The sequence below is a fragment of the Nuphar pumila genome, chromosome 5, assembly GCF_984573655.1.
Source record: "Nuphar pumila chromosome 5, dmNupPumi1.hap1.1, whole genome shotgun sequence".
Lineage (NCBI taxonomy): Eukaryota > Viridiplantae > Streptophyta > Magnoliopsida > Nymphaeales > Nymphaeaceae > Nuphar > Nuphar pumila.
The window spans coordinates 17,442,091-17,508,163 of NC_143253.1; the positions used below are offsets into that span (position 1 = coordinate 17,442,091).

The window sequence follows — 66,073 nt, forward strand, 5'->3', positions numbered from 1 at the left end:
CCTGACCTTCCGCCAGACAACGGTTGGCCGGGTGGCCCTCGGCTGCGGCCACGACAACGAGGGCCTGTTCGTCGGCGCGGCGGGGCTGCTCGGCCTCGGCCGCGGCGATCTCTCCTTCCCCTCGCAGGCCGGCCGGATCTTCGGCCGGCGTTTCTCCTACTGCCTCTCGGACCGCCAGGCCGGCTCCACCGCGACCTCGACTCTCGTCTTCGGCGACGCGGCCGTGACTCCGGCTGGCTCCGGCGGAGCCATCTACACGCCGATGGTGGTGAACCCCAAGCTGGGGACGTTCTACTACGTGCAGCTCGCGGGGATCAGTGTGGGCGGTGCGCAGGTGTCCGTCGCGGCGTCGGAGTTCCAGATCTCTGGAGATGGGAACGGCGGGGTGATCGTCGACTCCGGCACCTCCGTCACCCGCCTGGTCCAGCCTGCTTACGCCGCGGTGCGGGACGCCTTCCGGGCCGGCACCACGCACCTGAAGCGCACCGCTGCTGGATTCTCGCTCTTCGACACCTGCTACGATCTGAGCGGCCAGGACGTGGTGAAGGTGCCCACCGTGGTGTTCCACTTCGGCGGCCGCGGGGCGGACCTGTCGCTTCCGGCGAGCAACTACCTGATTCCGGTGAATACCGCCGGGCTCTTCTGCTTCGCCTTCGCCGGCACCACCAGCGGCCTCTCCATCATCGGCAACATCCAGCAGCAGGGGATCCGGGTCGTCTTCGACACCGTCGGGTCACGGGTTGGGTTCGTCCCGCACGCCTGCGCCTAGATCGCCGGGACGCGGTTCCGGATCTATCTTTATCTTTGGAACGGTACGGTTGCACTTAGTTAGTGTCTAAGAATTTATTACGTAGATGACCTCGGTTTTTAAGTCAAGGACCGAGTTGGGCTTGGGTGAGTGTAAGATTAAGAATTCAAGATGCTTGTTCCTTTTTTTTTTTTTTTTGCCTTTTAATATATAAAGAATGACAGAATTGCGCGCTTATTAAATAATGTTGTAATAATCTTGTTGCAAAAAGTTCTTAAGAAATGGATATTTTGGGCATTGTCAAGTTTGTTCGCCGCCGCACATCTCACGGTTACCGAATGAGATGTGCGGCGGAGGTTGCCCTCTTCCTTCTTTGTACGGTCTGGTGGGATGGCGAGATGGCTCGTGTTCATTGGAGGGGTGGGGGGACCATGAATGACTAAAATACCCCTATATGGAGTAATTGGTTATCTTTTTTGAAAGAAGTTTTAGGTTTTGTTTTGGGTTTTTTCGAGATTAATTTAATATAAAGAAAAGTTGTTTTTATCGTAGACCGTGATGGTTTTGACCGATGGAAGGCGACAAAAATGTTCGAAGTATTTGTTCCTGTTTTTATTCTTTTGTTTTTCAAATAAGAAAGGAATTGAAGAGTGCCTTCGTTTTGACATCAGGTATCGATCCGAGTTCGTAATTCAATCCAGAAAAGTCCAATCGTATCAGTCAGAACCAACTCGAATGTAGGGATCTATCTTTCACAGGAAATAAAACTGCGGGAAAGGGTCGTTTTCCCACAAATGTAAAACAAAAAAGATGCCACTTTAGTGGGCGAGTGCTAGGATGTAAACGATTCCTATTCGGGTCGGGTTTAGGTTTTATCAAATACGACTTAATTCGGTTTGGATTCGGATGGGAAAAGATTAAAATTTAAAACCTGTATTTACACTTAATCGGTTAGGGTTTTTTAGTCTGGTTCAGGTTTGAATTCAAAACTTATTACCAAACCTGGATCCAATTATTAATCGGACTACCAAACCTGCTTAATGGACTCAGATTCGGGTTGGTTTTGGGTTGATTACATCCCTACGGGCGACCCACCTTTCCCTAATTTGCCATTTCCCATAAATTTTCTTTTCGGTAGTTTTATTCTAATGAAAAAAGTAACTCTTAAGAAGGGCACGATCTAAAAAAGATCACGCTAGCTCAGCTTTCTCTTGAAAATCCTTTCATATACACTCAACAACCGTTTGAAGTGTGTGGCCAAAAGTGATTTTTTGAAGTGTGTGCCCATTCATTACAAGGGCTTTTCTTTCTTTTATTGTGCATGAGAAAAGCAACTTTAATTCAAACACAGACCTTGCCCTAGTTCTGCTATATTTGGGTGAGGGGTTGCAATGTGATTGTTGTAACACTTTGAGATTTTTTTTTTATATTAATAAATAAAGATGCATTTTTATGTTCAATATGTGCATAAAATTTTAATTAATTTATATTTAAATTTTGGATAATTTTAAACTTTTATTTAATCCAAATACTAGGGTTTAGATTCTTCTTTTTTTTCATATCTAAAATTTATTATTAAAATTATTCAAGATCCAAATACAAATTAATTAAAATTTACACATATTGAACATAAAAATACGTATTTATTTATTAATATAAAAAAAAGCATCAGGGTTACAGTTGCAGCTGATCGCCCTCCATCATTTATTGGGCTCCGCAACTGACAGGTGGTTCAGCAACCCACTAAAAGTGTGCAATCACAATTGAACCTGATGTTTTTTTTTTTCTCTCTGAGTGGACCAGAGCGAAAAGGAGGTCAACCAAAGTCGGACCTCAACCTGGACCCACCTAATCTTGTTGATCTAATGATACGTCTCACCGTTGGAGATTCATGCCGGATATTGTTTTATCATTTAATGAATCAGAGGAGGCATGCATGAGCAGGACGGTGAGAAAACACATAATGGAACCAAGGAGAAGGGGTTTTGTGAAGCAGTAGTAAATGTGACGATGCTGTCACTAATTCCATATGTGCATCAAGTACAGGAAAACTGAGTTGCTGGTGACAAGAATTGTGTCAGAAAATGTCAGCTCTAGAGTTCTTAAATAAAAAACATTAATAAATGAATACCAACCTATGCCTTACAATTCATGGAAACCACTTAAACGGGTCGGGTTTGACCCAGATTCGACACTCCCCAAATCCTATAGGGCCAGGGTTTGGTGATAAATAAGAAGGTTAGATTAGAATCTGAATCAAAACCGAAGGGTCTGATTAATATATGGAGCCAGAGTGTGATTTGTGAAATTTCATACACCAGAGCTGGGCTCGACCCAAGTTTTGACTATGATCCATAAATTTTGGATGTAAAAAAGATTAAATTTTTTTTTTATTTATAGGCTATAGTTAGGGTCTGGTTCAATTTTATTTTTATAGGATCCAGGTATGGTTTATCTTATAGAGGGTTCAATTGGACAATCATATTTTTACAACCCTTATAAAATCAATGGTTATAAAACTTTCAACCCTTATAAAATCATATTTTTACATTGAAAAAAAAGAATACAATCTAAGAAGTCATTTCTTACTATTTTGTCCTTGTTGATGTTAGATTTGGTCAAAACAACCTTTGACTGTAAGTTTCAGCTAGGTGTTTCTTGCCAATATTGTCAGAATTGTTTAAAACCTTGTTGTTCCGATTATGAGCTGAATCGAACTGAATCAGCCAAATTTTAACCAGCAAATGACATGTGTCACAACTTATTAAAAATAATATTAAAAAATTGTTTCTTCTGTAATACAACACAATAAATGCTGAAAAATTAAGAGGTAACTAAAGATACGTCAGGGAAGCTTGGGTTGTCGGGATAAATTTTTTGAAAATTCTAAGTTTGTTCAAGGACTGAATTCTATTTGGTTTCTGATCAGGTTGGAGTTTAGGAGAGGTTTAGACATGAGAGGGGCATAGGAATGAGGTGCCATTTGATTTAGAACTTGTGAAAACTTTCGGTGAGGTGGATTCTGTAGAAAAGGAGATGAAAGTTGGAGAATTTTCTTGCTAAGAAGGGACAGTAAAAGTTAGTGGTTATTTGGACTCTTGAGAAGAAGATAACGTTAGAGTTTTGCCTGTACTTGAACAAAGAGAGTAGGAATTCTGTTAATGTTGAAGAACATGGAAACAAGGTTAATGGAGATCAGCAGCAGACTGAATGCATCGAGATGGAAGATGGATGGGGTGGTGCCAATTTGAGGGCGATGACCTTTCTCGGATATCAAACAACGGATATTTGAAACACAACATTCAAGTGCGATCCAAACGAACATTGAACTTGATATAGTTGTTACGGAACAAACAAAAACAATGTTTTGTTTCATCTTTTTGTTCATTTCGTTTAATCTTGGTTAAACCAACAAACAAGGGTGAATGAGTCAAGGAGGTAAAAGCTCAGAGAGATAAAGAAAGAAGGGAGGGAGGGCTTAGGTGCCAGGAGAAAGAAATAGAGAGAGAGACGGCCACACAAGGAAAAACAATTTTGGAGAGAGAGAGTCTACTTAAATTATTCATTTCATCTTATGTTTTTCAATACACCACAATGCGCCCCTTTTATAATTTAAGGGAGATCTCACATAACAATGCATAATTAAGAAAAATTACCAATAACAAAGTATAATAAAATAAAATCACATCTAACTAGGTACATTAACTCAACATAGATAAACCAAATTCTAAAACTTGGAAAAACCTCTCCCAAGTCATTTAAAGAGGTCCCAGCTCACAAAGACATGCTTGACAAGGCCCAGTAAAGAGGGACCCTAAGGGGCCACACGAGTTTCATTGAGAGGCTTTAGTAGCCTTGGGTTGAGAGGGTGGTGTATGTTCGCCCCCGATGATTCACTGAATCCCACGTCTGTGTTCAGGGCTTTGAATAAGCACCACGTATACAAGCACATGGGGCTCGTATTCCTGTGTATGTTGACATAACTTTGCATCGGACTCTGGTGTTGTTGCAAAGACTTAAGTACCATTTCTTGCTATTCTTCTCATAAAGTGATGGTTTGAGAAAATGACAAAAATGTCCTTCATTCAAAAAAGAAAAAACAAACAGTTCAAAAAAAGGACAAACATGTCCTCCATCCAGAAAGTCGAGGATGATGTTGACTCTTCAAAGTCTTCTTCTTCTTTCTCTGTTCAAAAAAAGGACAAACATGTCCTCTATCCAGAAAGTCGAGGATGATGTTGACTCTTCAAAGTCTTCTTCTTCTTTCTCTGTTCAAAAAAAGGACAAACATGTCCTTCCATCCAGAAAGTCGATGATGATGTTGACTCTTCAAAGTCTTCTTCTTCTTTCTCTGTTCAAAAAAAGGACAAACATGTCCTTCATCCAGAAAGTCAAGGATGATGTTGACTCTTCAAAGTCTTCTTCTTCTTTCTCCGTAAAACACTGTAAAACCCTCTCTCTCTCTAGAGAAGAAATCAAGAGAGGCAAAGAGTTCTTCCTGGAGAAGGCCATGAACATCAACCCTCTCACTCTCTCTCCCTTCTCTCTCTACTTCTGTGCACATCCAAGAGACGATCCTACATTGCTCCATCGCCATCTTCTTCTTCTTCCTTCTTCGTAAAACACTGTAAAACCCTCTCTCTCTCTCTAGAGAAGAAATCAATGGAGGTAAAGAGTTTCCCCTGGAGAAGGCCATGAACACCAACCCTCTCACTCTCTCTCCCTTTTCTCTCTACTTATGTGCCTTATTTAGAGTTTTTTCCCTTACAGAAGGGGGGTCTGGGGGCTCCCCCCGGCGCGGATCCCGCTGCGCGGTCAGCGGGCGGGGGTCCAGGGGGGGCGCCCCTGGCGGGGGGGGGGCTCGGGGGGCAGCGCCCTCTAGACCAAAAATTTTTTGGGCCTTCCAACAACGATTTGTAGTATTATCGGGCTTTCCTACAACAATTTGTAGTATTTTCGGGTTTCCAGCGAAACACTATAGTGATTTGCGAAAGACACTACAAATCGCTATAGCGATTTGCGAAAGACACCACAAATCGCAAATCGCTATAACGATTTGTAGTGTCTTCCGTAAATCGCTATAGCGATTTGTAGTGTCTTCTGCAAATTGCTATAACGATTTGTAGTGTCTTCCGTAAATCGTTTTAGCAATTTGTAGCGTCTTCCGCAAATCGCTATAGCGATTTGTAGTGTTATTCAGTAAGCAAATCGTTGTAAATCGCTACCCGAATTAGGACCAACTTGTCAGGGCCATATCTCCCTAACCGGAGGTCATATTCCAAATCCGTTAAAAGTGGTGTCTTCGTTATTGAGTCTAGTTTATTTCTGTAAATTTTCAGTGATTTCTATTGTCATTTCATTCCTCATTTTAACTAAAAACCAGACCCCTATTATTTTATGTTATTTGAGTTGCACAACACCATTCTCGCTTGACATCCACATCTTGATTCTAGCATGCTCCTTATTGGATTTTCCATTGATTTCTTCCAACCTTGCTTGGAACAAAAATATGTCTTTCTCACCACGATACCCTGTGCATTTTTTGACCACAACACCCGGGACCCGTGCCGGGGGGAGCCCCTGGACCCCTCTCCTGTAAGGGCAAAAACTCTAAATCTGGCTCCACAACGAATCAAGTTGAACGATGCTACCCACGCTGGAAGGAGCCCCCAAACCCTCCTCCTATAAGGGCAAAAACTCTAAATCAAGCTCCACAATGAATCAAGTTGAACGATGCTATCCACGCTGGGAGGAGCCCCCAAACCCTCCTCCTATAAGGGCAAAAACTCTGAATCAGACTCCACAACTCATTAAGTTGAATGATGCTACCCACGCTGGGAGGAGCCCTCAGACCCCTCTTTCTGTAAGGGTAAAAACTCTGAATCAGACTCTACAATTCTTCAAGTTGAATGATGCTACCCACGTTGGGAGGAGCCCCCAGACCCCTCTTCTGTAAGAGCAAAAACTCTGAATCAGGCTCCACAACGAATCAAGTTGAATGATGCTACCCACGCTGGGAGGAGCCCCCAAACCCTCATCCTATAAGGGTAAAAACTCTGAATCAGGATCTACAACTCATTTAGTTGAATGATGCTACCCACGCTGGGAGGAGCCCCCAAACCCTCCTCCTGTAAGAGTAAAATCTCTGAATCAGGCTCCACAACAGTCAATGTGCAGGTTAGCCGGTGCTTGATGGAGCAATGTAAGTTCTTCTGTTGGATGTGCATAGAAGCAGAAAGAGAAGGGAGAAAGAGAGAGAGTGAGAGGGTTGATGTTCATGGCCTCCTCTAGGGGAGAATTCTTTCTCATATAATTCTGCAGTGCAGAGACTGGGTCTTAAATAATCATCTTTGGGGCACTTAAGTCTTTACAACCACTCTTTTTCAAGAATCGTCAATTTTTTTTTGCACCAATGGAGGAGAGGATACTTAAGTCTTTGCAATCACATCAAACTCCAATGTTAATTAATGCTAACAAACATGGGGATACGAGACATACATGCTTACATACGTGGTGCTCTTTGGGACCCCCGAACATGAGATGTAGCTAACTGCCCTGATCGGGGGGAAACATATAACCTGCTTTGCCTTGGGTTGGGTTGGGTTGGGGTGGGGGCACCTAGAAGGTGGGACCCACTTACTTTCTTTAGACACTTTTAGAAAGAATACCCCATGTGAACATGTGGATCCCACTTGCAATCAATGCTTTATGAGGGGCGCCCAATGATGTGTCTCACTTGGCTGAGGGGTGGTTTCATGATTTAAGCGATGACACTTGGCAAGGGTCTCACTTGGCCAGGGTTACTTGCATCAACTAGAACTTGGCTAATGAATTCAAATTGACCATTCTTAGATTTGTTTACATGTTTTTTTTGGATCATAGAAACTAGATCAAGCTCACCATTGACTTGATCTGCATTATTTGGATCAGGCTCTACGTCCACAAAAATTAGAACGACATCAATTTCATATCAATTTTTGGCCAATATGATACTTGTTTCTTACCTACTAGGGTTCCAAATACTTTCCTTTGGTTATTTTACCATCCTTTTTTTTTTGTTGTTGTATCACTAACACCAACCTGAATAAGCAGTTTCAAAAAGAAGAAAAGAGGCTGAATATCTTATTTAATTTTTTGTTAGCAAAAAATGTAACATACTTAAGAGCTTGTTTGATGGGATGCGGCAGACGGGGAACACCATTCCACCATCCTGTTACAAAAATAACAAAGACGAGGAGAACAATTTAAAAGCCTCGACAGGGGTGCCCATCTCTCTCTCTCTCTCTCTCTCTCTCTCTCTCTCTCTTCCGGAAAGACCATTTCCACGACCATGACGGGCAATCCGGTGGTGATGTGCTTGTCGTCTGTGCGGCACTGTCGACCGCAGCCACCGTCATGGGCATCGCGATGGGTAAACATGGGGTTTGTGGTCTCTCCTTTGAGGCGAAGGTTTTGCGTAGAGATGCAACAATTCAGATTTGGATCAGGCGGTGATGTGCTCGTCGACATCGTGGCCACCGTTGGCGGCGATGCGCTCACCGCGAACGACAACACTGACACCGGGTTGGTTCCCAGCGAAGAAACTCTGAGTCACTGTTCCTTCTCTTCACATTGGTTATGAATGACAAAAGGGGCGTTGGGTGGTGGGGAATGGTTCTATGAAGATATGGGTGGTGGAGTTTGGGGGTCGCACAAGAGAGTGGAAGAAGAAGAGCGGGACTTTCACCCATCGCTGCAATCATCAGCTTTTATTCATTCTTCTCCTCTACGCTGCCCTTTTCCAATCTCCCCTGTAATCAGCAACATCACTTGTTAGATCATGCATAGTGTGAGTGGGAGAACCCCAATTCGAGTGCTTGCTGTGTTTTTGTTGTTGGGTTTTTCCTCTACAATGACGAATGGAGGAAGAGAAGGTTGGTGAGCTTCTGGACTGCCTGTCAACTGCAGTACCCACTGTCGACATAAGCAACAATGGCACAGATAATCGATCCAATATGAGCTTAGGTGGAGCTTCTCACTCGGTTCTGATTCCTCACTTTTTTTTTCTTGAGAGATGAGATCCTATGGTGGTGTTTTGGGGTTTTCTTACTTTGGGGGACCTATGTGTGTTGCAAACTATTTTAGGAAAAAATCTATGATTTTATACTTACTTTAATAATTGAATCCATATCCGAGCAAAAAATCCGCTTGTTAAAACATGTAAAAATGATGGACAAATTGGGTCATACGGTCCAAAATAAAGTAATCTGACCCATTATCCATGTCTGTCGAAGTTGTCTGCACATTGTTACCAAACAACGGACATTTGAAACTCAGGATCTAAGTACGGTTCAAAAAAATGTTGGACTTGGTACCGTCGTTACGAAATGAAAAGAACCAGTGTTCTGACCATTTTTTGTTCATTTCGTGCAATCCTGAAAAAGCCATCAAACAAGCCCTAAGGAGGTGTTTGATTCATGGACAGAAAGAGGACAAGGACACAATGTCCTCTCATTTTTGCAAAGAGCCTTTGACAAGAACACTTTTTTTTTTCAAAGGTCACAACACTATCCTGTCCTCTTCTGTACCAAGGAAGAGGGCAAAACAGAGTGGGACAGCAAAACGTGTTCACGCGTCCTGCATTTGCGTGGGCGCAGCCTTGCATGGGGCCCATATGGTAGGCGTTCCACCAACACCACGGCACCTAATAGTAGTAATCAACTTGGAAACGAGTACCTTGCCGGCATACCCTACGCTTGGATGTTTAAAATACAGATGAAGATTGAAGCTAAGTTATGTAGCAAGCTGAATTGACAATTTTTTTTTTTTGAAAAAATAGGAGACCAGAATACTGATTTTTTTTAATTGATTATTTTAATATATCAAATATATTTTACTAAAAGAATCATTATAAATTATTAAATTTATTAAAATAATACCTGTCTGTGTCATAACGTGCTGCTGGGACATCTGTATGTTTCATGTCCGTACAAATAGGACCCTAAAGGGCATGTCCCTGCAATGTAGGTAGACAAACATGAATTCAAGTCGTTCCTATTTAAGCACTTCGTGATAGTGAACCATAGTCGCAAACCTCCTCCTCAAGTATTTTCTAGCAAGAAAAGTTCTTGTGATACTTTTTTTTTTTGTCATCTTAAAATTTTTGGGAACATCTCAGCACATTTTATGACAAAGATATAAGAAAAGTAGTAGAAACTTATAAAAACATAATAAATGCAAAAATCATGTTAATATCAATAAAATGGACTTCGAAAACAACATCAACGATTTCATGGACTAGGTATAGCTCAAACGTCATGTTTCCATCATTTTATGCTGCCAATCAACAAAATTCGGTAGACTTGATATTAACATAAAGCCAAACCATTTTGGGGAGGCACAAGGGACCACACTTTTTTCACCAATGACAAGAATCCATCCTTGGAAAGAGAGACCTAGTCGCGCTGGTTAAACCTGCCATACTTTACTCATGGTTGTTGTCCCGACGGTGCAAACCTATTGTGCACCCCTTGCTCCCAGGGAGTAACCAAGCTTTGGCTAAGCAAGGGCTTATCTTATGAAAATAGAACCCTGACCACCTGCCTAGTGGCCAAGGCCCCATCCACTATGTCAAACCCCGACCCCAGTGAGTGAAAACTATGTCACAGAGATACATGCTGAGAACTCAAGTTACTCAAAGTTCAATATTTTTTTAAAATTATGACACCAGGGCACATATTCTTTTAATTTTTTAGTCTATAAAAACTATCATATAATTTTTTACTAAATATTATTAAAAAATACTAAATTAATTTTTAAAACAATAAAACAATGTATGCAGGACTGTGTTAGCATATATCATACCGTGTTCAATACATGTCACTCATGAGATGCACTATAAATAATGTACCATTGTGACGTAGCCAAAGGCTTCTCACTTTTCTCAGCTCCCATGCTTGGACAAACAACTATCAAGCCACCCCCAACGAAACCCTACCCCTCTTTGAACACCTTCGTTGTGATTTTGAGGCTCATGCCCAGAATTATATCAGCTTAGATGTGATATTGATGTGATTAGAAAACACAAACAATCACAATAAAAATAAATAAATAATCATAAGACAAGAAGGTTTACATAGTTTGACAGAACCGTTTACATCCACAGAAAAAGTACCAAGAGTCTTTATTAATATAATCAGTCACTGATACAAAAGAATACATAAAGTCACAAACGAAAACAATCATACTTGTCTTTCGATCCATCAAGAGAATCGATGCATACAATATAAACCTTCCTCTCTGTTACAAAGAAGAAGTTATATTCTCCGTCACACTTCTCTCAAAATCTAAGAGAAGCCCCAAACACCGATGAACCACTCAAGAGAGTAAAACTATCATCTTTTAGCTCCAAAAGAGAAATACCCTATTTATCTCCATATCTTAAGCCAAGAAGTATCTCTTCATATTCTTTAAGATACCACACCTTTTATTTATAATTTTTAAAGATAGTCATTATCATCAAAAAACATCATATGATTTATATTTCCCAAATCATATGAGATTCTAAACAAAAGTGTAAAAGAGACATCTTTATGTGGCAAAGTGAACCCTAATCCAATATAAACTTATTTAAGCCACAATCAACACTCTACACCTTAGCTTGAATGCTTTTCAACTAACTCTCTTTAAACACTTCTTCTTAAGGCCCAAACAATCTAGCTCATAAAATAAATTATGTTCAGGTCAACCTTGAACTATGCAAACTTCATTGTTTTGCCTTTTTTACTTGCAGAAGCTATAGTTTTTATGCACGAACACACGTATTCAGTTGACAAAATATATGCCATCACATCATCATTTTGTACACATTGTTCATGAGCCTGAGTAGACTTCTTTTGAAATATAACCACCTTCTGCAATGAACTATCCCATGATTGAATCTAAGAATATCTTGATGAAGAGTGATTACCCTTTTCTTTGTTCTCAACTTGCTGCTTCACCTACAATAAAATCTTTTTTGTTCTTCTTGTTTTGTAAACACCTTGTTGAATCACAAGATCCTTAACACTTCTTTGATATAATACAAAGTTTCTTTTTTCATAAAAAATTTTCACCTCGAACTTAATATTCATCACCCTTGAGATCATATCTAATCTTTCCTATAACCAATAGCTCTGATACCACTTGTTGTGCTTTTAGAGCTCGTGCCTAGGATCGTACTAGGTCAGATTTAATATTTATGTGATTAGAGAATGAAAACAATCATAATAAAAAATAAAAAAGAAGCACATGACCACAAGACAAGAGGGTTTTATGTGGTTTGGCAAAATCGTTACACAAGACAAGAGGGTTTTATGTGGTTCGACAAAGTCTTTATTAACATAATCAATCATTGATACAAGAGAGAACAAATAAAGTCACTAAAGGGAACAACCACACCTATTGTTTGACCCATCAAGCAGATTGATACATGCAACCCAAACATTCCTCTCTGTCACTAAGAAGAAGTCATTATATTCTCTCTTATAATTCTCTTAAAATCTAAGAGAAGCCCCAAACAACGTTGAACCACTCAAGAAAGTAAAATCACAATCTTTTAGCACTAAAAGAGAGATATCTTCTCTTTTCTCTATCTCTTAAGCCAAGAAATATCTCTTCACCTTTTTCAAGATGCCATAACTTTTATTTATAATTCTCAAAAGTCTTCATCAACGAGCCTCATATGTTATTTTCCATATTATATGGGATTCTAAACAAAAGTTCAAAAGACACTTAATTATGTGGCCAGATGAGTCCTAATCCAATATGAACTCATTCAAGCCACAATCAACCACTTGGAAACACTAATTGATGTGGCTAGCATTCATGCAGATGCACTACAGAAGTTATTGCTAAATAAGATATATAGGTCTCTTGGCAATCTAAGGAGCATCGAGCCTTTCAACATCGCATGCTCTATTCTGTCAATGAATAACGCTTGCAGGGTGGCTAGCCCAGGGCATGCACCTTGGAAAGCATTGGTTTTTAAAGGTCAGTCTGACCTTCACGCTACCCACGTGGTAGAGGGAGGCTGGTGCTTGAATGCTACCCGTCTCAACCTGGTTTAGACTACCACAAGGCCCTGTGATGGGAAGTCTTGATAAACACTGTGTGGCAGAGATGCAAGTGAAAAGGGTGTCAAGAACACTAAGTATGTGAACTTGGTTCATGTTATTTGAATAGCTCTACAGGTACACTGGTTAGGAGAAGGACTCACAACTTTGTTCAGTCGATTAGTGAAGCTGGTTCCAAAGATTCAACATCTATTAGCTCTATGCTCCATATCAAGCTGGTGTCGATAAGCTTGAAAAAAGGCTGAAATAGACATGCTCAAATGCAGTGTTGTGAGAGGCGTACGCCTCAGTACCTGAAGCGTACGCCTCAGAGGTGAGGCACACGCTCAAGGTACTGAGGCATTGCTGTGATGCGTACTTGAGAGTCTCATGTTGTGAGAGACGTCTCATGTTGTGAGATACTTGAGAGTCTCATGTTGTGAGATGCGTACTTGAGAGTACTGATATTTTAGATAACACAATAGATACTTGAGAGTCTCATGTTGTGAAAGGCGTACACCTCAGTACCTGAGGCGTACGCCTCAGAGGCGAAGCGCAGGCTCAACGCCTCGCTTCGCCTCATCGCATTTAACAACCTTGCTCAAATGTAAACTCTAAATAGCACAGTTTTCTTTAGAGAGTTTGTTCTTAATGACAATTCATGAATCAATTTTGAGCTCATAAAAGTGTAAACAATGCTATGTCTGCCTTCTTCATGCGTTTAATGGGATGATTGCTCATTCCCAAGACAGTGTAGTGCCCAAGTTACTATCCTTTCTTTAAATAGAATTTTATTTTCATTAAAAAAAGACAATCTCAGCTCATAGGGTAGTAGAATTCGTTGTGCCTAGATGTGATGTAGGCCAAATAACACGAAGAATTGGTCGCTTGCCATGCACAAACATATTTTAATATTTAAAATAATTATTTATATTTTCTAATAATATCAAATAAAATATTTTATATATTAAAATATTTTTTTATCTGTGTCCTAGTTCGTGATCAAGGTTGTTAAATGCGATGAGGCGAAGCGAGGCGTTGAGCTTGTGCTTCGCCTCTAAGGCATACGCCTCAGGTATTGAGGCGTACGCCTCTCACAACATGAGACTCTCAAGTATCCGTTGTGTTATCTAAAATATTGGTACTCTCAAGTACGCATCTCACAACATGAGACTCTCAAGTATCTCACAACATGAGACACCTCTCACAACATGAGACTCTCAAGATCTCACAACATGAGACTCTCAAGTACGCATCACAGCAACGCCTCAGTACCTTGAGCGTGCGCCTCGCCTCTGAGGCGTACGCCTCTCACAACACTGTTCGTGATCATCTCAACACTTGGTCGAACTTCATTCTTTGCTTTCTATAGACGAGTTGTTGGTAGCCCATATATAGAGTGGGTGGAGTGATCCGTGTCAGTTGGATCATACTTTTAGTTGGATATTTTTCTTGTTTTAGATCATTTGTAATGGATATTGGATTTTGATATGTATTCCATTTTAATAGAATTATGATACTTTGTTAGTTAGGTGCTTATCAAGATAGAAATTCTGAATAATCAAGATTGTAATCCCTCATCCATAGTGACAGAAGTTAAAAATGGCAAAAATATTGGCAACCAAAAACTCATGAGAATTTGATTTTTTTTTTTAAATCTTGCATTTTCAGCAAAATCTTGGCAATAACAAATAAATAAAAATAAAAATAATTATTTTATAAGAAAATATAAATAAAATTTATCTAAAAATAAAACTACATGGTTTTTATGATAAATAGTCGATAAAAACATAAATATTGTGTTTAAAATGTGATATTTATGTTTTAGATGAAAAACTTGCAGGAAATTGAAAATATCATGACAAATTACCATTTTTTACTTTTGAGTAATTTCTCGCGATATTTTCACGAGATTTGTCACTATGGCCTCATTTATATATTGATGAGGTAGGTAGAATTTGAGGATCAAAGAGCTGAATTATGAGATTATTTCCAGTTTATTTGTGCTTCTTGTTATTCTTAGTTTTCTTGCATTTCCTTTCAATTTCCAGAATTTTCTTAGACATTTTTTAGATAATTTAGAGTGGCTTCTGCATTCAGGTATCAACATGTAGGGCTTTAAGAACGACCTTTCTGATTCGCTACATCAATATGAGCATGAAGAAAGGGTACTTGGCTTGTGTAGCCGTATTCTAATGTGTACGCCTGTAGAGCCAGAAGTCTAACAAAGAGGTGGTCAAGGATTTGAATCACATTATTATTGCAACAGTCCCCTTAATTGCTTTAAAGAAATCTGCAGGCTTATGTTGAGCCCAAGCTCAGCTCGGCTTCCTAAAAGCTCGAGCCACGGTTCAGCCTTTGTAAATCAAGAAGGCCAATCAGTTCAGTTCATTTATCAGAGCAAACAGTGCATCTTAAATTCTTAATCCCCAATTACAGATATAATGGCAGCTAAATAAGATACAGATATAGTTGGATGCCCGGCTGTTAACTCTAATTAAGTCAGTTGTAGGTTTAAGTTCAATTCGAACCGATTCCGTTATCCTTGTGAACCCTGCAAAATCGATACCCTAAGGAACTAGGAAAAGAGAAAATAACTAAAATTCATTATCAACCTTTTTTCCTCTCCTCTATACAAAGTATTTATAATGAATAAAGCGAAAACCCTAAAACGCTAATCCTACTATGGATCTGAGATAGATTTGATACCAACTAATTAAGATCCAAAATATGCTTTGAAACTAATATCCATACTGAATACTTATAAAAAAAACAAATAATCAAGATTGGATTCGATTGGATCAGGTGGATCCTGCTCACATCTGGTTCGTGCTCTGCATCGCAAACCCAAATGGATTCGTGTTATGATGCGCATATGGCATCAACACAGTCTATCGTATATAGAACCAGACTGGATATAGATACGGTTACTTCTTGAAAAAATTTGCAGATTCAGCTTGAATCCAAAGCTCATTAGTGTCCAACTCATTATGTGATAATCCAGTAAATGGATAAATACGTAAATGTGTGGACTGTCAGTGGCTGGATATGGAAACGAATATGGATTGAACTGGTTTCAGCGTGTCCAATCTGCATCATCTTAGATAAATGTAAATGTGGTTTAACCCCACATTTGACCATATCCAACCCATTTTAATCCTTAAGAAGGTCAAGACTTTCCTGCTCGGCAGGTCATCTGATCCGATATTGCAGGCTTTCCCATGTAATAAACCAGAAAAAAAAAATCTTCAATAAACTCCTTTTGGACCCACCCACAAGAGCTCCACTCATCTGGTAGGGGTGACTTGTGAATGTAACCAAATTGACGGAACATCATGAGTTCCAAACCCACTGGGGGCATCCTTTACCGCAAGGTCGAAGCTGGATGTACTCCCAGGTGGGCAGGGGAGGTCTTATAGGTTTTACCAACCAGACGCCAGCCAATGTGCGGCGGGTGACGGGTTTGATCCGGAGTCTTCATCTGAGCACCCTCACAACTACTCCACTGGTCAGACGAGCAACCCCATGGTGGCAAGCAGGCAAGCTTTTAGTAAACTGCAAGCCGTTGGTTTCTAAAGCACATGGAAAGCCTGCTTGCATGCCATAATCATATGATACAACATATGTTTTCCAAACAAACCATATTGATTACATCAGTATGGTTAGATTCACAAATAAATTTTTTTAAAATGCAATATATATATATATATGGGGTTAATATTTTCTACATTTGATTTGACTGTGGGTACAATCAACCCAGCAAATGGGCGGAACCCCCTTGTTTGGTTTTTTACTTTTTTCTCTCACATCTAACACTATAAATGTGATTTACATGTTTTATTTAGTAGAAACCCGGGATCGATAGAATCCAACCTGTATACAGGTTTTTCTGGTGATCGAAAAATCAACGGTTATGAAGGCATCAATTTTTTCTAACTCATAAAAACATATTTTTTTATTTGAAAAACATGATCCAAGAGCTGGTTCCTACTAAATCGAGCATGCATGTTGAACACATCTATGAGGTTAGATTGTGTCAAAACAACTCCAATCATGAGAACCAAACTGGATTGTAGGTACAATTGATTATATATGAAGGTAAGGAACTAATGAGTAAAAAATACATTTTTCTTCATAAAATTTCAATTTTTTGTAGATCAATGTTAGGGATGTGATCTACATGGTTTATTTAGTAGAAACTTATTTTGAATCATGTAATTATGACAAGTAAATAGTTTTTTAAAGGGGGTTAAAAAAATCAAAGGCCCACACTGTTCTCAATTTTCATCACTCAAAAAATCATGTTTTTACAACATAAAAGCAAGATCCAAGGCTTGATTCGTAGCAAACGAACCATGCTGAACATATCTTTATGGTTAGATTGAGTAGATACAGCTTGCTTTTATGGCTCTTACAGCACATTCAAATATGATAGATATGACTCAGGTCTTGCTTGACCCATATAGTGAAATTGGATTCTGTTTTAGATCCAGATCCCACTCAGATCTCATAAATTCATAATGCAGTCATAGATCCTGTCATAATCTGAGTTCCTGCTACTGGGCCCAATGAATATAAAAAGATTATACCATGGATCCGTCTAGACCTGATTATAATTGTTATGAATCTGACGTGGGTCTGGATACATGCTACCTGGATCTGAAAATATATGTCAGATCCAGATCTAACCAGTGTTGGTACTAATGAGTGTGCTACTAGCCATAAATGAAAGACTACAAATAAACGGTTAATATTTGGTGCCTTTGAAGGCACCAAATTATATGGAACTATTGAGCTGAAAATCTTACATTTTAGTGTGTGTGTTTTGTAAATTAAATCTTATGGATGTGATCTACAATGTTTGTTTAGTGGAAAATGAGTTTTGAATAATATGATTCTAACACATAAGCAGTTATTTTAAGATCTTAAAAAATGAGCGGTCTACAATGCATTTAAATTTTATGACTCAAAAAATCATATTTTTGGATCTAAATAACATGATCCAAGGCTTAATCCTTAGCAAACAAACCTACTTGAACACATCTATGCGGTCAGATTGAGTTGATAAAGCTTGAACTTATGATTTTCAGCTCAATAGTTCCATATGTTTTGGTGTTTCATAGGCATCAAATATTAATCCTCAAATAAATTCGGTAGATCTTCCAAATTAAAACTATTGTAGATGCACTTGCTTCACACCCTCCAATACATGTGGAATGACTATCATTTACCAATCCTTTGTTTCTTCAGTTATAGGAATCACACTGTGGAGTATGGAATCCTCACCATTCTAAGTACATTTTTTCTAGTACTATGAAATGACCACAACATCAACAATATGAAGAAGCTTAAAAGCATCCCCCCCCCCCCTCTCTCTCTCTCTCAAAAGGAAAAAAGAGAGCTTGAAAAGAAACGCACAACCTGTAAACAAGTAAAGCCCTTTCACTGGGTCTACCATGCCATCTAATTTGTTGATTGTTCATTGTTTCCCTCCACAACACTCGTAGCCATGTGAGGTTGTATGCTGAAAGGGAACATTACACCAAAGACTAATTTGTCATTTATCGGTGCAATTTTTTTATTGGAGAACTCTTTTGTCTGCCTCGTATCAAACTCCAAAGTATATATCATTATTCATTACCAGAGCAAATCTGTTCTGCCCCGAACACTAGACCTGCTTCCAAAACCATGTTTTTTTTTCAGACATCTTTTTTTTTAGATCTTACTGTTGAGCTATGTTACAAATATGGATGATATTTTTAAAATATTGTGATTTTACAAATTAACCTAGCTGAGCCAACGAATTTAAGAATGGGATGAGTTGAGATGGGATCAGGTAAAACACTTTATGTAAAAAGTAAAAGTCTCGAATAAGTAAGGCCAAGTTGGTGGCAGTCCCTGAGTAGCAAGCCAATAAATGTTTGAATGTTGCAGACCCAATGGGTTTGGCGTAGTGGGATGGGGGCTCGACAGTCTGACGGGCAGTCTAGGTGCAAATTTCATGGGCCTAACCTGCTTGCGTAAGTCTAAGCTTTGGTGACTCCCTGGGGTCGAGGGGTAAGCCCTAGGAGTTTGACGCCGACATGGACAGAGAGCAGGCTGAGCCAGCGCGGCTAGGTCTCTGCGCCTAGAGCGGTTTCTTCTAGTAAAAAAAAGAAATATTTGAATGTTGAAGATTCATTTTTTTTTTGTTCTTTTTGTCCTTACGAGTGTATTTGGAGTTTAACTCTCAAAAGACTCCCAAGTTTTTTTAATTCTTTCACAGTAATGGAGCTGGATTCTAATTCCTTGTTTGCATTCAGTTATGAAAATAGAACCTGTCTCTCATTCCTCTCTATCTCTACGAGCGTATTTGGAGTTTGATTGCCAGAGACTCCCGAGTTTTTTTTTTAATTCTTTCATAGAAAAGGAGTTGGATTCTAATTCCTTGTTTGCATTCAGTTATGAAAATAGAACCTCTCTCTCTTCGATAGAGAAAGCTGAGGTTAGGCCGACCTCTACCAGTTTTTTTTTTAAAGGCAAGCTAGGTAGGCAGAACCCCACTAGTTACTATTCAACGTACCAGTGGTTTGAACTTGCAACATCCCACCACAAGGAAACGTGCAATCATGCCATTAGGGTTAAAACTTGCAACTCCCCCCCAACAATTGGTGACCTGCACTAACTGCTCCTGCCAAACAAGCGGATCCGGCCGTTGGTCTCTCTCTCTCTCTCTCTCTCTCTCTCTCTCTATATATATATATATATATATATATATATATATATAGTGAAAAAGGTAAGTGTTGAGCGTCCATCGCACGCATGATGGATGCTCATCGCACATTCACGTTAAAAAATATCCTTCAGCGCTTTTGAAGCGCCACCCAAGACTATTTTTTCACCCAGACCTTTAGAGGCGCTTCAAAAGTTTCAGTTGCACTTCAAAACACATGTAAATCACTTTTTAGTGGCACCTTTGAAGCCCTAAAAGTTATTTAATCCTGAACATGCTGAGTGTCCATCACGTGGCGTGTGTCCATTCGGTTAGGCATATATGTCGATAGGCACCTACCCCTCACACACACATACACAAATGATCATCAACAAATGATCATGCGTGGATCAACGATGGACGTTGTTCTGCCCACCATCGCTAATTCCTTTAGTGCGTTCAGCATTTTGCTTGTCTATTCTTACGGGTAAATATTAGCTACTAATAAAGGTAAGGAATTAATGAGTAGAAATCACTCTTTTCTTCGAAATATTCTATTTTTTTAAAATCAAATGTTACCAATGTCTACATTGTTTGTAAGAAACTTGTTTTGAATCAAGTGATTAGGACAACTAATAAAGTTTTTAAAGGGACCCAAAAATCAATGGCCCACAATGTGCCAAAACTTCATTAACTCAAAAGACCACATCTGAATTTGATCCTTAGCAAACAAACCATGTGGAACACATGCATGTGGTTAGATTTTGGTTGCTTGCAGAGCATCGCATAAGAAATCTATAGATCTTGATTAACTCATTTATATATGTTAGGTGCAAGTTTTATCTATTCGTTTTGACCTGGTATATGTGTTCAATATGGTTCCTTTGCTAGGTATTTTACCTTGGATCATGATTTCTTTATATAAAAACAAAAAATAGTCGCATTGTACTACTAAATTGATACATTTTTCTGAAAACCCTTTGCTAATCTCCTGATATCCAAAATAGCAAATACCTAACCTTCTCAAGACCCTTTTACCCTTTCAAATTACGAATTGATGGGTTATCGCAATAAAATTGTATCGCTCATCGGCTAGTACAAACTCTCACTTAAATCCAGAATTACATGTTTTCTTATGCAAACCTCACGAACTCGCATAACTTTATTTACAAAAATTAAATCATTAAAATAGTAAATATCCTACTTATTCGCATATACTTCACAAATTTGCATAAATATATGTATGAACCTCTGATTAAACTGAAACCACTAAAATTGTAAATATCTTACTTATTTGCATAAATATTGTGCAAACTTTCGATTAGATTAAAACCATTAAAATCACAAATATTCTACTTATTCGCATATACTTCACGAATTCATATAAACATATGTGCAAAACTCCACTTTAGTTTAACTGAATGTCGCAACATTGCAAATATCATACTTAAATATTTACGAATATATGCGATATTTCTTATTTTTTGCAGAGTTCATAAATGATCTATAAACCCATTGTCTGCACCCTCAGGGTTATTTTCATATAAACTGGGGTTATTTGTGGTCCTCAACCTACTTTCCTTCACTGACTTATTCCTGTAACTATTCATAGGTGGCACTTCATTATGGTTAAACCATCGATGATATTTTTGTCTGGTAAGCACATCTTTAACGACATCTTTAATTGTTGAATCAAACAGTGTTCCGTAACTAGTGGTCCCTAACATTGATTTTATGTGATTATTTTGTAAATTTTTATGGAATATCAACATTGTAACTCATTAATATTATATATAATGTCATTTAAATGAATTTATATGTATGAGTGGGTTTTTATTAGAATGGGCATGCCCATGTAAAATAACTACAAAAAATAACAAATATGAACAGGATAAAGTCTGCATATAATATTTGGGATGTTGCGACGTTCAGTTAAACTAAAGTGGAGGTTCACACGATATTTATGTGAATTCATGAAGTGTACGTGAATACGTAGGATATTTGCAATTTTAAAAGTTTCAGTTTCACCGAATTTTCACAAATAAAGTTATGCGAGTTCGTGAGATCCGCACAAGAAAACATGTGAGTATGGATTTAAGTGGGAGTTTGCACTACTCGATGGTATAATTTTATTGCAATAACACATCAATTCATAATTGCAAATTGTAAAAGGGTCTCAACAAAGTTGGGTATTTGTGATTTTGGGCATCAGGTAAATAACAAAATTTGTAAGATTTTTAGAGAAATGTGTCAAATTAATCATACAGTACAATTATTTTTCGATATAAAAATATGATTTTGAGTCATAAAATTTTAGCACATTGTGAGCTGTTGAATTTTGATACCCTTGAAATACCTGCTTACATGTTGGAAACACATGGTCTAACACCACAACAAAGCACTGGAATAGCGACGACCTCATTCCGTCGCTAACTGGGTTAGTGACGGACTAGCGACAGACAACTTACATCGCAAAATTTTTGATGCTAACTGGCGACAGAATAAATCCGTCGCCAATTCCGTCGCTAATTGTGACAGAATAACGAACGACGGATTCTGTCGCAAATCCGCCGGTACTAAACGACGACCTCGACTTGGCGACGAATTTACATCCGTCGCTATATTTATATGTATAGCGACGGAAAAATCCGTCGCTAATCCGTCACAAACACGAAAAAAAATAAAAAAATTTATTTGAAAATTAAATATCTAGAACACTACAATTTATATTTCTTGTACAATTTATATTTCCTGTAAATAAAAAACAAAGTACACATAAAATTTCATATAAAAGGAATCTACAACAATTAATCGTTCCACTTTAAAATTAACAAGTTTAATTATTTACAATTCAATAATTATAATTTCGAAACAAAAAAAATAGAACTTCTTCAACACATTAATCTAATCATCGCCAAGATTTTGTGCGTCTTCTTGTTCATTGCCTTGATCTGTCCCTTCAGCTCTGCTACACTGATTATCGCTAGCAACCTACACAAGAAAAGAGCAGTCAATATTGATAAACAAAATATATTAAAATAAATTATACACTACATGTGATTCTATCATGTGCTCATATGTGTTCTAAGGCAGTAAAAAAACTTTATATGTGATTTTATCATGCTCATATATGCTCTAAGGAAGGCAAAAAACTCTATATGTGATTTTATCATGAATGATATGTGTTCTAAGGCAGTAAAAAAACTCTATATGTGACTATATCATGCTCATATGTGTTCTAAGGTAGCTAGAAAAACTCTATATGTGATTGTATTATGCTCATATGTGCTCTAAGGCAGACAAAAAGCTATATATGTGATTCTATCATGCTCATATGTGTGCTAAGGCCGTCAAAAAATTGAATATGTGATTATAGCATGCTCATATGTGTTTTAAGGCAGTCAGAAAAACTCTATATGTGATTCTATCATGCTCATATGTGCTCTAAGACAGGCAAAGCAAAAAACTTTATATGTGATTCTATCATGAATGATATGTGTTCTAAGGCAGTAAAAAAACTGAATGTGTGATTCTAGCATGCTCATATGTATTTTAAGGTAGTCAAAAAACTGAATATGTGATTATAGCATGCTCATATGTATTCTAAGGCAGTCAAAAAACTGAATATGTGATTATAGCATGCTCATATGTGTTCTAAGACAGTCAAAAAAACTTTATATGTAATTTTATCATGCTCATATGTGCTCAAAGGCCGGCTAAAAACTTTATATGTGATTATAGCATGCTCATATGTGCTCTAAGGCAGGCAAAAAACTCTATATGTGATTCTATCATGCTCATATGTGCTCTAAGACAGGCAAAAAGTTATATATGTGATTCGATTATGCTCATATGTGCTCTAAGGCAGGCAAAAAACTATATATGTGATTCTATCATGCTTATATGTGCTCTAAGACAGACAAAAAGTTATATATGTGATTCAATTATGCTCATATGTGTTCTAAGGCAGTCAAAAAACTGAATATGTGATTATACCTAAGAGGGACCTGTAATCGAAGTTCCCCTGTTCAGCAAAAAACTGTTGAACTCAGTTCGGAGAACGTCGACGACGGTTTCATGGAAGTAGTCACACATTATGTCCTTAACGATCTGTCGTACATCTTCACCGGAAAGAATAGGCTGCTGCTTGGAGCTTATGTCGACGGAAGAAGGGGGTGAGCCGTAACTGGAAGAAGCAATAACAAGTGAAGTGTTCATATTACTCCCAAACCCGAACACGCGACCTTTTTTGGGTTCATCTGCTGCAGTCACCAATGTTGCAGGATCAAATGATGGATGCTGAGTAGCGTCATCGTCATATCGCTCTACCATCTGTTGCTCATATGCCTCCTACAAAATAATGTTTAAAGTATGCATTAATAATTAATGATAACATTATGATAACTTGCATATTGCAATGATTATTAATAGAATAAATACATATCGTTGTCGTTCTCGCCTTCTCTGATACGAAGTTGCCCGTGGTCTTTCGTTTATGTGTTTCAACAAACACATCCTTATATGGTACAATGCCTCCTTTTTCTGCTTCCTGTGAAATTAAATGATAAAAGATTTAGTTAACAAGTTTGCAACAATACTTATAAAATTAATATTATATATTGATGAGTTACCATTTTCTTCAGGTGGCTCCGAAATGTCTTAGATCCACCTGTGTGTAGATGGGCTTCGGGCATTTTCGCTCGATTTTGTGCAGCCTTCGCAGAGCGATTTCGAAATGCATCTCCCGCCCACTTATCACATATTCCATCCCAATAATCTCTCCTGATAGTAATAGGGCCATGGCCCTTCCACTGTAGTGGATCATCTATTCTGCCAGATGCTTTTTTTGTTATAGTCTTCATATTGTGCAGCATGTCTGCAAATCGATTGACAGTCACCTTCTGTCACACCTTCCTTGCATCATTTTCTTCCACCGTAGTTGCGAAGCGATTCGAAGCCTACAAATATTTTCAGAAAGTTAGTAAACATGACTAAAAAAATTAAATATGAAACACATTAACTATGAGAAACAACTGTTTTTCGTGAATGAGGACCACAATCTGTCTAACACCTCATTTGGGTACTCTTTCCATTGAGCAACCGGTCCTGGTAGATGTTGAAGAAGTGAATTCCTAATCTCGCGTACTACTTCTTGTGACTCAAACCTCGTGCTGCACATGAATTGGTACACAGTAAATATCAATATAAAATATTTATAAGATATGCAATAATTGAAAATGAAATATTTTTGGTCGATTATCGATACACACTATTCGAATGAGTCTTCTTGTGCCAGACTGAGAAGATCCTGCTTCCTGTGTTGGCTCCTGACTTGTGTGATCAACTGGTGTAGGTGGGTCGTGTACAAATGAAACATCATCTGTAAAAAAATACGTTAAAAATTCTCAAAATGCACATTTGAACTAATTAAGCATCCAATTAGTTAAATGATATACCTATCACAGAAGCCCGTTAAGATGAAGGTTGGGCCTGACTACTACTGGATGAGCGACCACTGTAACCTCCACGAACCATATTCTAACAAATAACATATGTCATACAATATATTCAAATAATTCACATCAAGTATTACAATACATTCAAATCATCCACATCAAGTATTGCAATACATTCAAATGATTCGCAACAAGTATTACAATACATTCAAATAATTCAAATCATTAACATCAACTACAATACAACTCATTCATTTGCATCAAGTATTACAATACATTCAAGTCATTAACATCAAGTATTACAATGCAATCAAATCATTTACATCAAGTATTACAATACATTCAAGTCATTCACATCAAGTACTGCAATGCATTTAAATCATTCATATCAGGTACTGCAATGCATTCAAATCATTCACATCAAGCATTGCAATGCATTCAAATCATTCGCATTAAGTATTACAATGCATTCAAATAATTCAAATCATTCACATCAAGTATTGCAATGCATTCAAATAATTCAAATCTTTCACATCAAGTATTGCAATGCATTTAAATCATTCGTATCAAGTATTACAATACATTCAAATAATTCAAATCATTCACATCAAGTATTGCAATACAACTCATTCATTCGAATCAAGTATTGCAATGCATTCAAATAATTCAAATCATTCACGTCATTCATTACAATGCATTCAAATCATTCGTATCAAGTATTATAATATATTCAAATAATTCAAATCATTCACATCAAGTATTGCAATAGAACTCATTCATTCGCATAAAGTATTACAATACATTCAAATAATTCAAATCATTCACATCAAGTATTGCAATGCATTCAAATAGAGGTTTGTATTACAAGATTTTGCTCACTAGCTTGAGAATTCTTCCTCGTCACTTGTTTAACTTTCTTCTTCTTCATTGTTTACCCATCCACTTGGTATATCATTTGAATCACATTCTTCTATGAATGTTTCATCGGACAATGAAGATATGACATGCATATCATGCACAACATCGTGACCATAAGCGAAGTTATAGATATCATATGATTGAAAGTAATCACTGTCTTCAGCTAACTTGTCTTCCTGTAACTGATCATACTCAGGGTATAGTTTGGACTTCACCTTGCAAACTGCCCACCATTCATTTCTATCTGACTTTTTTATACTAGGATATGAAGTATAATAAACTTGTTGAGCTTGCGAGGCTAATATGAATGGTTCATATGTTCCAAACCTGGATTTATGATTCACCTCCACAATGCCTGAAGCTTTGTCGAGTCTTGATGCAGTTGGATCAAACAAATGACACTTGAATAAAGTTACCTTGTTATTTATGCCTAAGTAAGCCAACTCCATTATTTCCTCTATAACACCGTAGTAATCATGTTCATTTTTACCGTAGCTGCTACCCTTGACACACACACCACTATTCATCGTTGATTTGTTTATACCATAATATTTTGTATGGAATCGATAACCATTTACGATGTACCCGTTGTAGCATTGCACAACTTTGGTCGGACCTTTTTCTAAATCACATATTCCTTGATCTTTAACATCACCATGGCGGACCTACGCACAGACATAAACAATGATTGTGATCACGACCAATTAAGTAATTTAGTGTTATTTACAAGTACAAAATTTATGTTAGCTTCTTTACCAACCGTTTCAACCACTCCACAAACTTAGTTTCACGTTCTTTTTGTACTTTTGCATCAGTGAGATGTGAAACTTCTCTTTGCAACTCCATATCAAATCGTCTACAAACTACAAATACTTATATTATCGAACCATGTATGCACGTATAGAACATAAAAGGATTTATAATTGTGTTGCGTCTACATATACTTACTCGATGTATGCGTCGATCGTTGAGCAATTAAAAAGAATATAGATGTGTGTTGCATCTTGCTCTCGATCTGTCAAGAGCCTTGATCGGCAACTACCAAATGCATGCCCAAGTGGTTGAAATATCGACAGCTTGTCAGCTACAGTTACTTGTTCTCCATCATCGTTACGGGGTGGGCATGTGTAACGTGTTGAAATGTGAGGTTCAAAGTACATAGATGAGAAATTTGAAATCTCTTCTAAAGTGTACAACTCACAAATAGAGCCTTTTACTCTTGCTTTATTACTAACCTTTTTTTTGAGGTCGAATATGCATCTGGCAAAAATATATATTTCAAATTTTAAATATCTGCCATTAAAAAGACAAATATAAAAAAAACATATACCTTTCAAATGGGTACATCCATCGATATTGCACAGGGCCACAAACCCTTAGTTCATATGACAAATGTATGATCAAATGTTCCATAACATCGAAAAATGTTGGCGGAAATATCTTTTCTAGCAGACAAACAGTGGTGATGACAGAATCCTCAAGATTCTTTACATCAGATACTACAACTTCTGATGCACACAATGTTCTAAAAAATCCACTCAACTCAGACAATACCTCCATATAGGTTTGTCTAACATATCATGGAATGCTAGGGGTATCAATTGTTACATAAAGATATGACAATCATGACTCTTCAACCCATATAACTGTCCATTATCAATCTTCACAGCCCGAGCAATGTTAGAGACATATCCATCTAGAAAACTCAATTGTCTCAACCATTGACATATATGTTTTATTTGATCAGGTCCAAGCACGTACTTTGCCTTTGGTTTCTGTACTTTGCCATTATACTCTTTGAGTTCCAATTCTAGTCTTTTATATATTACTTTTAAATCCATACGGGCCTTCGGATTATCCTTCGTTTTCCCTTTAACATTCATTATTGTATTGAACACATTATCAAACACATTTTTCTCCACATGCATCACAACCAAATTATGTTGTATCAATAGGGTCGACCAATACGGTAGTTCCCAAAAAATAGATTTCTTCATCCAATTGTGATCCTTCCCAAATCCACGGAAGGGTGTAGGACTGCGGGCATCTGTTAATACATCTAGAAAGTATCACAATCTTCTTAGAATCTCTATGCCAGACAAACTTGTGGATGAACCTTCCATTTCAGTTGTGCCTGCTTTAAACACATTTTTTTGTCGTCGGAACGAATGATCGCTGGGTAGAAATCGACGATGGCACTCAAACCAGCAAGGCTTCCTTCCATGCGTCAATCTAAAAGCTTTGGAATCCTCCATGCAGTACGGCCATGCCAACCTCCCATGTGTGCTCAAACCAGATAGCATACCATATGCAGGGAAGTCATTGATTGTCCATAGAACAACGACCTTCATGTTGAAATTCTGTTTTTTATGGGCATCATACGTGGTAACACCGTCATCCCACAGTACTTTTAGTTCATCAATCAATGGCCTTAAATATACATCAAGATTTTGGCCAGGTGAGGTTGGACCAGGGATCAACAGAGACAAGAAAAGATTTGAACGTTTCATACACAAGCTTGGTGGAAGGTTATATGGAGTTACAAATACTGGCCAGCATGAGTATGGAGTTGATCTACCCCCAAATGGATTAAATCCACCTGTACATAGACCGAGTCTAACATTTCGCACTTTCATTGCGAAGTTCTGATGACTACGATCAATGTGCTTCCAAGCTTCAACGTCAACAGGATATGTGATCTTGTTTTCATCGTGTCAAACTTTATTTGCATGTCATCTCATATGTTTAGCTGTCTTTGAAGACATATACAATCATTGCAATCTAGGAGTGATAGGAAAGTAGCAGAGCGACTTGTATGAAACTTCCTTTGATCTCGTGCTACCATTGTCTCCTATCTTTGACTTGAACCGAGGATGCCTACATGACGGGCATGATATGTTATTTTTTTGCTCCTTGAAATACAAAATGCAGTGATTTGGACAAGCATCAATCTTTTTGTACCTCATATCTAGAGCATTGACCATAACTTTCGCACGATAGAAACTTTGTGACAATTTCTCATCTTTGGGCAACATACTCTTCACAATCATGCACAAACAATCAAAACATGGTTGACTCAAATTATACTCGGACTTCAAATTCATTAGTTGAAGAACTGCAGACAAGATAGTGTGACTCTCGCAACCGTTCCAAAGTGGCTCATCAGCATTTTTAAGTAAATCATAAAATCTACTAGCTGCATCATTTGGTGATTCTTCATCTACGACAGTTCTTACATCACTAGAACTCATAGCAGAACCCAATTCTGTTTCTGCGGCATCAAATATCAAATCCATATATGGATTATCGTGCACCACATTCACCCGTGCAACAAAATTGTTTCTAAATTCTTCTTTATGAAACGTCCAGTTCTGATAATCACTCACAAAACCCTTCCTGTATAGGTGATGTTTAACGTCATGAGGTTCTACAAATCGATTATTCTTACAAATCTTGCAGAGACACCTAATCTGACCTGTGAGATCCACTGTACTGACACTTGCCGTTGTAAATTAATAAAACTTTCAACACCATTCATATATTCATGCGATAACTCATTGTCCACTATCCTACAGTACATCCATTCACGGTTTGCAGTCATTTTCTTATGATGTTACGAATAATAACCTAACCAATTAAAAGAGAATCATCAGAATGCTATGATGAAAAAAATATCAAATTTATCATGCAACATATGATGTCATACAATAACAAAAAATATGATGCATGCATTAATAACTTAATATTTTCATGTGCAAACTATTAATGACACGATACAATCATTTGAAACATGCTTTTATTATACAATTTTACCTGAAAGCCATAATCAAATTGAAAGTAACTACATGCAAGCATGAATACAATTACATCAAACATTGCAATACATCGTAATCATTCATATCAAACAAATGACAAACATGTACTTGCAGCAAACACACTTCAATATTCCACTAACTACTATCATGCCTAGCATGGACTCCGTACTCCAAAAATAAGAACACTTCCATATTCATATATTAAAATCATGCTCAGCATGATCTCCGAACTCCAACAAAGCAACCCTAAATATCAACAACTAAGTGAGTGTGTGAAAAATAAAGTGTTACATCTAATAAATTAAATAACATGTGATACGCTTGCATCACTTACTCACCACGGGTATTTACCCGATTTGCATTTTTTTGTCACTTACTTACCACGGGTGGCTGAGCACAAGCGGGTTCCGTTGAAAAATCTGCAAAAAACAATGTTTTAAAATAAATAAATAAATTATACATCATAATTTATTAAATCTGCTGTTCCGGCAGGGTGTCAACTCCCTTCTAAAACATAGGGGTTTAACCCCCTGCCTGTTCCGGCAGGGGGTTAACCCCGACAAAGGGTCGACCTCCTGCCGGAAAGGCAGGGGGTTGACCCCGTTCCGGCAGGGGGTTAACCCCCTGCCGATGCTCGCGGTCCTCGTAATACCTGAACGGCGAGAGCGACCGGACGACGAACGACGGGAGTGGGCGAACGGCGGGAGCAGGAGCAGCGAAAGAAGAAAAGGAAAATAAGTCTGGGATTAAGTTAATCGACAATTAGCGACAGATGAATTCTGTCGCTAAGCCGTCATAAATCAAATTTACGAACATAGCGACGAAATATATTTCGTCGCCAAGTCCGTTGCTACATAGCGACGGAAATTTGTCTGTCCTAAAATCCGTCGCGAACTGGTGCGCCCATTACGACAAAATGTTCCGTCGGAACATCCGTCGCTAAGTAGCGACAGAGTTGGCGACGGGATAACATCCGTCGCTATTTTCGTAAATTTCATTGATTATAGCGACGGATGTGCTTCTCTCGTTAATCCGTCGCTAACTAGAGACAGAATAATTCCTTCGCTAACTTCCGTCGCTACACACCTATTTTCTTGTAGTGTAATAAAACCTCTTTTCTATGCATATGCAATATTAACCACAATATAAATAAATAAATAATATATATGGGTTAGTATTTGGTGTCATTGAAGGCATGTAATTATATAGAACTATTAAGCTGAAAATCATAGGTTCAAGCTTTATTGACTTAATTTGACGACTAGGTGTGTTTAATATGGTTTATTTGTTAAGGATCAAACCTTGAATCATGTTATTTCGATCCAAAAATATAGTTTTTTGAGTCACTAAATTTTAGTGCATTATGGGCCGTTACTTTTTGAAGCCCTTAAAAAACTTGCTCATGTGTGGCAATCATATGATTTAAAACTCATTTTCCACTAAGCACAACTTTTAGATCCCATCCATAGAATTTAAACTAAAATAAAAAATCTATGTCAATATTTTCATATAATTTAGTAACTTTAATAGCACTAAATATTATATATAGAAAAAATATTTGCTACTAATGAAGGTAAGAAACTAATAAGCTAGAAATCATAGATGCAAGTTATATTGAGCTTGCAAAACCCCTTCAATGTTCTGAACTAGACCTAACAATCCCAAGTCAAACCTCAGCCAACCCCAAATCTTTGACCTGGTCTGGATCCCCAATGCCTGGTTGCTCCTACAAACATATTGAATACTGGGACAACCCCAAATCTTTCTCTAGTTTTACATTAGAATTTCAAAATCTTGAATGAGAAATATTAAAGAATGTTTTTTATTGAAATATTTTGATAAAGACCTTTTTTTATAATTTAATATTTAAAAATGCTTTTTATTGAAATATTTTAAAAGGTAATAAAATTATAAAAAATTAAAATAACGTTCATGTGAATATGTATCTCAATGTGTCTGCTCGTGTCATGAGGGACGCACGGCCAAAATGGCGTGTCACTATGTCATGATACAAAATTTGTAGTTAGTAGGTGTGACTGAGCGTTAGTGTTTGTGTTTTTTTTTTTTGAAAGAAACTGAGTGTCTCTCTTTGTTGAGTTACATAAAATTTGAAGTTAGTGGATGATTTTGATAGCTTTCACCTTGAGGTACTATAAAACTCAATTTAATGATAGAAGCAAAATGTTGATCTTAGCAACTTTATTTATTTTAATCTATGTTTTCACTCTTCTTTATTTAGGAAAAAGGTCGTTTTAGAAAAGGCATGTATGGCTTGTTTTGCCAATAACCATGGACCATGGTTAGCTATAGTATTTTTACTCTTATTCTTTTCATGTCTTGGTTATTTTCCACTGGAAAGTGCTATATATACTTTGAAAAGAAAACACCTTTTTGCCTAACCTTTTTCTTTTGCTATAGTGAAAAAAAAGGAATAGTGGGCTCGGTTTTGGTGGGCATTCCTCAAGAAAAATGTGGTCTTTCATAACACTTTGGCCTTTAATCAAGCTTAAATTACTCGATTCTCTATATTCCTGCAATGTATTGTTCTTGTGATAATTAAGCACTCACTATTATAATATAAACTCTAATTAAGGTGCTAGAAGATCTTGATAAGTTTTTGTTTTTCAATAAAATAGAAGATCTTGATAAGTTGCTCTCCTAATAATTCATTGATCAACATGATCAAGTTCTAGAATTTCAAATAAATAATAATAAACACTAGTTTAAACAAGCAATGGTTAGTGATCGATTATGGTATATCACTTATACTCAAAATATGACTAATTTATTTTGATCATGATTTAACAAATTTTCAAAATTTCCATTCTCAAAATTAGATTTGTTCTAAAACTTAACTTGAATTTACTTTCAGTTTCTCAAATTGTCTAGGGAGAGAGATCTTCTACTATATGGATCGATTGATTATTCCAAAAAAACACATTTTGTTATAATATACAACACTTAGATATTTTTTTGTGGCATAAAAAGCTAGGTCATCCTAGCATAAAAAAGTTTTGTGCAGTTTCTTTCTCAAACTATAAGTAACATAAAAAAAGTCTTTGTCGAAAAAAAAAAGTAACATAAAAAAGTATCTACTGGCTTTAGTTTTTTAGTTGCATATTTGAAATTAAAACTATAGTATGATGTGTTTTAAATGTGTATCTATTGCTCTTTATTCATCTTTGTTTGTCTAAAACAGAATTAATGCAACTATCATTTACCTCGAGGCCACCCATCTGGACGGGCAGCTAAACTATGCTACTAGTTTACAAAGACATTGGTAGGTAGCATAGCGACAAAACGTTTAAAACTGCAGTTATCGGCAGCCAAAATCTTGCAAGAAATTAAAAAAATTCATATTTCTCGTGTTTTTGGCAAAATTTCAGAACATTTTACTTTAATTTTTTTTTTGCAAAAAATAAAAAGTAAGATAAAGATTAAATGTAAAAATAAATTATTCGCAATATTTTTATATTAATATCAGCTAATCAATCACTTTTTTTCGCGTTATTTTTTAAACAGACATCTATGTCTGTCATAATGGTAGGTAGATATGGGACATAACACATCTGACTCAGCCGAGTCACTGGTGAACTCGTCCACCTCGAAGCCATTTGCCATTGTCCGTCTATTCTCGGATATTCGCCTCTTCCCCTCCGAAAATCCAGAAATCCGTTCACCAACATAACAGAGAGAGAGAGAGAGAGAGAGAGAGAGAGAGAGAGAACTGTACTTTCGGCAATACCCCAATTCAGACGTCTTTTAGTTTCTCCACGGATGAGATATGCATAGAGTCGGAGGGGGAGCCTCAAATAATGGAAGGAGAATCGGTAGGACTAACACCATCTCGATTGTTGTTGTGCTCTCCATCATCTTGTGTTATTGGACGGCTGCCTCCTCAAATGGATATCAAGGTACCAAAGCCCATCCATTTGTTCGTTGGGTTATGTGTTTAGTTTATTCATTTATTGAGTTGCGATGATTCTCACCAGCTTATACATGCTTGTTCTACCTTTGGGAGCAAAACCCATATCTTGGTTTCAATCTTTTGTGTTCTATGTGTTGATGCCTTGCTTGCTAAGTTCATGTGTCTCTGCTGTTGTTCATTGAATTTGGGGATGCCCAATTTTTTTTTTTTTGCAAATTTGATTGTGTGAAACGTGTATTGTTACATTATATTGATTTTCACTTGATTTTGACGCATACCCAATGAGTTTGATACAGTGGGGAACTTTTTTTCGTTTGGATATTGGCTTCCTCATTCATATCCTGCTTTTGAATTTGACTATCCTTGTTTCCCTTTCTATGTCTCTCTTTTACCTCTTTACGTCTGAATAATTTTGCTCGCTGGGTAAGCTTTAAAGCGGTTTATATTTCTCCCGCTCCTTTAAGTACCTAACCACATCAAGTTTTGGTAGTTGCAATACTTTCATTCTAAGATTTCATTACCATTCCTTTTTCAAACTGAGATTGCAATTGATGTTTCTCTTATGGTTTCTTTTTCCTATGTTTGCCCATTTGTGTTGATGCTCGTTTGTCCCCAATATTGTGCTTTTCAATAGCTGTAGGTTATGTAGTTATTAGTCATAAAATGATCATGCCCATCTCCTTTTTGTCTTCTCAAAGGGTATAAAGATCAAATTTAGTCAACTCTAAGTTGGCAATCATAGTCACAAATATCAGTCTCGACAAGGCAATTTCTCACACTAATATACATTTAGTTGATAAATCTCGGGAAAATATCATAGAAATCCCAACACTTAAATTTTTTAAAAACTGTCAGGAATTCTTTTCAGTTCCTACTCGGATTTTGTCCGATTTGGCATAATTTTTAGTATGCCGCTGCCCCCCCTCTCATCTTGGTGACTCCTGACATCCTGCATCACCCCTTTGTTTTTCTACTAATCATTTGAACTCCAAATTTAGGGACTCTTGTATTCCTTCCCTGGGTCCCAATATGAGTTCCCCTTTTATTCCAAAGTATCTACATTCACCACATGCTTCAATAGCATAAATAAGTAAGAAAACAACATGTTTAGATAATAAAGTACACATATAATAAAAGAGATAAGTAAAAACTATAAAAGAAGAAACATATTAAAATATGGAAAAGAATTAAAAAAAAGCAAAAGTAACTGATAATATCATGATATTATCGCGAGAATATTGCAATATATATAAATTTCTGATATTTTCAAAATATCATGAGATTTTGCCTTTCATATTGTTTTATGAAGTCACAAATACATTATCACTATATTTTCAAAATATCACCTATATCTGTGACTTTGGCAAAATGCTGCCTGGATCAAATGAGATAGCTGGATGGTTAGGTTGCACTATCATAACTAAGGAGTGTCGAGTTCAAATCCCATTGAGAATTACTCCCAAGCTTGTCTATCCAAAAAAAAGTTGGTGATTGCCATGATCCTAACATGTTTTTTGTCTTTTTTGACAGACCTAACACATTGGTTTTCGGTTTGGACATTTTACATGACTTTTCTTTTGTGATCTTTAATAATTAATTAAGTGGACATGCTGATTTTGATTCCACATATGGGAATGATCATGGTAAATTGCACCGTGAGTCTGTGACTAGATACTTCTATGATGAAAAGACTGCTGTGTTGATTTTGTTGTTTTGGAAGCTACTTATTGCTTTCAGAGTTGTTTCAGTGATCATAAAGGTCTTTTATTGTGTATATTGATTCATGTTTTTGCAATTAAAATAGTGCTAGTTGTTGCGGGTTATATTCTGACTCGCGTTTTTCATCCAAAGATTGCTAATTATGGGGGATAACAACGCCTGGGGCTTAACCTTTAGCAAAGTTTAAATTCAAAGAGGGTGAGGGCAACTTATTGCTCACTATTCATTTACTTCTAAGTATAGTCACATATATTGGCAATATTTTTAAATTATCGTGATATTATTGCTATATTTTCAGCAAACTATTTTATAGGTAAAATATCGCGATATTTTGAAAATATTGCCAACTTGATAATAGCGCGATATTATCAAAAGAATAATATACACTCGCACTTGTGCTTAGGTGGGCCCCCTAATGCTTAGTTCGGTTGGAGCATCGCTATTGATAAGACCTCACATCATTGGGGAAAATCAAGTGAATGATGATATTCACGAGGTGCATGCGATTGAGATGGTTTGTAAATATATGATGTGATATGATACGTGTGTATGCAGTTGAGGCATGCATACGAATATTGATATAATGTGATATATGTGTATGCGTACGTGATGTGATGTGTGCGTATGCAACCGACATGCATATGAATAAATGTGATGTGTGTTTATGATTGTATACAATGCATGAGATAATGTATGAAATGGAACAAAATGTATGGATGCATGCATTAGAAATTAATTGCATAAGGTAAGTTGCACGCATTAGAAGGTATCTGTTTAGGACAGGTTATACCAGGGTTACCGGAAGCGCCTAGCTAAAAGGGGAAGCGCGCTTCGGAAGCGCGGAACGTCGCGCTTCCGAAGCGTGGGGGGAAGCGTCTCCCTTTTTTGGGAAGCGCGCTTCCCTTTAATGGGGGACGCGTTTCCCTTTAATGGGGGACGCGCTTCCCTTTAATGGGAAGCGCGCTTCCCCCTCGCTTCCCCCTCGCTTCCCCCACGCTTCCCCTGTTTTTTTCAATTTTTTTGTATTTTTTATTTTTTGTTTTTGTTTTTTTCGCTTCCCCCTCGCTTCCGAGACGCTTCCTATGTCGCTTCCGAGACGCTTCCTAGGTCGCTTCCGAGACACTTCCTGAATCGCTCCTAAGTGGTCCCACGCTTCCCCGCTTCCTAAAATTTTGAAAGTGCCTCGCTTCCCGCTCCCGCTTCCCGTATCGCTTCCCGCTCCCGCTTCCTCAACTGGCAACCATGGGTTATACAGAAATGGGTGGATGTTATATTTGTGAAATTTTTGTGTGATTACTTGTTGTGAGATTGAGGGGTGTTGACCCCAAATAATTTCTTCGAAGACGAAGCTTTGTCATTCATATTTGATATTTGTCAGAATGGCAAGTGCATCGAGATGCATGTGATTGTGTTGGAATTTCATGAACGTAATGGTTATTGATCCTTTACGATGGTTTTAAATGTGAAACTTTGTGATTTGTGTTTGACATTTGCGAATGTGGCAAATGGTGGGTGATAAATGTAATGCATGTTCTAAAGACATGATTTGCATTGGGTATTGGCCCAGATGTTTGTTTCATGTACTGAAACTGTGTATTTATGTTTTAAATCTTACACGTATTGCAAGTACGATCTACGCACGAGGTGCATGATCGAATAGCATGAATTGGATGGGTATTGACCCAAGTGTTTGTATGTTGAAATTTATGTCATTCGAGTTTGAAATATACATGTGTGTCAAATATGATGTGATACATGAAGTACATGGATGAATTGCATGAATTTATGAATGTTGACCTAAGTTATTGCTTGATATGTTAAATTTTTGTTATTCGTGATTTAATCTGAAATTCTAGCAAATGTGATGCGTGATATGCATTATTGAATAACATAAAATTTATGGATATTGATCCGAGTGCAACTATTGATGTGATATTGCCTATCATGTACATTTACTTTGTGAAAACTTTGTGAAATGACATGCATTGAGAAAAAGTTCTTGAAAGATAGAAAAAGTTGCACTAATTCGTCATACTCTGAAAGATGGGTGACATTGGTTCGTACTATTGAGGTCGAGCAAGTGGGTCAAATGCGAACCTACGTTGCACCAACCATGTGGGAATTGTGGTCCCATCAAACGTGGACTAAGGCAATCTCGTCGGTTGCAAATGTAAATCCTTCCCTTACCATAATGGTTTAAGGGGACTTTGTACTCTGATACACGTGGCAGAGTTAGAGCTACAGTTGTATGTCGATAGTAGTATGCCTACGATGTTCCAGTCTTAGGGACGACGTGTCCTAGACTCTAGTGCCAGTATCTTGTTCTCCGGGGGTTAAAAATGTGAAAAATATAAATTGTCTGAATCTATGTCACATGGGTGTGGGGGTGCGGCACTTTCAAAAACCTTGGGTGTGGAATATATATATATATATATATATATATATATATATATATAGAGAGAGAGAGAGAGAGAGAGAGAGAGAGAGAGAGAGAGAGAGAGGGTCGGGGGTTTCCCCCGCCCCGGGTCCATATTGGGGATACCATTCAGTGAAACAAAACGGATTCAAATTCCATTCACCTGATCCATATTCCTTCCTATTTAACTTAAGAAGAGACCAAGAAGTCTTGGGCGCTGGTCCCATATCAGATACAGGACCCGAGTTGAAGTTCTCCAATTAGTGGCTCAAATGGGTATGATACGGGCTGTATTGTGCAGCAGGTCCGAATTTGATTTTGGGTCCAAACTAGTTCCAATATAGTCACTTCGGATCCAGATCTGAATTTTGAATGATCATACTGGATCCAATAGAAAAATTGGAAAATAAGTTTTTGAATGTAAAAAAGACTAAATGGATCGGATCTTGATTCAAATAAAGTTCAAGAGTAAGTAACAATCTTGAATTCAAATGAGAATTTGGAAGATTCCAATATCCAAACATGTAAGCCCGACAGTAAATTTGGATCTTAATTTAGGATCCAAATCCTTGAATAATGGGTTGGATTCGGATAAGAACTCCACCCGAATCCGGTTCATTCGAACTCCCACCCCACAGGGGCTCATCTGCCAATTCTGAATGAGAATTGTCTGTTTTGGTAATTTCTAATCTCCTTAGCCACTATAAAAGGAGATACCCGCTTCCCCAAATGCTCAAAAACCCTAATCGTTGTTGCTCCTCTTCTTCATCTCTTCCATTTATCCTCGCAATCATCGGGAGAAGATGACCACTCGGTTCAAGAAGAATTGCAAGAAGAGGGGTCACGTGAGCGTCGGGCACGACCGGATCGGGAAGCACCGAAAGCACCCCGGAGGCCGCGGTAACGTCGGAGGCCTGCATCACCACCTAATCCTCTTCGACAAGTACCACCCTGGGTACTTCGACAAGGTCGGTATGCGCTACTTCCACAAGCTCAGGAACAAGTTCTACTGCCACATCGTCAACATCGACAAGTTGTGGTCCGCCCTCCCGGCGGATGCCAAAAAATGGACCAAAATGACCCTAGGTGCGTTGATCGCACCCAGGGTCGGGTTGACCGACACGAGTGCGGCACCTGTCTGGCCAAATCCGCCTGAATGAATACCCGTAGGGAGGCCTGAGTACCCATACTTGGTTGGGTGTGGTGCCCCGAGATAGCAGGAAGAACTTAAGGTTCGATATTTACAAACATAACATGAATTGCAAACGAAAGTTAAATGGAACAGGAAAAATATTCATGCATGAAGTCAGTCATGACGTATCTACATAAGTGTATATATAAACTGCTTGCGAGCATAATCATATGACTAAATGTGATACCTGCATAATTGTATGCATGAGGTATGTGTGAGCATGATTGCATGAATTTGTATATGAGCGGTAAGTGTATACTCGAATGACCTAGGTACATAACTGTATGTACAAATATAGGTACATATAATTATATGTTGAATTATGTGTGCGCATAAAAGTATACATGAAATGCATGTTTTAGTTATGCATAAATGTGTGTGTAAGTTGTATGTGTATTTATGCATAAAAATGTGTGGAAGTTGTATATTTATTTACACAAAGGTGTGCACAAGATTGTATGCTTATGTACGTATAAATGTATATATGTATTATATGTTTGATATATGCAAAAAAGCATGCATGAATGGTTTTCTTATGTACGCATCAAAGTATACGTGCATTGTATATATGGTTTGTTTGCTTACATCATCATATAATGATGTAAAGGTTACGTAGGTTAAACTATAAACCATTATTTCTTGTGTTGTTTGCTTTTTGAGACCTAGTAAGGGTCTACAGAATTGTGATGAGACATGATGTGTTTCACGCTTTGTTTATTTTCACTTTTTAGCTTTGCGGGAGTAGGCAGATGAATGTCGATGTACACGGGGATTACTATGTTGGACTAGATTGTACTCTTTTGTTTCTTTTTTGGGTCTTTGTCTATAAACTCTGAAATTTCATTTATGGAGTAGATGAAAACATTTTGTGATATTTGAATTGTAATTACGCTCCCGAGTTTGGGGATAGTTTCGGATTTGTTCAAAAAAGTCTTCTGCTTTATTTCAAAAAAAAAATCCCTCAAGACAAAGCGGGGCGTTACACTTTGGTTGCAAATGTTTTGTCCTCTTTCAAGGAAAGGATAAACTCTCAACAAAGGCTCTTGAACCCACTTTCATTGGGTATGGTGAAAATAAAAAAGGATATAGATGTTATGATATTAAAAATAACAAACTTTATATTTCAAGAAATATGACCTTTTTAGAAGATCAAAACTGATTCAAACAAAATAAACCCAAGGTAGATGTGGATTATTCATTTCTTTTTGACTTATTGCCTAGAAATGTCAAACAACTCTACTAATGATATTAGATACAATGATGAGATTAATTCTCTTGATGTTGATGGTGATAATTCTCTTGGGGATAACTCCTTAATGAGAACACAAATATAATGTGTGTATATACCTGGCGTGAGGGTGAAAAGCATCACAATGCTCTTGATATTTATTCAAAAAATCTCCCTTTAGAATAGCATTTGAAGGAATCCCTATCTAGTCGACCTATTAGAGTTTCTAGACCTCCTCAAAGATTTTGTATCCTATTATTCTTTTTCTTTAAAGTATAGAGCATGTTTAATGATGATTCATGCCCGTCAAACTATCATGAAGTTAAGCAACATTCACATTGGGTTGATACTATGGAATTAAAATTAGAAGCCCTTAACAAGGCTAACACTTGGAAAATAGTAACTTCTCCAAAAGAAAAAAAGGCTATAGGATGTAGACAAGTATATAAGATAACAAAAAGTGATTGATCATTAGAAATGTACAAAACTAGATTAGTTGCTAAGGGATATTCTCAAGAATATGAGATTCATTATGAAGAGTCTTTTGCTCTTATTGCTTGGATGACTAGTGTAAGGACCTTAATAGCCTTAGTTTCTATAAAACAATGGTCTATTTACCAATTACATGTCAAGAATGTGTTTATAAATGAAGATCTTTTTGAAGAAGTCTATATTGGATCCCCCGCCGGGTCTTGTGATTGATAAAGCAAAAATCCTTAAACTCAAAAAGACTCTTTATGACCTTAAACAAGCTCCCAAAGCTTAGTATGACCGATTTAGTAAAGTTATTATTGATAGTGGGTTTGTTTCTTGTTATACTGACACTGCTCTTTTTATTAAGAATGCAGAGAACGACATAACTATTTTATTACTATATGTTGATGACATGATCATCATTGAAAATGATCAAAAGGGCATTGAATTTATTAAAAATGTTTTTAAAAATAATTTTGACATGTTTGACTTTGGATTTTTAAGGTATTTTTTAGGCATTGAAGTTGCATAATATCATTAGAGGGTATGTAGTATCCCAAATGAAACTTGCATATGATATTATTGCAAAGTCTGGGCTAACTGACAAAATGGTCGAAACTCTGGAAGTGATCAACGCTAAGATAAGAGCCAATGATGAAACTCTTTTAGAGGATCCCACTCTTTGGTCACTAATGTATTTGTCCATTATCAGACCAAATATTGCTCATATTGTTCACAGTGCAAGTCAATTTCAAATTGTGCGTACTATTGTTCACATGGTTTTTGTCATTGTGAATTATCAGATATCTAAAGAAAACAATAACAAAAGGGCTTTTCTTATCCTCGTCTCCATCTCCTAACTTCATTGCTTATACTGACTCTGATTGGGGTGATAACTCTAATGATCGCATCTTTACTACAGGATATTGTAATTTTTCTTAGAGAGTCAATGATCTCATGGAAATGTAAAAAATAACAAAAGGCCTCATTGTCCTCCACTAAAGTTGAATATAGGGCGATGACCACTATTACAACCGAAATTGTTTGGTTGAGAAGTCTCCTCAAAGATATGGACGTCCTCATCTCTACTCCTTCGAAGTTGTGCTGCAATAACAAAAGTGCGATCTACATTGCCAGCAACCACACCTTCCATGAATGGACCAAGTACATCGATATGAAGATTATGTTCGTGATGAGTTTTTAAGGGGCACCATTGAACTTCCATATGTCACTTCAGAAAATCAGCATGTAGATTTTTTCACCAAAGCTCTGTTGTCTCCTCGATTCTCCTTTCTTTTGGGAAAACTTTTGGTGATCTCAATGTCAGTTTGAGGGGGTGTTAAAATATATATATTATGTATATATCCTATTTGTTATATATGCATGTATATGTGAATATATATTATTATATATTTTAATTCTATAATATTTTTGTATTTCTCACCAGGGGCATTTTAGTCTTTTTACACCCTTGTAATTAGAACTGTCTACTAGGGACAATTTTGACTTTTTTATTTTTTATTTTCTTTTATTTGTTGGGCAAGGGCTCTATGTTAATGTATATTTTGAGGGGTATTTTAGTCATTGTAAATATAAGGGTATTATGGTCATTGTATACAATGGACATCTTTTTTTTTTATTTTTTTTTTGTAAATCCTAGAATAGGTTTGGGCCTAATGGTCATTTGTCCATAGAACTGTTGGGATCTCCAGGGCTACATTTCTAGTCGTTGGGGAGACCCCAACGACTCTCTTGGTTCCCTTGTGTATGTAAAGGGGTTCAAACCCCATATGTTATAAGCTTTCGGTGAATACAAATCCTACTTTTTATGTTTTTTGTATGCCCTTAAGTGGGTGATTTGTATGGATTTGTGATTGTGTAATTGACCCATTAGTGGTCATTGTGATTGTGTATGTCCATAAGTGACATCTTTGTATTTCATTACATGGTACCAGAGCCTTGTGCTCTATTGATAGTTTTGAGGTATTCAAGAGACTTGTGGAAGATTGAGAAGATTGGATAGAGCCTCGGGAAGTGTGCTCATAGCCTCACTTGAAGATTGATGCTCGTGTGGCTGATTTTTAAAGAGTGTAAGAGTTTGGCGTAACAAATTTGTGGAGCATTGCCAAACCAAGTACCTTCTACTCTTCTTGGTTCTATATCCTTTTATTTATTTTTCTCTTCTCTCTTAAATGGCCGACAAGAAAGTGGTGACGGTGGTCCCTATTAAGTTTGATGAAAATAACTATAACTTATGGATCACTGCCATCAAAAGAATCATAATCTGAAAAGGCTTGTGAGAATATGTTGTTGGTTCCTCAGTGGAACCACAACTTATTCTCACAAAGACTCTTAGCAAAAATGATGAAACTACTAAAGAAGAGGTCCTTAAAGGAGAAGAGAAAGAAAAGGCTCTCTTAAATTATAAGAAAGTCATGAAAGAATGGGAGATTTGACATCCAAAGTCATTTCTTTATTTATGAGAAACATGAGTGAGGACACATGTGAGATCATATTAGAATTTGAAAGAGCCAATGAAACTTGGCTTTTTATTAAACAAACCTATACTCAAAGTAATGCCGCGTATAGATGAGAGTTGCAAGACAAAACTCACACTTGCAAGCAAGGAGAAAAGAATGTAAGAGAGTACTATAGGACTCTCAAAAAGTTGTGGGATCAAATGGCAAAAATAAAATCTATTTGGGAAATCCCAAAATATGCTCAACAAAGAAAAAAACAAATTGTGAAACAACATTTTTCCAATTTATGAGGGGTCTACGAACCAAATTTGAACAAATGAGGAGTAATATCCTCCATAGAAAGCAAAAAAACTCACACCTATTCATGAAGTGTCAAATTTCTCAAATCCAATTACTAAATTGTTAAATGTATCTCATTTGAGAAAAAATTCAATATACCGATTGTATACTTTTAAAGATGAAATTTATTTTTTTGCTTCTAAACCACTTGAATTAATACATTCTGATGTTTGGGGCACGACTCTAATAAAATCTAAAGGTAGATACATATATTATGTTATCTTTGTTGATGACTATTCTCGTTATACATGTATTTACTTTCTTAGGCACAAAATTGAAGTATTTGAAAACTTCAAAAATTTTCACAAATTAGTTACAAATTTTTTCAAAACAAACATATCCATCTTTTCGTTTTGATTCAAGAGGAGAATACATGTCAAACAATTTCAAAAGTTATTTAGAACCAAATGGAATCTTACACCAAAGGTCTTGTTCAAACACACCCCAACAAAATGGATTAACCGAATAAGAATATAATAGAAACTATGAGGACTCTGCTCATCTCCAAAGGTGTTCCAAAACATTTTTGGGCTGAGGCAGCTCTTACTTCAGTACCTTATAAATCGACTCCCATCGTCAAAACTTCAAAATGTAACTCCTTATAAAAGGCTTTTTGAAATTGCTCTTAAATATTTTAGACTAAGAACCTTTGGATGTAAGTGTTTTGTGTGACGAGTTATCTCCAAGAGTCATCCCTTGTATTTCTTGGGTATGATGAGAGTCAAAAGGGATTTCGATGCTATAATCTTGAACATGATAAATTATATGTTTCAAGAAATGTTACGTTTTTAGAAAAAAAAGTTATCTTTTGATAAAAATGTGCCTAAGAGCGAAGATGAATATATATTCTTAGAGTTGGATTCTAAGAATGATAGTGATTTGATATCAAAAGGGAATCAAATTGATGATAATCAAATACGTACTCAGTGTGGTGGACATCAGGATCATTCTCAAATTATTCAATATAAAAGAAGACAAGGGAGCTATCATCCTAATGCCTTAGAAAAATATTTCAACTTAGAAGCTCAAGAAACTAAAAATATTAGGTACTCTGAAAGACAACATAAATAACCTGATAGATTCGTGACATATGAGTCATTTGCCCTTCAATACAGAGTTTGTCTAGCAAAAATTTTCTCCTACTTCGAACCAGTCTCGTACAATCAAGCTAAAGACTATCCAAAATGGCAAAATGCCATGGGTGAAGAAATAAGAGCATTAGAAAAATCTAAAACTTGAGAATTGACTAACTTACCACCTCGTAAGAAATCAATAGGATGTTCTTTAAGGTTAAAACTAAGAGTGATAGAACATTGGAAAGACATAAAGCCAGACTAGTAGCCAAAAGGTACTCACAGGAATATGGGATAGATTACAATAAAACCTTTGCTACCGTTACGAGAATGACTATTGGTAGAACACTTATAGTTGTGGCTTCTATTAGGAAATGACCTATCTATTAAATGGATGTCAAAAATGTCTTCCTTATTGGAGAATTAAAAGAAGAAGTATATATGGATTCACCATCTGGGTACGATATTCCGAAAGCTAAGATTCTTTATCTTGAAAAGGCCTTGTATGGTCTCAAACAAGTATCAAAGGCCTGGTATGATCGCTTTAGTTATGTTATGACTAGTCTTGAATATTTTTCATGTTATACTGATACTGTTTTATTTGTTAAGAAATCTGCTACAGGTATTGTAATTTTGCTCCTTTATGTTTATGACATAATCATAACAGGAGATAAACAGAGAGTAAATCATATTAAACATATACTTAAACAAAATTTTGAAATGATTGATTTAGGCTTGCTCAATTTTTTTTCCGAGATTGAAGATGCTTATTCTCTTCGAGGATATTTATTATCTCAATCTAAATTTGCTACTGAGATTATTGATATGTCTGACTTGACTAACGAGAAGAGAGTAGATACACCCAAAGTTATCAACTCAAAGATAGAAGATTGATGATAGAACTCCATTATATGATCCTACACCATATCAATAGATGATTGGTGCCTTGATATACTTGACCATCACCAGATCAGACATCTCTCATGCAGTTCACATTGCTAGTCAATTTCAACACTCTCCTATCTCAGTTCGTATGAGTGTTGTTATGTGTATTGTTAGATATTTAAAAAAATTTATTAACAGAGAATTGTTATTGTCTTCCTCCTCCCCTCTTGAATTAGTTGCATATTCTGACTCTGATTAGGACGCATAACTCAATGATAGACGCTCAACCACTAGCTTATGTGTTTTTGTAGGAGACTCACTTGTGTCCTGAAAATGCAAAAAGCAACTAAAAGTGTCTTTGTCATCCACAGAAATCAAGTATCGGGCTATGACCACCACAACATCAAAAATTGTTTGGTTGATAAGCTTGCTGGCAGACATGGAAGTACCATCAACCACACCATCCAGGTTATGCTGTGACAACAAAAGTGCTACATATATATATATATATATTACTAGAAATCATACCTTTCATTAATGCACTAAGCACATCGAAATTGACTGTCATTATGTCACAAGAATTTTTGAAAAAAATTATTTCACTACCACATGTCGTGTCCAGAGTTACCAGAAGTGCCATAGGGCATGGGAAAGCGCACTTTCCCGAAGCATGTTTCGGAAGCGCGAAACGTGCTGGGAAGCACCAACAAAAATTGGGAAGCTCGCTTTCCCTTCTTTTTTCATTTTTTGTATTTTTTTTCTTTCTTTTTTCTCTTTTTTCGCTTCTCCCTCACTTTCTAGGTCGCTTCCATTTCGCTTCTGAGATGATTCCTGGTTCGCTTTTAAGTCGTTACGCGCTTCCTGCTTCTTAAAATTTTGAAAGTGCCTCGCTTTCCGCTTCTCGCTTCTCTGACTGACAACTCTGGCCATGTCTGAATATCAGGTTGCAGACTTCTTCACTAAAGCCCTTCTTTCGCCTAGATTTCATTTCTTTAGGCAAACTTTCGGTGATCACACCATAAGTTTAAGGGAACGTGTTAATGTAAATACAGTTTGAGGGGTATTTTAGTCATTGTAAATATAGGGGTATTATGGTCATTATATATATATTATGCGTCTTTGATATTTTTATTTTTTCATTTTATTTGTTTTTATAAATCCTAGAATAGGATTGGGCTTAATGGTCATTTGACCATAGAACCATTGGGGAGACCTCACCGACTCACTTGGTTCCCTTGTGTATATAAAGGGGTTCAAACCCCATATATTGTAAGGCTTTTGCTTAAAGCTTTTGGTGAATACAAATCCTATTTTTTATATTTGTTGCATGCCCTTAAGTGGTTTGTTTGTGTGGATTTGTAATTGTGTAATTGACCCATTAGTGGTCATTGTGATTGTCTATGTTCATAAGTGACATCTTTGTATTTCATTAGACTCTATGGTCTTTAACCGTAGAGTCATTTTGAGCATCCCAACGGTCATAAATATGACTGTTGGGGAGGCCCCCTTGGTCCCCACTTTGTATAAATAGGGGTTGTTAGCCCCTTTTGTTTATTGTGTTCCTTGCTCCACTTTGAGTGTGAATTGTGCTTAGCCCTTTGTAGCTTCTTGTATCTTGCTCATTAGTGGCTTCTTGTTTGTGTGTTTACACACTCTTTGTAGCCCTTAGTGGCATTCCTCTTGTGCATTTGAGTTTCATTACACTGGTGTGGTCAATGTTATTAAAAATGTGTCTCAAGTCGCAAAAAGCGTGCCTCACCTCAAGGCGAGGGCCTTTGTGCCTTGAGGCGCAGATATAAAGCATAAAAGCCTCGAGGCATACGCCTCATATAAGGTTGGGGGCCCTAATTTTTCATTTTGTCACTTATCTCTCTCTCTCGTCTCTTGCAGTCTCTCGCAGTCTTTCTCTCGGTCCCTCACTCGTCTCTCGCAGTCTCTCTCTCGTTTCTCGCTCATCTCTCTCTCGCGGTCCCTCACTCGTCTCTCACTCATCTCTCTCTCACAATCCCTTACTCGTCTCTCACTCATCTCTCTCTCACAGTCCCTTACTCGTCTCCCACCTCTCGTCTCGGTCTCTCCCACCTCTCTTCGTCTCGTCTATCAACCTAACCCGAGCTTGGGTTTCAGAAGAAGAAGAAAAAGAGAGGTGCATGTTTTATATATTTGTATATTTTTTTCCTGTTATTTTTTGTGCAAAATTTCAGTCTGCAGTTCGGTTGAGTTCTAATCTCCTTTAGCGTTAAATTTTGGGCTGGTATACAACGTGAAATAACTTTTTTTTTTGTCTTGAATAACTTTGTCACCTTGCTGCCCCAAATCGAGGAAATATATAATGTCTGTGAATAAAAACACATTTATAAGGCCTTAAAAAGAGCGAAATCTTCAGCTATCTACTGTCATCAACCAATAATAATCGCTAAGAATTATGGGTGATCAACTATAGAGCATCAAATGACAAATAAAGATAAATGAATACAAACTAAATGTAACAATTCCTTTACTGTTCAATTGTTAGAGTTTCTTTTAGAAAAAGTTCGCAATGAAATATCAAGTTTAATTTTTAATTGTAAATCACTAGTATTAAGAGGCAGCTTGTAGAAGAATTACAAAGACTTCCATCAAAGATTTCTAGAGAAATTTATTTTTCATACAAGTGCACTCTTTTAATACCACGACAATATTTTCTTTCAAGATAACCTTAGTGGCAGAGGTAGTATGATGTGTTCTTTTTATGGTTTCAATAGCTCAGGCATTTTTTTCCAAAAGGTGAATTCAGCAGCATTAGTAATAAAGTTGGTGGGTCGAAGCACCCTATTAGCAATCTTTAATTTTGCATTCACTGCTCACATATTATAGGTTCACATCGTGTGATGATCAGATAGTTACACAATTACAGGATTTTAAGTTCACTCGAAACAGAGTTATTCAAGACAATAACTTTTTTGTTCATTTAAAAGTTTTAGCACCATGCTTTTTGAATTGTTTGGCAAGTACAATATCGAGATTGTATAAATCTTATATGGCTTGGAAAATTTTATTATTTTTGTAGTAGAGATTAGAAGGAGAAAAGAAGTTGTATACTCTTAGTTTTCAAGTTATATATGTTAAATCTTATTGAATATGAATCTGAATTCATTGGATTATTTGGATTATATAAAGCATTGTCTTAGTTTTTTTTAACTCTTTGAGTTTTTGTAAATTTTTGTGTTAATATATATTTTCTTATATGCATTTTTGCAGTTGAACAATGGGAAAAGATGTAGGATGAGATCATGAAGCTAAAGTTCCAAATTCTACTAAAGATCCCAAACTTGTAGGACATGTAATTTGCAGTTACTGTCATAAAGAGATTACAGAAGGCATCTATAGGTTAAAGCATCACTTAGCTGGCACAAAACATAGTGTAAGCATGTGCGAAGCAGTTTCACTCGATATGAAAAGGTTTTTTCAGAATCATCTAAGGGATCATAAGCAAAAAAAATAAGAAGAGGAACAAAATAAGTACGAAATCGGGAGAAGTATATTTTGGATCATCAAGAGTCGATAATGTGAATAAAGAAATCAGTGGATCATGTAGTGATGCAAAAACAAGCACAAGTGGTCTCATGGACCTCTTTGTGAATAAAGAAGCGCGACAAACCACAATAAACATTGCTTTCAAAAGGGATGAAAAAAAAATGTATGATGTGCCATTGGTAGGTTTTTTTATTCAAATGTTATATCATTTAATCTTTGCAGTAGTCCATATTTTGGTGCAATAGTAGAAGTTATTGCAAATTATGAGCGAGGGTTCAAACCGCCTTCTTATCACGAGATCAGAACGTAAATTTTGAAAGACGAGGTAGATTGTACTTATGAAAATTTAAAAGAGTTCAAAAAGAAATGGCCAAAAGTTGGTTGCAGCATTATGGCAGATGGTTAGACAGATGAAAAAGGAAGAAATTTAATTAATTTTCTTGTGAACAACTCATCTGGGACAATATTTTTGAAGTCTATTGGCATTAGCGACATGGAAAAAACTGGTGCAAATTTGTGTAAGTTGTTCGAAGAAGTTGTTAAAAAAGTTGGTGAAAGCAATATGGTGCAATTCATTACAGATAATGCAACAAATTATGTGGCAGTTGAGAATATGTTAACAGCAGAAAAAACATGTTTTTGGACACCATGTGTGGCGCATTGTTTGGATCTGATGTTAGAAGATATTGGGAAGATATCAATTTTTAAAGATACAGTGGAAAAGGAAAAAAAAATTACCAGATATATCTATAGTCATACATAAGTATTAAATTTGATGAGAAAGTTTAAAAAGAAGAAAAAAATTCTACGTCCAGCCGTCACTCATTTTGCCACATCATATCTCACGCTTCATAGTATTGGATGTTATAAGAAAGAGTTGAAGTCGATGTTCTTGTCTTCAAATTTTAGATCATCTAATTATTATAAGAAATTTGATGCTAAGAACATTTCTTATTTTGTTCTTAATGATCATAAGTTTTGGGTTGCTATATCATATGCAATTAAAGCTACACTGCCTCTCGTAAAAGTATTGCGATTAGTGGATGCAGATAAGCCGGCTATGGGATTTTTGTACGAGGCAATGGATAGAGCAAAGGAGGAAATTGCTTCAAACCTTGACAAGGTTGAAAAAAAACATAAACTTATTTAGGATATCATTGATAGACGATGGGACTTGCAACTTCATAAGCCTTTGCATGCAGCTGCCTATTATTTAAATCCTCATTTTCATTATTCTGACAACTTCAACTCGGATGGAGAAGTTATGAGTGGCTTTATGACTGTGTTGAAAAATTGGTTATTGATGCAAATGTTCGGTTGAAAATTACAACACAAATTGATGCATTAAAAAAGGCAAAGGGGTTGTTTGGTAGAGAGGCAATACTTACAACTAGAAAATTTAAAAGTCTTGGTAAGTTTGTAATTATGTTATTATTTGTTAATATTTTCTTTATGTTTTTGTTAATTGCGACATTCTTAATGTTTTTATCAATTCTTTAATGTTTTATTTGAATACAACTGATTGGTGGAGTTCATTTGGATAAGAAAATCCTGAATTGATGAATTTTGCAATTCAAAATTTAAGTTTGACGTGCAGTGCATCGGGCTGTGATAGGAATTGGAGTATTTTCTCATTGGTTTGTGACTTTGTATTTTATTTTTGAAACACATTTTTATAATTATAATTATCTTATAATTGATTACCAATGATTTGTAATTATAGGTGCATTCAAAACGGAGGAATAGACTTGAACAGGAGAAGATGAAAGATGCATGCATTAGTTTTTGTAATGTACAATATGAAATTAAGAGAGAGAAATATGAGAAGGAGGACTACCAAAGACCCTATATGTCTAGATCATATAGACTCAGACGATGAGTGGATTGTGGAGAAGGAAGATCCGGTGTTGCCTAGTGATCCCAATTGGTTGGATGATTCATGGTTGAATCAGAACTTCGACATAAATGCCATTGAGCATGTGCCTATTGAAAAAGTCACTTCACCTCATGATTCACAAAGTGGTTCTAGGCAAGACAGGTCTTCAATAGATCGAGATTATGTCACATGGGTGCGGGTGCGGGTGCGGGTGTGGGTGCGGCAAAAAATATTATATATATATATATATAATTTTTAAGTTTTAACAGTTAACAACATTAACACTAATGAATGTTCATCTTGGGCATGATCGAGTCGAGCTAGGTCAATTCGGGTTGGGTCAGGTCTACCCAGCCCCACTTTCATCCCTACACTGCAGCGGCGTAAAACATAAATGAACATGATATTTTACCGGTCAAAGCAATTAACTTTTCTAATGCATTTATTGATTACTTATATATATATATATATATATATAGAGAGAGAGAGAGAGAGAGAGTAATTAATGGGAACTGAGTTGTTCGTTCCTTTGTTAAATCTCCACCCCTCGGTTGTTACGTCTTTGCTAGCCTCTAAGAAGTTTCTTCCCAAGATAAAAGTAACTAAAAATCATGTAGAATTAATTCTTCCTTCATTTTTCATGAAACCCCTTTAAGTAACCATTAGTGGTAACGTCCTTACTTTTTCCATGACGCCTAGGAACATGTATCGGCTAGTATTTACCAACCAAACACAAGTTACAAGAAGTAAACAAATACTCCATCAATCAGCCATTTTTTTGTCCAAAAATTGGACACAAATGACCATGGGTGCGTTGACCGCACCCAGGGTCTGGTTGACCGCACCCAGGGTCTGGTTGACCGCACCAGGTGCCGCACCCGCATCGCGCCGACGTGGGTGCGACACCTGGTTGACCGAATCCCTATGACTTAGGATCGAGGTAAAGCTATATTCCTTTTACCTTGCTATGAATATAAATATATTTTTTAATTACATAAAATAAATATTTAATACATAATTTTTTATTGAAGGAAAAAGAAAAGCAAAAGAAGTGACCGAGGATGTGGAGAAAGAAAGTGCAAATGATGAAGAATCAGAGAATGAAGATGAAGGAGAACCTATTTATATGGATTCCTCAGATGATGACATTGAAGACTTAGATATTGATGATGACGAAACACAAAAAGAGCCTAAGCCCTGATTCATATCATACGACTATGACCATTTATATGTTTTTTTGGATCTTTCATTTGCAATTGTGAATGTTAACACTCTCATTTTGAAGAGTTTTGGAAAAATATATTAACATTTGGTTGTTAATGCCAACATGTATTTTCTAATTATGACATGATGTTGTTAATGTTAATTTTTTTATTGAATGAATGCTCATATTTTATTTCTTAGATACTTACCCAAATCAAGTTGTTGCATTAATGTTACTTTTACATGTTAATCTCATATTTTTTCAGTATTTATTTGAGATTTTTTATTTCTTGTTGGTTGTTGCTTCATCAATAAATCATTTTTTATTTATTTGTAATTTTAGATATTTTTTTTTAGTTTTTTAAAGTTAAAAAAAATTTGAGGCTTACGCTTTACGCCTCGCCTCGGATTTTGGTGGAGCGCCTCACTATGCCTCAACGCTTTTCACAACACTGGGTGTGGTACTTGATGTCCTTGGGTTCATAAATTATTGATTTGTATAACATAATATAATATAATATGTAAATAAAAACATAAATAATATAAGCAAAAGTGTTTTTTTCACATCAATATCACAATGAAAGCACAATATTTTCAAAATGGAAAGTGTTATTTCTTATATAATATTCGCCTTCGAACAACTAGAATGAATATATTAAGATTCAAATTGGTCCTTGACAATCTAGTGAGGCACATGATGGATCACACTCAATTCGGTAATGATCAAAGTGGTTCCAAATGTCTTTATGAGCCCTCAGGACCGATCCAGATTTGTTTGGTAAGACTTAGCATGGATCCAGAGAGATTTTGGGCTAGACTAACATGTTTTGGTTATAGGTTTTGAATTTTCTACAGAAACCTGCCTTCGCCAACCCTAAAGCCATACCAATATTTAGAAATGCTTATGTGACACACTTCTATTTAATGGACTTTCTAAATCCCATGCATAAGGCTCACAGCTTATGTGTCAACCTCGTGGGCATCCATAGTCTATAGTGCCTGTGTACGACATATTGGATCAGTAATGTTAATTGTTAATTTTCAACTCCTTCAAGTAAACTGGGTCCATATATTTAAGTTTCACTAGAAAAAATGTGTTAAGATGCAGGAATCTCTGGGATGGGCTTTGTTGATATATTTGACGAAGATCAAATCTGATTCAATCTCTATGAGGCTTAATACCGATCCCATAAAATCACCTGTGGGTGTGTAAAGCTAATATGTATCGTTCTGACATCATCTGAGAACTAATAAAATTGTTTCTATTAGGGAGTAAATATTTAGATTATATTGAAACTAAACTCTAGTAGTTTGGTTACTGGAATTTATGACTACACATTGCAAAGTCTGTCATGGTTTAATGAATAAAATGCATCAACTTAAAAAAAAAAATCTTATATAACATCTCGGGTCTTTTCTACGTTTTTTCCTTCATCTGTGTGCCTCTAATGGAAATATTCATGAATTTCTATTGGTCATGTAGTTGATCATGTTCATATGTTTGGTGGTTGAAAATTTTCAGTAACTATCAACGTATTATTGTGAAAAGTTGGTGGTAATCTTTCATGTAGAATCATTTTTCTCAGCATGTCCATCCCCTCTCTCATGTACTGCAGTCCTTAATCAAATAGTTAAATCTTTTTGTTATTTTCTGTACTAACAGTAATTTGTCATCTATAAACATATAGATGCATCCACCAATGAAGGGGAAAACACTCCTCTCGATGGAAATGGTAGAGGAGTATCAGTTATTGATTATGACTTGATTGCTGATGGGACTTCAGTTCAGAAAGTTGCATATGAAATTCGTGCACATAATGTACAAAAGAAACACAAATTTTTCCCAGACTTAGAAGGTCTGGAGCAGTGTGATGTTTTGGATTTTGAAAGGGAACTGGAAGAAAAGGAAGAACTAAAGAGTGACACCCCAGATGAGGTGAAAAAAGCTGGTAGATCATCTCGCACCTCTTATCTTGGCCTCAATGAGTTCCGCAACAAAACAATACATGAGAAAGGGAAAGGTCTTGATGGTAATCTTGAAAATATCACTCATAGACTTGAGCCTGGTGGGGGTGAACACAATTATGCTGCAGCTTCAAAAGGTGCTAAGGTTTTGGCTCACAACAAGGAGGCAAATGGAGCTGCCAGTATTTTGGGTGGAGACAAAGACAAGTACCTGAGAAACCCTTGCTCAGCAGAAGAAAAATTTGTTGTGATTGAACTTTCTGAAGAGACTCTGGTGGATGTGGTTGAAATAGCAAACTTTGAACACTACTCATCCACTTTTAAGGATTTCAAATTGTTGGGCAGTCTCATCTATCCAACAGAGACATGGATCTCTCTTGGCAAATTTGTTGCAGGGAATTCAAAGCATGCTCAAAGGTTTATGCTTCCTGAGCCAAAGTGGATTAGGTACTTGAAGTTGAATCTCCTTAGTCATTATGGGACAGAATTTTACTGCACATTGAGCTCTGTCAAGGTTTATGGAGTTGATGCTGTTGAACGGTTGCTTGAAGATTTAATTGCTGTTCCTGATGAACCTTCAGTACCATTGTCAACTCCCAGTTCTATCGAGGTTCCTCACAAAGCAAATGAGGGCGAGATCATTCAAGTCTTAAATGGACCTGACCATTCTTCAAAAGGGTCCAGTTTACAGCCAAAAGGTGTTGATGATGGGTCTAAAATGGATATGCCAAATGAGAAAAATGAGGTTTTGAAAGATGAAATCCCTGACCCAGTAAAAGAAATCAGGCACCAACCAAATGGAAGAATACCCAGTGACACTGTTTTAAAGATTCTGATGCAAAAAGTCAGATCGTTAGAGCTAAACCTGTCTGTGCTAGAGGGTTACTTGCAAGAAGTGAACCGCAGATATGCAAACCTTCTCCCTGATTTTGACAAGGAGCTTTCTCAGACCATATTTCTTCTTGATCAAACTAGGTTGGAGATCAAAGATATTGTGGAGTGGAAGGAAATGATGGTATGTAATTCAAATCTGGAACATGCACACACGCATATGTTCTGTAATGTCGGTGAAAAAAATCACAAACAGCTCCACTGTGTTTTTTTTTCAGCTATAAATATCTTTAGTAGTTCAAGATTAAAGAGTAACATCACATTTTAGTGTCTGCAATGATATATTGTATAAGCATTATCATTTTCTGTTTCTATTTCTCCTTGGAGATCAATGCTTTTTAATAAACACTATTCATTATTTTTTTAACATTGCTAATCATGTCTGGATGTTCATTCGTGGCTGATATAATTTTTATTATTTATTAAATTGTTTTGTCATTTTTTAAACATTGTTAATCATGTCCCAGTGTCCGTTCTTGGTCCATGTACTTTTTATTATATTCTTTACTTTTAAACATATTTCACTTTTCTTAAGAAATTATTGCTTTCTACACAAAATCCTAGGGAGAGATTGTTCAGTTGGAAGATATTGCAAATTTTAAAGTCATAATCATGTAAAGATCTTTATATGATTTTTTCTATTCTTTTTTCTCATCAACCATTTTCAATTAAATATATAATTTAGTTCTCTAATGTGTGTGTGTGCACACGCTAACTCTGCATATTGTAAATGTGACAGAACAAAAGCATCAGTGACCTTATATCTTGGAGATCTGTGGTTTCATCTCAAATGAACATATTGGTCAGAGATAATGACTTCCTCAGGTTAGACGATCATTCTGCAATAACTATCCTCGTGAATCTGGCAATGTTTGTTGGGTTTATGACTATTTTTATTGTCATAGTCATCATTTCTTTGAATATGCAGTGCATGAATTTGAAAGTGGTCAGAGGTGAAATAGTCCGATTCTGTAATGTTGATGCATGTACCAGAGTTGTTCCTGAGAGCATATTAATTCCATGTTTTAGTGCATGTGTATACGAGTGTTTAATGAAGAGAACAGTTCTCTTCTTTTCTGGAAGTTGGAACTAGAATTAGGGTGTTTCTTAGTTATCCAGTTTGCAGAAGTGAGGAACAAACTTGCTTCATACTTATAAAAAGTTTTACTTTCGACCAGACTCCATTGTCATGTCATATAGGGATTGTTGCTAGAATCATTGTATGCATGGTCATATTGATGTTGCTCTAGTTCAGAAATATGAAAAATGAATTCAATTGAAGACTTATTTAAACCTGAAAGGTGATTGACATGATAATTCCAGTGCTTTCTCTATTTTGATATAGAGGTTTTGATCTGGCTTCAGGCCATCAGGTGGAAGACTAGAGAATTTAAAACTAAGATACTTGCTTGGCGTGTTTTTTCTCATTTTATTTGCTTTTGCAGAATGGAGGTGGAGAAGCTTCTGAGTGATCAAGGGAGCCTGGAGAACAAAGAGCTTGTGGTGCTAGCGCTGAGTTTCATACTTGGGTGTTTAGCCTTCCTTAAATTGGTTTCTGATCAGACTTCATTGATATTTAGCACTCAAGAGTCTCAAAAATTCTGCAGAACAAACAGGGCCTGGCTCATGCTTCTAATGAGCAACTGTATTATAGTGTTCATCATCTTATTTTAATTATTTTGTTGAATCTCTCTCTCTCTCTCCAACGTAACGTCCCAAACTCTCCAGTCATTTTTGTTCAAACCATTCGGGTGACAAGGAGATGCCATAAACATAATCTTAACTAAAATGTAGCATTGACAATAAGCCACTTCACTGCTTCAAAGCCTAAAACTATATGTCGATATTTTGCTCAAAACCATTGTTAAAAAAGAAAAGGAAAACGAACAGAATTACACAAGGAACCAAACGTGCAATCTGCCTGTTTGTTAATTTACATTGATCTCATCAACATTCAGTCTCATGTGAACGAGCAAGGTATTCACCAAATATCAGCAATAACAAAAATGCACACTAATTCTTATCATGGGGACTTCTTTTTGGCCTTTCTTGTATGGAAAATGACGGTAATGTATGGCAAATATGATGCATTTCTTGAAATGCTTCACAATTTTGGCTATTCTTCCCATATTTAAAATTGCAAATATTTGATTTTAAAAAGGCATTTTTACCCTTCACAATGATTTTATAAATATATGTGATTTTTCTCTCAAATATGTGTTTTTTTGTATAACAGTTTCTTTTTTACAACATGATAATTCGAATTCAATAAAACGATTTTTGAGAGAGGTTTTCTTTCAAAAACCCTCTATTTTGATTTTGACAAATTCAATATCAATTTCACATATGGAGGGTTTGGTACAGGGTTTGTTTTTATTGGTAATGAGAATAAACTCATGCCTACGAGTTTCAATTTACGTGTAAAGAATAAAACTTCTTACCTTTTACACGAAAAAACTTCTTTTCGATCAAAAAAAATAAACTTCACAAGTTAAAACCGAAAACCCTTTTAGGGTTCTCATTTCTGCATTCAAAATTGGAATAGAAGCATTGGTCTGTAGACTGGAACCGTCGCGGCTACCTCGTTTTAGTTTGTTCTATGTTATTTTCCAACTACATGCACTGAAAAATGAGAAAAATATAAAAAAAACACAAATAAATAGGATGTTAACTTTTTAACACCACCAAGATCACTTTAATCTAATGAGAGGTTTCAGTGGAACGTCATCTGGAAGATAGATTGTTCGGTTGTTCCAGTCCGCAGAGCATGCTTCTATTTTGGTTTTGGAGCTAAAAAACGGGAACCTTAGGGAGAGGGTCATCTCTGACTCAAAAAAGGAAAGTTATATTCATGTCTCAGCTTTCCAACAACTATAAAAATGCAAGTTTTCGACATCTGAGCGGAAGATACAGACCCAAGAACAAAGAATGTTTTACAGAAAATATATATATGTGATTTTTTGCATATATTTTCTATGATATTTTCTTAAATATATGTGGAGTTCCTCCTATATATGTGATTTCCTCCTAAATATATATGATTTTCTCTTATATATGAGTTTTTCTTATAAACATGTGATTTTCTCTTAAATATATGCGCTTTTTCTTATATATATATATATGATTTTTCTGCTAAATATACGTTTTTTCCCAAATATGTGATTTTCGCATATATTTTTTATAATTTTCTCTTAAATATATGTGGAGTTCCTTCTGTATATAAGATTTTCCTCTTTTATATGCAAATTTCTCCCAAATATATGATTTTCATATATATTTTATGTGATTTTTCCTTAAATATATGTAGATTTCCTCCTATATATGTGATTTTCCTCCTAAACATGTAAGTTTTGCATATATTTTCTACAATTTTCTCTTAAATATATGTGTAGTTCCTCCTATATATGTGATTTTCCTCCTAAACATGTAATTTTTTGCATATATTTTCTATAATTTTCTCTTAAATATATGCGGAGTTCCTCCTATATATGTGATTTTTTCCCTAAATATATACAAATTTTCTCCTTTATATGTGATTTTCTCTCAAATATGTAATTTTCTCCTAAATATATGTGATTTTTATGAACAAAAAATTGCATATATAGGAAGAACCCAACATATATTTAGGAGAAAATCGTATATATTTAAGAGAAAATCACATATATATGAGAAAAATCACATATATAGGAGAAACCTTGTATATATTTAAGAGAAAATCATAGAAAATATATGCAAAAATCACATGTTTAGGAGGAACTTCACATATATTTAAGGAAAAATTGCAAAAAATATATGCAAAAATTGCATATAAAGAAGAAAAATTTCATACATTTATGAGAAAATTACATACATAAGAGAAAATTGCATATATTTAGGAGAAAATCATATATATATATAGGATGAACTCCGTATATATTTAAGAAGAAATCATAGAAAATATATGTAAAAATCGCATATATATTTTTTGCAAAACAATCTCAGTTCTCAGATCTATATCTCTCTGCTCCGATATCGAAAACCTACAGGTTTATAGTCGTTAGAAAGTTGTGACATATGCCTATAACTTTCCTATTTTGAGTCAGAGATGAAAACTTATTTAGGGTTCTTATTTTTTAGCTCCAAAACCATAATAGAAGCATGCTCTGCAGACTGAAACAATCGAACAATCTATCTTTCAGAAGATGTTTCTCCCCAACCGCTCATTAGATCAAGGTGATCTTGGTGGCGTTGGAAATCTAACATCATGATCTAGCTGTCCTTTTTCTATTTTTCTTAATTTTTAATGCATATGGTTATAAAATAGCATAGAACAAACAAAAAAGATACAATCACGCATGTTCTAGTCTGCAGAGCATGTTTCTATTCTAGTTTTGACCTGCAGAAACAAGAACCCTAGAGGGGTTTTTAGTTTTGACTCAAAACATGAAAGTTACAGGTTTGTCTTAGTTTTTCAACAATTATAAAAATGCAAGTTTTTGATGTCAGATCAGAAAGATGTAAATATGATAATAGTGACTATTCTGTAAAAAACAGTCACATATTTGAGAGAAAATTCACATATATTTAGAAAATTGCATGCAAAGGGTAAAAAAAAAATTTAAATAAGATATTTGTGATTTTAAACATGAGAAGAATAGCAAAAATTGTAGGGTATTTTGGAAAATGTGTCATATTTGTCATGCAGTGCGATCATTTTTCGTTTCTTGTACAACTACAACAATTTTTATTGTTACCTGCGCTTATTCTCACTCTTGCCTTCAATCTTGCTCTTAAGTTGGATATCTATAATTTGTATTTTCTTTTATGTTGCTTTGCACATTTCATACACAATCAGACCAACAACTACCACTACTATTGTTGATTCCATCTCCACACCAGTTTTCCCTGATGAAGCTTCTTCATCTATCTCTTACTCTGTAATCATTCTGATTCAGATTCATGTTAAGTGAAACATGGTCCTAAGCTATGTTATGACACAAAAGGATGAGGTTGCTAGTCTGCTTTGCAGAACTTACTTCCTCGCCAAGATGAGAGCATCTCCTTTAGCTATTTGGTTGGCAGTTACCAACTTAAATGCTTTTCAGCAACCAAAACTTTGCAAGAGGCGACTGAATAACAACTAGATCTGAATAACAATTGGATCTGTATCTGGAATCGAACAACAATTAGATTTGGATCTAGATCCAAGCAATTGGATTTGGATCTAGATCCAAACAACAACTGAATTTAGATTCGAACTGGATCTATATTTAAATTGTATCTAGATATGAATAACAATAGGATCTAGATCCAAATAACAACTAGGTCTAGATCCTGGATAAGGATCCGAACAACCAGATATGGATCATGGATAGGGATCCAAACAAGAATAGAATATGCATCTTGGATAGGGATCCAAACAAGAACCAGATTTGGATCCTTGATAGGGATACGAACAAAAATTGGATCGGGATCTTAGATAGGGATCTCACTTGCAACTCTAAAACCAAAGAGAGAGAGGGAGAAAACACAACTCATGGGAGAGCACTTGAGAGAGAGAGAGAGAGAGAGAGAGAGAGAGAGAGGGGGAGAGGAGAGAGTTGATGATGGGATGAGAAGAATGGGAGAAACCTGGGGTTTATATAGGCCCCAGCCCAAGGCCACTCATAAAGGCTATAAAAGGCCTTTAATGGGTCAAAACGTTCATAAATAAAGGGCCTTGGTTGGCCAAAATGGCCAGCAATAAAGGCTCAAACATTATGCAAAGAGGGGCACCAATACATGGATAGGAATGACTTACCGAGTCAAAAGTCAATGGTCAATCAAAGCAAGGATAAGGGGTGGTTTTTGGACCGTTAAGACCATTAAAGTCTCATGCAAAGACATTGGGTATGGCCTAACGGATCCAGATAAAATTCGAATACGTTTAATGCAAAGTCAATGGCAATTTTAAGGCTTTGTCAATGGTCAGTTTTAGAAACCAAAGCCCAAAGCCTAAGGTCCAAGATCCAAATCCAAGTTCAAGGGTCAAGATCAAGATTCAAGATCCAAGGTCCAAGGTCTAAGAAATAAAGTCATGTGCATGCCCACCATCTAATGCCCTTGAGGGCTTTGCCCTTTAAGGCACCACCCCTCTATATAAGGATAAGAGTTTTTTCAACAACCTTTTATAGAGAATCTATTACCCACAAACTTAGGAAAAAATGAAAAAATTGAGAGAACACTTAGAGATAGTTTTGAGCCAAATTCCAATAATTCCTCACGTGGATCAAAACTATAGAAGATAAAAAGGTTGTTTCCGAAGATTCAATGCATAAGTGAAGGTATCTTTTGGGTTTGAACTCCCATGTTAGTAACAGGCTTTGAATTGAGAATCTTTATTGACCTTATAGATGCTGCAACAGACACTTTCACTCAGGTGGTCAGTGTGTGTCTACCAATATATAGAAGTCGTATATTAAGGGTCTTGTGTTGTATCCAAGTTTCATGAGTGCCCTAAAGACAAAGTCCAAGTCTCATAGAAGGCGACCCTCACCTTCACACTCACATAGGTAAGTCTATCAATAGTATAAACATGTTTAAAAGATCCCAACCATAAGTCCTATAGATCTTATTAAGAGTTTAATTCAAACTCAACCTCCTTACACAGGTTTTGAATACTTGACATTAAGAATGAAAAAATTATTAAGTGCTCAATCCAATCACTCAGAGACTTGTTCTTCCCGTTGAACCACTCGACATGGTTTGGCCTTTATTATGTGGTTGAGTTTCCGTCAACGGTGATTGTTTTTATAGACTTTAACCTCATTTCCCTCGATGTCTTAAATATGATATCTCGAGAAAGTTTCTTTGTCAACGGATCTGCAAAGTTTTGATAAGATTTCACATATTCAATTGAGATTACTCCTTGCTTGAGTAAACTATTCACATAATTGTGCTTTAGACTGATATGTTTAGATTTTTCATTATAAATATTACTTTTCACTTTGTATATAGCTGCTTGACTATCACAACACATAACTATCAGGGGTATTGAATTATCTTCTAATGATATCTTTATTAAGAAATTCTTTAGTCACTCAGCTTCCATACTAGCTTATGCTAGTGATATCAACTTTGCTTCCATTGTAGATTGATTTATCACACTTTTCCTCTTCGATCATCAAACAATTACTCCAGATCCAAGGGTAAATATGCAACCACTTGTGGATAATAACATATTGGAATCAGAATTTCAGGTTGCATCATTGTACCCTTCAAGTACAGTGAGTTCTTCTTTTTCATAGAATATTTCATATTCTAGAGTTTCTCTTAAGTACTTCAAAACCCGATATATTGCATCTCAATGCTCTTGTCCTGGATTACTCGGCTCAATTTGCTTATATTGAAAGTTATGATTGGTTTAGTTTCATTTATAGCATACAGAAGACTGCCAATAATACTTGCATACTCCAATTGAGATATATTCATTTCAGTGTTAATCGATAGCTTAACACTATGATTAGTCGGAGTAGCAACAAGCTTATAATCATAATGATTATTTTTTCAATGTAGTGGGACTGAGTTGATGTATAACCATTCATGTGTCTAATCAACTTAATACCAAGTTTAACATAAGCTAAACCCATATCTTTCATATCAAATTTAGATGAAAGAAATCTTTTGGTATTATTTATGCATTATAGATTATTACTCAAGATTAACATATCATCCACATAGAAACAAATAATTATAACATGACTATTTTCTACTTTGCTATACATGCATTTATCAAAGTCATGAATTCTAAAACCATATGAAATGATTACTTCATAAATTTATCATGTCATTGTTTACGTGATTTATTTTAAACCATACAATGACTTTAATAGTTTGCAAAGTTTCATTTCTTGATTAGTATTTTGTCTATGTATTCGATAAATTTTACAAAAATTCAATGAACTCATTTGAAAGATTTTCACCACCTTTATTAAATTTAAAAGATTTTATTTTGCAATTATGAAAGATTTCTACCTCAACTTTAAAAATCTTAATTTTTTTCAAATGATTCATCTTTTGTTTTCATAAGCATATTTTATAAAATCATCAATAATAATTTATTATTCCCATGAGTTGGAGTATTTTTCAAATCACATGCATCATTGTGTATTAAATCTAATAACTTAGACATCAAATTTCCTAACATGTTCAAATTTGCATTCAAGAATAATTCCTAAATTACCCATGCTTCTCAAAAGATTTATAATTAACATGTCATTTAGGGGTTAGACTCCTACACTACACAAAAGGGATTGACATCTATAAAAGGGGGTGTCCGGAATGGACCTGGAAAATTTGGGGTGTTTACACTCATAAAATACAATGTATTCATTTGAAAGATATTCATCGGCTCTATCAAATCTAAAAGACTTTATTTTGCAATTATGAAAGTTTTCAACATCATCTTTGAAAATCTTAAAATTTTCAAATGATTCATCTTTTGTTTCCATGAGATAGGCATAACCATATTTTATGAAATTATCAATAAAGGTTACAAAATAATTCTTCATGAGTTGGAGTATTTTTTAAATCACATACATCATTGTGTATTAAATCTAATAATTTAGAAGTTCTTTCAACACTTTAAAATGGCTTTTTCGCAAACTTTACTTGAATACAAACATCGCATTTTCAAATATATTATGTTTTGCATTTAGAAATAAGTCCTAACTTACTCATATTTCTCAAAGACTTATAATTAACATGTCATAATCTAGCATATCATAAATTATATTAGTTATGCATATATACAGAAGCAAATTCAACTTTATTAATCAAATTGAGTTTGAACAACTCATTAGTGGCGTAGCCTTTGCCTATAAACTTATGGTTCTTTGATAGTATAATACTATCGGATTCCAAAATAATTTTGAAACCATGAGTTGTAAGCAGATAGGTAGATATAAGATTCTTTATGACGGTAGGTACGTGATACATATTTTGGAGGTTTAAGCATTCCTCAAAGGTGAAATCAAGTTTCACAATCTATTTTTCATTAATATTAGCTTCATGTTTATCTTCCATATAAATCATATGGCCTTCTGGGGTTTTCTTTTTACAAAATCAGAACCCCCCTCCCAACTATTCCCTGAGCCACCCCTGCTCACCTTTGAGTCCCACGACACCCCTTGCTGGAGCCCCCAACTCCGAGCCCCCGACACCCCTTGCTTGAGACCCCAACCTCGACACCCCTTGTTGGAGACCCTGACGCCTCATCCCTGCACCTCGTTAAACCTTCATTAGAGCCCCTACCCACCCCTCACCGACGCAACCTGACAACCCCTCTCATCTCTCTCCCCCTGTTGAAACCCCCTGCTCACCTTCTACCTCTTTGTTTCCCTCTGTCCCCCTCATCTTCTCCCTCTCGCTAACGCACCTGGCCTCTCCCTCAGGTACGATTCCCCCCCCCCCCTCTCTTTCACTATTTATGTCTCTCTCCCTCTGTCATCTCTCTCATGTCTCTCGTGGTTCATGGGAGCCACCCGAACCCTCTCTCTCTTGCCTCTCGTGGTTCACGGGAGCCACCTGAACCCCCTCTCTCTTTCTCAGATCCCCCCCACCCACCCACCCATTTCCCCCCTCTTTTTCTCAGTGGTGGCGACACCACTCAGTGCCAGAAGCAGTGGCACCACTGTTCCTTTTTCAGAGGTGGCAACACCACTTGGGCGCCGCCGCTTTTTCCCTGTCTGTCGTCGACAGACCAGACCTCACCGGGAGGGAGGGTGTCGACCACCCTCTCCTCCCTCTTTTTCCCTTATCTGTGCTGCCGGCAAATGAGAGCCACCTGCGATGGTAGCTCTGGCTCGCCAGGAGGGAGGGTGCTGAGGACCCTCCCCTCTTCGTTTTCCTTCTCCTGTCGACATTTTTTTTTTACCTTCTTGAATCCGAGTAGGGCTTGGGTTTCGTCGCTCTGTCGCACCATAAGTATTTGGCGTTTGCATTTTCGCAACTAAGTTTTTTCCTCAAACCTACGTAACGGAAAGGCTTTGACTACGTAGCCCTAGGTGGCACTACAAAAATTCTACGGATTAGCAACGGACGTTATCTGACGCTAATCCATCACAAATCCATCGTTGAACTGTTTAACAACGGATTAGCGATGGATAGCATCTGTCACAATTCCTTGGTCGTTAATTAGCGACTGAACTGATATGTCACTACTTTGCAATGGATTAATGAATGCCATGATCCATTGTGAGTCCGTCGCTAAATAAGCATTGATTTGGTTTTTGGGACAGATACATATCCATTGCTAATCCGTCGCTAAATTTGTGATGGATATTATTCATCGCCAAATACTATCACTATTTGTGACTGAATTTCATCAGAAAATTCATTGTTGAATATTAGCGACAGATAATATCCGTCGCTAATCTGTCATAAAATTTTAAAAAAATAAAACAATTTTATTTGAAATATAAATATTGAGAAAAAAAATTTGTTATACAATTTATATAAGATGTGTATAAAAAATAAAATACACATAAAAAATACATATACAAAGTAAGTGAAACAAATTTAACACAAGTCATAAGTGAAACAAATTTAACAACCCAGTATAATCCTCGCCAAGTTCTAATTAGTTATAAGTGAACATATATAAAGAGTTTCGTTTGAAACAACAAGTACGTGAAATAAATTCAACACAAGATGCTACTCCTCGCCAAGATTCAGAGCATCATTATCTAAATTGTCTCGTTCTGCCCCTCCATCAGCTTCTCTACGTTGATCATCTTCAGCATCCTACAAGAGAACCGAAATGCTTATGATAATATAATTCATGATAACTTGTATATTATAATATTTATTAATACAATAAATATATATCGTTGTCGCTCTTGCCTTCTCTGATGTGAACTCTCTTGTGCTCTTACGTTTATGTGTTTCAACAAATATATCCTTGTAAGGCATAGAGCCTCCTTTTTCAGCTTCTTGCAAGGTTAAATGATAAAAAAATCAATTAGAAAGTATGCAAAAATACTTATAAATTTAACAATATATATATATATATATATATATATATATATATATATATATATTAATGAGTTACCATTTTCTTCTGGTGGCTCCCATGTACATATTTTATCTACATGTTGAGTAAATAACTTTAACCATTATGGAACTATACATACCAACCGGCATTGACTCGTGATGTGTATGAGTAGCTGGTG

The 66,073-nt window shown here is 36.3% G+C and overlaps 2 protein-coding genes across 2 annotated transcripts in view; both read left to right on the forward strand.

The window, feature by feature from the left end:
* The window catches only part of LOC149836966 (aspartyl protease family protein 2-like), a 1,916-nt gene extending 872 nt beyond the window's left edge, over positions 1-1,044 (forward strand). Inside the window, exon 1 of the mRNA XM_090007197.1 lies at positions 1-1,044. This exon is cut by the window's left edge and continues 872 nt beyond it. Coding sequence (XP_089863323.1) covers positions 1-769 — 769 coding nt within the window. The 3' untranslated portion in view covers positions 770-1,044.
* A 32,375-nt stretch (positions 1,045-33,419) lies between these two features.
* LOC149836967 (SUN domain-containing protein 5-like) lies at positions 33,420-56,566 on the forward strand. The gene is made up of 4 exons (XM_090007198.1): positions 33,420-33,613; positions 53,717-55,008; positions 55,624-55,709; positions 56,330-56,566. Exons 1-4 carry the CDS (start codon positions 33,484-33,486, stop codon positions 56,556-56,558), a joined length of 1,737 nt encoding a protein of 578 aa, XP_089863324.1. The 5' UTR covers positions 33,420-33,483; the 3' UTR covers positions 56,559-56,566.
* The last annotated feature ends 9,507 nt before the right edge of the window (positions 56,567-66,073 follow it).

What these genes read in the sequence shown, in the direction of transcription:
- LOC149836967 (XM_090007198.1), top strand. Translation starts at nt 33,484, where the DNA reads ATGCATAGAGTCGGAGGGGGAGCCTCAAATAATGGAAGGAGAATCGGT. An exon ending in TGGAGTGGAAGGAAATGATG is followed by an intron (nt 55,009 to 55,623) that starts GTATGTAATTCA and finishes TAAATGTGACAG; the next exon opens with AACAAAAGCATCAGTGACCT. An exon ending in AGAGATAATGACTTCCTCAG is followed by an intron (nt 55,710 to 56,329) that starts GTTAGACGATCA and finishes TTGCTTTTGCAG; the next exon opens with AATGGAGGTGGAGAAGCTTC.